Below are 64,170 nucleotides of genomic sequence, written 5' to 3'. Positions count from 1 at the left end.
TCATTAGTGTAGGTGCTACAAGTAAAAAACCTTTGCGATCCAGCGTGAACTTGGATCTACTTCAAGCACTAACGAAAAAGAAGTCCATTCGTTAATGTGTCGTTAGCTCTTCTGCAAAACACCCATAGTTCCGTTAATGCTGAACTATTGATGTAGATATGGCCAATTATATGCCACAAAAATCCCATAAGAAACACATGGGAAATTTTTCATTGCGTCAAATTTCCCCCAAAATCAAAAGCACTAAAGACCTCTTCTACTGAAATCGTTAGTGCTTCATAGTGCACTAACACCTAAGGTTACTTCTTCATTAATGTAGATCCTACAAGTAAAAAAAAAAAAAACCTTTGGAAGCCTTCATGAACTTGGCGCCCCCACTTCAAGCAATAACGAAAAAATTACAGTCGTTCGTTACTGCATCGCTCGTGCTTCTAGAAAATACTTTTAGTTTCGTTAGTACTTCACTATTACTGTAGTTATGGCCAGTTACATCTCAGGAAACTCACATAAGAAATTTAAGGGGAGTTTTTCACTGTCAAATTTCTGCCAAATTAAAAAGCACTAATGATCACTTCTAGTACAATCCTTAGTGCATCGTTAGTGCTTCTTCGTGCACCAACCCCTAACGTTAATGCTTAATTGGTGTAGGCGTTACAAGTAAAATATCTTTGGTGGTCAGCGTGAATTTGCGCCCACTTCAAGCACTAACAAAGTAATTAGTGCATTCGTTAGTGCTTCCTGAAAATACTGACTCTTTGTATGTAATTTGATATATCTGAAGTTGAACCCCACCAAAGATATTGAATAAATCCCAAAATATGGTAGCACTAACGTTAGTGCTTAGTGCGTTTAAGTGCACTGACAATGCACTAACGATTGCCGTTAACCCCATATTTATACATCAATTGTATGGAATTTGATATTTCTGACGTTGACTCCTAACCAAAAATCTTGAATAAATACCAAAATATTGTAGAACTGACATTAGTCCTTAGTGCGTTTACGTGCACTGATGCACTAACAATTGCCGTTAACCTCATGTTTCTACCTCTATTTGTATAGAATTTGATATTTCTGAAGTTGGCCCCCCAACAAAAAATCTCGAATAAATTCCAAAATATGGTAGTACTAACGATAGTGCTTAGTACGTTTAAGTGCACTAACGGTTGCCGTTAACCCCATGTTTCTACCTCAATTTGTATAGAATTTGATACTTCTAAAGTTGGCCCCCCAACCAAAAATCTTGAATAAATCCCAAAATATGGTAGCACTAACGTTAGTGCTTAGTGCGTTTAGGTACACTAACGATTGCCGTTAACTCTATGTTTCTACCTCTATTTGTATAGAATTTGATATTTCTGAAGTTGCCCCCCACCAAAAATCTTGAATAAATCCCAAAATATGGTAGCACTAACGTTAGTGCTTAGTGCATTTAGGTGCACTAACGATTGCCGTTAACTCTACGTTTCTACCTCTATTTGTATAGAATTTGATATTTCTGAAGTTGGCCCCCACCAAAAATCTTGAATAAATCCCAAAATATGGTAGCACTAACGTTAGTGCTTAGTGCGTTTGGGTGCACTAACGATTGCCGTTCACTCTACGTTTCTACCTCTATTTGTATAGAATTTGATATTTCTGAAGTTGGCCCCCCACCAAAAATCTTGAATAAATCCAAAATATGATAGCACTAACGGTAGTACTTAGTGTGTTTAAGTGCACTAACGATGCGCTAAGTTTTGTGAAAATCTGTCTGCATAAAGATGGGTGGGGAGGCTAACTTCATATGAAGTTGGCCCCCCCACCAAAAATCTTCAATATCTCGTAAACGCTGATAGCACTAACGTTAGTTCTGAGTGCACTAACGTGCACTAACGATGTGCAATGTTTGGTGTAATTTGGGAGAGGTGGGGGGGCAACTTCAGGCATGTCTTCCCAAGTAAAATTAGTTACAGAAAGTAGTTCGTGACCTGAAAAACCAAGAACAGTAAGGAGTATTTGAATTTCGGGTTTTGAGGTCACGGAGGTCCTTCTCGGAGGGTAGGCCAAGGTGCTGCACGTTTGCCGAGGAGTTCTTGATTAACAGGCTGCCTCGATTTCGGAAGAGAGAGGCCCAGAGTTCAATTCAGTTTTATTCAGCTCCATAAGCCACGCAAAGAGGTTTGCTGTGGGCTACCACTGATGCTGTCTTTAGAGGTCAAAAGTTCGATCTCGACTACGTAGCCACACAAAGAGGTTTGTAGTGGGCTCAAACCTGATTGCTACTCTACGCTTGGAAGAGGAAGACGTGATGCATCTAGTGAATTGTATTGCCTATAATTAGTGTGCAATTAAAACAGTTATCGTGGGATATGAAAAGAACACGAGAAGCTGACTTCCAATACGAGGCCCAAACGTGTAAGTAGCCAGTAATGAAATTTAATGCATAAATGATAAATTCACTCTTAAAATAGTTCTAAGCGATATAGCCCAAGGCTTATCTTATGCCTGGCATGTTATTTCAAATGATTTTGCTAATATGATAATCTTTGTAAGTCAAACAAAATATATATTATTTTAAACTCTGTTAAACCAACTTTTGTGACACACAGAGTTTGACCCTGGTTTAGCAGATACGCAGTAGTGACCAACAGATTCCCTTTTGTTGTATGTATACCTTATGTAAATAAACAATCATCATTATATATTTTCTCTCTTATTCCATTTTGCAATTGTTAAATAAGATTAACAAAAGGTTGTAAGAACTAATAGCGTTATATTGACAAAGGTACACCAAGTAGTTTATAATTTCGTCCTTATTTGTAATGGAATTGCAGGGGCTTATCGCCCAGCCTTGTTAGGAGGAAGAAGCATATACAGTTTATTGCATTGCAGATAGCATACCCTACAGGGAAATTAAATTATAGGTCACACTCTATCACTGTACTACCACACCAAACTAGTAATATTCCAAGACAAGAACCATTGTCTTGTTCTACAAATAACACTAGACTAGTAAGTGATAACACAATACGTGTACAGAAACCAATACATAGTCATTCAGGGAGTAGCCAGCAAGTTATTCTAGAGGGCCTTGATTTTTACAAACTAAAAACAAATCAAAAGTTTCTTTCAAGATTATGAAGGAATTAATAACACATAGATACATACGTATTTCAGAAGTACATATTATTATTATTAGTAGTAGTAGTAGTAATAATAGTAGTAGTAGTAGTATATTTCATATATGCTACATTTCTGACTTGAGTCTTGATAGTACGTGAAGTTAAAATCAAAGGTTATGTTACGGACGGCAAATGATGGCTTGACACCAAAAACATTCTTGGCCGGGACCGGGGGTTAGTCTGTCTTATGTTTATTAAACGTGTTTAATAAATACAGCAAATGAAGGATGTTTATAATATTTATAATAGAATATGAAAGAATACAGTTTTAAAAGAATTAAACTACGTCAACATGTTAAAATAATTAAAAGAACCTAATTAATCAGCCACTTTGTACTCTCGTTTGCTTAGGCCTAAAGGAAAAGTTTTCTGCCCAAATCTCATAAGCAGTGGGATATTTTAATATTATAGAAATTGACCCTCCTTCCCCTTAGAAGTGTAATTTTCAAGACGCTGAAACAAATCCTTCCTTAATTTATTTACATATCTTCTAAGTAATGGGGAATTCGAACATTAAAAAAAGTGCTCCCTGCAAGATACACTACCCTTTAAAAAAATCTTGCCCCACCCTTTTTACGATACTTACTTCCAAAAATTCTTTCTTATGTACTGCTTTCATAAGAAAATTATATTTTATAATTAAAATTTAACGACTCTACTTGTAGTAGTATGCCCAAAAAATCACTCATCTTTACTCTTTTATATAAGAGTACAGAAGATTAATACAGTCAATCAAATGGACTTCCATGAACAGTTTCCGATTTCTTATAACTAACTTATTTGTACATTTCCCACAAGCTGTGGTTTTAAATTTACGCTCTGTCAAGGTCCAGGTTTCAAAAAGGAACTAACTGGAAATATAATAATATATTGTATTTATGTACATGTGTAATATGTATAAATTTATTGTCTTATTGAAGCTTTCGTAATCTGGAAATAAACTTTTGATTTGCTTTTAATATATAAAAAGTCTGTTCCCCTAGAAAAATTTGCAGGCTACACCCCTAAATGACTATGTAGTAATTTCTGCAAAAATGGCACAGGGCCTAAAATTTAGGTCTAGTGCCTATATTTTTAGGACTTGTGCCGTTTAGGACTTGTGAATATCACCCACTGTATTGCATAATAAATGTTCTTTGTTTAATTTTAAATTTACTGCGTTCTTTATGTTCACTCGTGAAATGTCTAGTGAGTTTTTGTCCTAATTAAGTAAACTTTGGTGGATTTTTGTCTTACTCTTAATAAAATACGCTCCGCACAGTATATATTGCAATTCTGAATGTTTGCTTGGTTTCAGAAGTCTGGTAAAATATGCTTTTTAATTTTATTTATTTATTTATTTTTGTTTTAGGAATTTGTCTTGTGATTCTCGTATCTCCATTCGAAAGAAACTAATTTCTTAACTAATTATGTAATTAATTCTTAGAATGAAATAGGTTGTATTATGTAATTCGTGTATAAGTGCAGAACAGATAGTGATAATAATAATCTTAATAGTACAAATATAGCTGTTACTGTTGGAATTAGCTACGTTCGTAACATTATTGCCAACTAGTTGCTACATCGTCGCAATTTCGTGTTGTGGTTGCGAATTTCTGAGCTAAAGCAAGTGAATGAAAAAGGCACAAGTTCTAAAAGGCAGAAGTCCTAAAAATCATATCGCGGCACAAGTCCTAAAATTTAGGTCTAGTGCCTATATTTTTAGGACTTCTGGATGTCACCCCTGAAAAGTACAATGTTTTTGAATATGAGTAGTGAACAGAAATGTTATAAGTTGTAAAGGAGAAGTTCATAAGATATTGATAAAAGGCATTGATATTGTAAGATTGATTAAAGCAAGAGATCACCTAAACTGATTTTAAAGAATAACGGTAGGAAATCAACTTGAAGTGGTAGTTGTTTTATTTGTATTCATATTTCAAAATTTTCTAAAAAGGGGTAACCTACTTCATCTTGACTCATAACAATTTACTTCGCTATAAACCTGTACTCTGAACGTAAATTGGCTAGGCAACCATCTCTCCTCCGAAAGCTACCCTTTTCTTATAAGTGAACTTTGTGGTGGACAAACACCGTGTGCGTGGGTTTTCTCGGGGTTCTCCCGTTTCCTCCCATTTTCTTCATTCATTTCTCATAATCACCGTCTCCTTTAACCTAACCGGCATAACCGTGGGACGTTAAACTCAAAGATTTCATTTCATTTTTTCCTTTTCTTATAAGTTCAGTTATTTTATTCCGTTTTGATATAACAACTCCATACTTCGAAGCTATGTTCATCGTCTAAAGCCTATTATACATCGTCATACTTTTCCATCAAATATTGTATCAAACTTTTCTTTGATGGTATTTTGTCAAATAAGTTGGCTAAAACTTTCGCACCCATTATAAACGATCAAATATAAAGGTGAATATCATTGCTCAATTGTTTATATTTCTTGATTCAGTTGTTAGGTTACTTAAACGTATATGTGAGTTTTATGGTGGTACCTGCTGGTGTAACTACAACCAATAAGGTTGTAGAAATGAATGGAATGACTATTCACAGTTACTTCTGTCTCATTTCCCTCCTTTATTTCTATTCCCAAACACATCTTATCTTCATACTTTCTTTCTTGTTCACTAAATACGTATGAATTTATATTGTATTTGCTAGTCTAAAGCTTAAATTTAATCTAATTCAGTTAATTTCATATAACTTTTGTAGCTTTGGGACACTGATTAAGAGTAAGTAGTCAGTCACAAAAATATTAGGTTTTACAGTTAAAATGAGAGAGTACATATTAAAGAGGATTCTGCAGGACATTCAATTCCGGACGAATTTTTCAGTGTAGGAAACTATTAATTTACATTTAGAAATGCGAAAATATTAATGCTCTGACCTATGTGATTTTATGCAACATCAAGTGTTTCTCACACTATCCTCATTTACGCGCCCACTCTGTCACTCATGTCCCTGCCTCTTGCGAACACAACCCTGTGCTAAGTCGTGGGTCTCTTGCTGTGCTCCTGCTTTGAACCGGTTAAATATCATCCCCCCTTTTAATGGCCACCTAACTTAAGTTGCTTTTTCTGCATTTTTTTTTTTAATGGTACTCGTCCGACGCGTATTTATAACTTAAAGAAAGTCCTCGTAAAGTGAATCTGCTCCTGAATGCAACTCCTATCCTAAGAAATAATTTTTAAGACATTACGAATGAATTTCGTGAAGAAATAATTACATATAGTAAGATAGCACATAATCATTCCAGACACATCATATGCATGCATATTGTCATTCTGTACGCAATAATCTGAGCATACGATAAAGTAATAACATACCAGAACGTCTTAAGAAATCATTTAAATGAAGAAAAGTGAAAGAAAATGTTTGTTTTTTAAATTTTACGGAATATTCTCAATCTACACCAATTTTGGGAAGTCACCTGCAGTAGTTAGTCCTAATGTTCTTTAATTTTATAGTTATACAAAATAGATTACTGCTAGTATGCATCGGAAGAATGTCAACTGCTTTCCGTGTCCACATCATACTCGATTTTAGTGTAACCGCATAGCGATTTTCGTTTGTTTTCTTTGATACAATGTTGGATAGAAATAGAACAAGTTCTTATTTAGAACAGTTGTATCAAATGTTGTAACCAACCCAAAAGTTACATACAACTTGGTATCGTACACGTTCAAATTCCACTTTGATGAAATATTTGATACAATATATGATGGAATATTTGTTCGTCTATAACTGGCTTAAGAGACGATACACTACCCCCAAACGACCTTTCTGAATCCGCTACTGGGTGTAATGTAAGATCAATCATTCCTTTTACCTACAGAATGGAAATTTTTGAAAATGCTGAAACACATCTTCGCTGATTTTTAATGAAGATATTGTATACCGAAATTTACACCTCCAAAACTTTAAATAAATAATCCCCACATTCAAAACTTTAAATAAATAATCGGATATTTGGATCACACATTTATCCCTTTAGGAGCAGAATATTCAAAAACTTGTCTATACACCGAATACTTCGAAACATTTAACACTTTCTGAAAAAAGGAGAAATATGGATACAGAAATGATATTCTTCCCTCCCCTCAGGAGCGGAATGTTTGATAACACTCAAATATAATTTTCTTTTTAAAAGCTGTGTCTACCGTATATACCAATTTCACGTCTCCAACTTAATCGAACCCCACACTGGAGACTTCCTCAACTAAAGAAAGGAAATACAGATTATAGAAATGACCCCTGGGGAACAGAATTTTTGAAAACATTGAAACACACATTCTCTTATATCTAATTAAGAATCTATATAGCGAATTTCACACCTTCAACTTAAACGAGTCTTCACATCCATTTCAATTGTTAATTTAGGATAGCTCAATTGTTGCGCCTGTCAAGACCAAAAGGGTGCTTAAAAGTTGTTTCACAACCAGCATTAGCATAAAAATAGATCTTTTGCATCTAACAAGCCAAAGTTAGAAATAAAACCTTATGTGCAGGCCTCGAAAGATGGCAATCACTCCTCTCCCCAGCCAAATCCAACTTTGCAATAACTTCTCAGTTGATGAATGTAGTTTGGCTGGAAAGAGGAATCATATTGCAGAACCATATGAGAAATCGGTATTATTTAAATTCATCGAAACCAAACGATTCGATCCGCAGGAAGAATCGAATCCTTGTGTAGAGGGGACGAAATTCATTGTAGCTAACAAGCCCATTATGCAAGGTAAGGCCATTGGTACAGACATAAATTTGAGGAAAAATACGACTCCACAGTTGCTTTCAAATGTTCGTAGCTCATGTTCTAACTGGCCTAGACACATAAGAACTAGGATAATCGGATTCAAAAAAGCATTTGTTCAGATTCAGCAAATCGTCGCCTGTTGGGAGGAAAATGCGCTAACTATGGTTCTTATTTTGTACTGACCCACTGTGTTATAAAATGACAATTGCTGTCCTAGATAGTAAAGAAAAAAGTAAATGTAGAAAGCAACCAGGAATGTATGAAACAATAATAACTTTCCTTTGTATAAATTGGTAGGTTATGTAATAATTCGAAGCAGGAAATAATTTGAAAACCGTTAGCTATGCAACCAATTCATGCAGAAAATAAAGTATATTTACAGTGAAACGTACCTGATTTGGCCACTACTAATTTAAAATAAAATATCAAAATTAGAATAACAGAAGCAGCAGCATATTCGTGTGTGGCAAATTTAACAGATTTTACAGAACCTCACATTTATTTTCGAGCAGTTCTTATATTAGTATCGACGGGCAGTTACAAGGAAGCAACGAGGAAAATAAGCATTTGAAAAGTTCAACTTTGAACTTTATAAGTGGTCTGAGGCTTTAATACAATATTGAATACAACAATACCATAAATACAAAAGGATCACAGAATTTTAACAAAATAAAACATATATGCAGGGTGGCGCATGGAATACCATAGGCAATTATATTTCAATTATATCATGGTAATATCAATGTTCGATCCGGGAGATCGACTGAAATTTGGCATAGTTGCAATTACGCAAGTTATTCAAATGGCAGTTGATTGGGAGCGAAAAGTAGGATTTTGCGGGAACAGAGACAGACAAGTTTCCGCTCATTTCGGTATAAAGTTGCTTTCACATAGGTAAGTAATTTAGTTACGTAGTAGTTCGAAATTAATGTTGAAAATAAAAGCAACAGAGCCTTGTAATTTAGAATTCATACACTTTTAAACATCAATCAATGCAGTGTACAGGCTTTGACTCGAAATATGAGCAAACAGATAAGATAAGCTTTTGTCTAATTGAGAATCTCTTGACGTTCACTATAAAGTCTAATCAAATCATCTGTTTCCTAAGACGTCAAAAACTGTGACGAATACGAGGGTTCGTTTGTAAGAAGGCATTCCGCTAATGTTACTTGTAAAAGAAACGGTATGACATTTCATGCACTATCCTGCATAATTTTATAATGGATTATGAGTAGAACCAAACTTTAATTAGTATGTTGCAACAGTTTCCGAGAAATACAATTTTCAGCAGAGCAGATACAAGGATGTGTAGATTTAGCGAAATCTCTTTGATCCAAATAAACCTTGGTATAAGATGTTAGGCTAGACAAGAGTTTAATTACCCAGCTTACCGTGTGTACGGTGAACTTAATATGTGAAAGAATACTTAGAGGTATAAGTCCATAAAATGAAAACGAGATCACGGGCAAAAGGGAAATAGTGATCGCAATAACGATAAGATTAATATAAAATAGAATCAAATTAGTACAATGCAGTATTGGCTTTATTTTTTAGAATTGGGAGATGAAACAGAGCAACATAAATATAGTATAATTACCCAAACACATCACTAACACAGTTAATAACGCTCCAGAACATATACACCACACATGAAATGAAGAAAAAAAAAAGGACGATAATTACAGATAAATCACACAGCTAAAGCGCAAGACCATTCACTACAGGTACCATATTTGTAGCAATAAATAATAACTGTAATTAAAAAAAATCCCAACTTACTAAGAAAGAAAAAAAAACAAATAATATTCGTGCAATTAGTACATTTTGGAAGACAGACACATTAAAATAGTATAATACAATACATTTACAAACACTTTTTTGTATATATGTATATATATATATATATATATGTACACGACAATCCAGTCTTCTATTGGGAATATTATATTGATTTTGGTCCACGGAAGAAAAAAAATGCGGCCTTGGAATAGCCCATTACTTCCTGCAATCCCAGCAATCTCTAATATTTCATTCAAAACACTTCTATTTGTAAGTTGTTTTTCTTCTAATACCTACTGACCACTAAAAATTTAAAAATAATAATAATTAAAAATAACGAGTTCGTGATACTATTCGAAGGAACTTCTTTAAACATTCATCTGTAACAAAACAACAAAAAATACCTTGATTCATCAATTCACGTATATATACACACCCACACACACACACAACCTCATAGTATTTATAATTCATTAAATACGTAAAATATGTTCTTTTTATATACTTCGATCTAAACAATAAATACTGATCTGCCGCTTATGCTTTTAAAAGTAGTACATTATAACAAATTCCTAGTACAAAAAGGTACCTAATTTCACATCGGTGACAATAATTTGAAATATATAAAAAAAAATCCCTCAAAAGAACAAATTTGGCAGAAGAAAAGTTCAAAATCTATACACCATACAGACGTCCGACTAGTCTTAAAATCAAAATTAAAAAAAAAAATCATAAAACATAATAATAAGTATATCGAGACAGTAATGCCTACCGTAACGGACCTGTCAACTGTAAATTGTGCGTGAGCATTGATTTCTTGTCTATACCATTTTAATGCGCTGCACTGAACCTAAGATTTGATCTTAGTCTTTAAAATGAGATCTGAAATACGTACTACATTCGATTAATTTTGATCTAGGATGTTGGTAAGTACAATCTTTTCCCTTCAAATCACTTGTTTCCTCGAGCAATGTGATAAAATATATACATGTAGTCTAGTTTGTGAACTTGAAGTGTAACTTTCAAATTAATAAGAGATGGTATACTTCTGCAAATATTCAAAGAAATAGTAAAACAAAATTTATAAAAATCTTTGGTATACCCTACGTTGCCTATAAAAATGAATATAACCTTCAACACATTCAATTTTAAAACAAGCCTCCATCTTATCCTTTCGTGTGAAACTTCACAGTTGAAGTAGTTCTTAAAATACGCATTTGACATCTAGCTCCCACTCAGATATGTTAAAACCACACAAGAGCGTGCAATGTCGTGATAATTACTTTGAGACCTGTAATTGACGGTTGATATTTGATCGTGGCTATTAGGTGTGATCGTTGTAGCTATATACGGAAAACGTTCCCAATTTGTACGTAAAAGCTTGCTGATGGCTTTGATAGAACACCGATTAAATACATATATTTTAAATTATGTATGGTATCATTTGTTCACCGGGTACTTATATAAATAAACTGCAAATCATGTAAAGCGTTGATATAAACAGTCACAATAATTAGTGTAAAGTTTTACGAAAAGAAATCATTAGGAATTGTGATGGAATTCTCATTTTGGATTGTGGTGTCTGGAAAGACCACATATGGTAGATATGCAGAAACTAATTATCTCGATGTACATAATGATATGTGCAATACCATTATGAATGCACCATTAGAAAGACTTATTTCATACTTTACCCAATAAGTCATATAGATACAACTTCTTCTTGTACTTTTTCTTCATTATAAATTTAATATAAACTAAAATAAGAATAGCAGCAGAACAAACATAGAGAATGACACATAAACTGATGTCAGTTAAACTGAAATCCCATCCAGATTTCCTTTTCACATCTACATCACTACCGACATCTTGAGATGGAATGTAGTTTCTGATGTGCTCGTACTTCGGTTCCTCTAACCCACCACTAGGAAGGGAGAGTTTCACGTACGCTTGACTCTCGGAAGATTTGTCCCACGTCCTTTTCCGCCTACCCATCACTTTTAAACCTTCGTTACTCACATTATTTTTATTATATATTTGCTTCAGATATCGCAGAACTTCGTTCACATCCCAAGATCCATCTCTGTTCCTACAAAAGGGACAGTTTGTCTCTGATGGAAACTGAATCTTTGGGTGCTCGGGATCCTCAGTTGCATCACCCTTCAGTCTTTGATTTACTTTATTGTGTGATCGCCACAGCCATAGCACTCCGTCATAATCCGCCTTCACCTCCGACTGCATTGATTCTGCTGCCATCTGTTGGAAGTGATTTGAGCAATCAGCACAACCGAAAAAATGTTTCACATACCCTAACATCGCACTCAACACTTCTAGTGGATTATAAACAGGCATTTCATCTTTCCTAAGAGCATGATTAACAGTCAGTGTATGAAACATGGTCCACAGTCCACACGGGTAGCCTCGATAACGTGGCTGACTCCCTTTGCATCCAATCCATTCCTGGGCCACTCCTGTATCGGATCTTGTTTCTTCCTCCAACTTCTTCACATATTGCAGAAATGCTTCTCCCTTGATAGCGTCGTCATTGTCAACGACCCACTTCCGGAGTTTCTCCAGAAAGACGGCTCCATGGGACTGTGTGGGTAAATATTTTGCTAAAACAGTCACGTAATTTTCAAGAGCACCAAGGGCATCTCCCGTTATAACATTATGTAACGGTATCTCATGTTTCAAAGAATACGTCAAAGCATTCACCAAATCAGCTTGGTACACAACATCTTTCTGTGATACAATTACATTAATTACGTCCTTCTCCGAAATTTCGTCTTCTAATTGAGCTTCAACTTCTCCATCCCCCGCCCCCACATCACCTGGACCTGTTTTATCCTGATTCATATACTCCAAAATTGCCTTACGGTATGCTTCTCTTGTACTTTCTTTTGGTTTCAGATGCACTATCGTTTGATCTTTCGTCATTGCTATTAGAGCTGGCAGTTTATTCACTTGTAGCAGTTTAAATAAAGCTTCGTTACTTGAAGTCACACGTCTTATCTGTAAATCTGAAGCATTACTGAAATCCAATATCACTTCTCTACCCAAGTACGATTCTCCTAACTCACAGATTAAGAAAGAAACTTTCACCGAGGACGGTACGTCTTTCCATAGGTTGTGGTAATCACTGCTCCTAAAAGAAGAAAAGAAAGTAAGTCATGGAAACAATGCACAAATGGAAGACTTGAAATATATACTAAAACTACTAAGTATATCATCAGCGATGTTACAGATCAGGAAAAATATATCGATTATAAAGATAAAATTAAGGTTAGTTTCACATTGTATCTACCAACTTCTGATACCTGAAACACTCCAAAAGTAAATACGATATTTATAAAAATCGGCGATCGGGTTCACCAAGTGCGTCACGTCTGGATGCGGATTACAACTAGCAGCGTGTCTGAATATTGTTTTCGAGTCCTTGATATCCATTGCAGTATGCAATGACACATAGATACTAATTAATTTAATGGAAGCGTCAGATGTCTAAGGTGGTCTTCGATCAAAGCGCCGGGATGGTGGTGGTGGTGCGTTAGAGAAATTTCATACTGGGAAGCAGTAGACAGTGACAGTGCAGTAAACTGAGCAGACGGTAATATTTTAAAATGGGCAGGGTTGGGTATCGTAAGGAACAGTGTCCAAGGTGACAAGCTACAAAAGTTAGGGCAAAACCACATCGGCCAAGAGTAAACCCTCAGAGATGCCAAGTGACTGAGGAGTAAATGTCTGAAGAACTCAAACAGCAATCCCCACAGCTTGTGTTGATAATCACAGTTACATGACATGAACATACGAGGTCCTGTTGCACAGGCGAAACCGCTGATAAGGGACCGTAACGCTTGACTACGATGCCAATGGTGCCGTGAACATGCAGCATGGATTTCTGATGACTGAAAACGTTGTGTTATGGTCCGATAAGCCATTGTTCACCTTATTTTAAACCACATGCCGTGTTTATATGTGGCGAACGCCCAGAAAAGTGTATGATTCGCAGCGTCTCCACCCAACTGCGAAACATGATGGCGTCTCTGTGATGGGCGGCCTTATGCCGATTGGACCGATTGCTCCCAATCGGGCCCCGCGCTAATGCCATCTACTCTACTCTTCAGTCCAATCTACTCTCCAGTGGCGTTTTAACAGCATATTAGACCGTAGAGCAAACAAGTGTGTTGTGGTCCCTATGACGAAATTTTGTTCCTAATACGTGTAATTAATACAAGCTATTCACAGCTCGCGGGGCCCCTGGCCAAGTGGCTATGGTACTGTTAACATGGCTCTGCTACTCTCGGTTTTGTCAAGTACGCACAACAACATACTGCAATACGGGTATATTCATGGACTCCACAAGGGAGGGTATGGCCTATCCCTAATCAGTAAATGAAGAGTTTGTATTAAGTTTCCGGGCATAAGCAAATATTTTCTGAATTTAATGCTGCAGTAGTTTATTATTATTTCAACAAAAGAGACACTGACCAAAGCTTAAAACTTGTTATTTATTATTATTATTATTATTATTATTATTATTATTATTATTATTTTACATTCACAACTTCTGTTGTAAAAATAGATATGTCCAGGGGGTAGATATTCTGCACACCCCTAACACTCTCCTAAGATGAATTAATTTTCACATTTATTCATTCATTTACAAATATGCCTTTAGTAACAGGCGACTTTTTATAAGAAATTATACTCAGGTATTATGTTTTATTCAGTCGTATCAATACACAGTGCAAGTAGGGCCTATTATTTTAACTTTAAATTGCAAAATAACTTTCGAAAGTCAATTCGTGTAAGGCCAAATTGACAAAGAAGCTATGGTATTTATAGTTATTATGACGCATTTAACACGTCATTCTCTTGTATTTTCCACAATATAAGGATTGTTGGTAGCTTTGCTAAATTTCTAAACCACGTCATCAAGTATAATTATTTGTTGTATGCATGGCTGCCCGTACGGTGGGACAAGAGAGTCCGTTACATCACCTGCAGTGTTCGTAGTTTCAGGGAAATTTCCCTAATATAGGGAAATTTCATAGGTAAATTTGAAAAAAAAAAGGGAATTTTTCGATAAAACATGAAAAATCCAGGGAAATTCTCTGGCTGACTGATTGACCAATAGCAATATTTATATCATTTTTTTTTCTTCAGAAATAAATTAATACAATAGCAGTAGTTTGTGTGTGCTGAAGCAGCATACTTTGCACACATTGTTGGTTGGATGAGGTGAAAGATGGCTCAGTGGTAGAGCGCTTACCTCTGGTGCGTGGGGTCCCGAGTTCAATCCCCAGCCAAGTGAGGTTGTGGTAAACAACATCGTGTCCGTAGATTTTCTCGGGGTACTCCCACTTTCTTATTCTTTCATCATCAGCATTCACTTGCTATAATTATCATCTCCCTTAGCCGAAAGGTATAATCGTGGGAGGTTAAACTGAAACATTTCATTTTGTTGGCTGGGTGTATTTGTGAGTATGTTTGAAAAAAAAAAAAAATGAATGAAAAGCTAACGAAAAAATACAAGCAAAATACAAATGAACAAAACAAAGTGGTTGGGACTTCCTTTAATATAGCTACATTAATTGTATCACATAACTCCTGTCATAGGAATTAGACATTCAACAAACAAGGGAAATTTTTCTGTCAATCGAGAGAAATTTTCTTAAACAAACCTACGAACACTGATCACCTGTATTTACGGAAAGTGTTCAATTCTTTGAAATACATGTCAAAACCTGTTAAGATTCGCTTGCTGATTCACTGTTGTACTTAATAGATTAGTATGAAATTCTATAGTACTATAGATATTTACTATATTTAACGGTGTAGCCAAGATTTCATTTCGGGGTGGGTCTGGAGGTTTTCCCCCGGAAAGTTTTTGGCAATGGGGAAACTAAAACGCAATTTTAGGGTTTCTTTTAATAATTTTAAAATTTTCGGGGAGTCCCGGAGCTCTCAGTTTTTGATAATGTTGGGACTGAAAACGTAATTTTAGATTTTTTAACAACTTTTAAAAATTTCGGGGGGGTCATTAAAACAAATAGTATTATAACTATGTTATTTTCAGATATGATATATCAATATTGCTAGTTGCAGATTTATATACATAGAATCAGCAAACTTAAAAAGTTCGTTGCTAAATTCTTTGTCTCCGTGTGTGTATCTGTCTGTTACTTGCTACTTTTATTTATTTATTTTTCAATTTTGAACCCTCCATTTGATAGAGCATCAAAAACTATCTGAGAAAGTGATGGGATTTTTCGCGTCACTCTTACTGTTCTCGAGGTATTGGCCAAGAAAGTTCGAATTTCTGGAGATTTAAGGAGCCATATCTCGGGAACTGTAAGTCATACAGAGATGATATATTGCGAATTTTTCAATTTTGAGCCCTCCATTTTGAGCATGTGTCTTTGTAAAACAACATATCGTAGAACGTTTTAACAGGTTTCCTCCTCCTACGTATAAACTAAACACTTTCTCATCACTCCAGATTACACGGTTTCAGAAGTCTTGTGATTTGTTGATGTGTGTCCTTGTGAACTTTAAGCAAGCATGTGTATGTGCATCTGTTAGTTTGACCTGTAAAGCAGAACAAATAATATAAGTAGTTGCATGTCTCTGCACTATTCAGATTCGCTTTAGTTTGTAATCTCTGCTCCCCTTCTGCTTCGAATCGTTCAATTCAATATCTTACTGTTTTAATATCCAGGCTATGGCTCGAGCAATTTACTTTTTATGCATTCCAGTTTCCCACATGCCAATTATTCTTCCTCTAGTTATAACACGAATAGCTTTCAATCTTCGCTTTTCTTATTAAATCAATTTGCTGTGTACGTTCTGGCAATACTCTTGGAGCATTCTCAACTGGTTTTATATTGAAATATACCGTAAGACGGGGTAACTTTGAACCAGATGTAAAGGATTTTAAAGAAAATCGCATGTAAATTAAAAACGTAATGATTTAGAACACTGTATGTTAAACATATAATAGCTAGATATATAAGGAAAACATTCGTGCATTTCATTAGTAAACATTCAGTAGGACCATAGTTATTGAAATATAAATTTTGGTATAAAATTACCCTCTAGGTGGAGATACTTTGTACAACATACAAAAAAGTGTGTTCCACATACGAACACAATGTTTCTGTGCAATGTTTTCCCTTCAGTATTTACATGTTTCACTCCCTACACAAAATTGTATGCATTCTACAAATATTGATATTAGAATGATGGTATACCGGTATCAGTATTTAGTATGAATTATCAATATTTCTAAAGAAAGTTATGTATTTTCTTTTACCGGTACAGGAACCACATTCTGATAGTTTAGCATATGTCCCACAAAAATGCTAACTTAGGAATAGAAAAAAAAAATCCCCGTGAACGGATTTGTTTTGCTTGCTCTTTATGTCCAAGAATATCATCCCAAACGTAATCAGTGGAATATTTACGGGGTTTGGGGCTTTCAGGCTGAAGCCCACCCGAATTGCATCATTTCTTTTCTTTTCTTTCTTTTTTTCTTTTTTTTTTTCTTTTTAAATCTAATGTTAGTCATTCCTATGCGTTTAAACTTCAAGCTTCCAGAAAGTTGAGTGATTTCTAAAAGCTTTTCTGAGTGAAGCCTCTCTCAAATTATTTTTCTGGATCTGCCACTTTTCGTAATTTATTTTCCAACAAAAAATTCATTTCGTCATCTACCTAAATAGAAAATTTACCAAAATTAGAAGCCAGGAGGTACTAGCACTAATAATTTCCAATCTAAGGGGTTACTTCGGGCCGGTGCAAAGTATCCCAGATTAGAGGCTAAAACCACCTTCTCCCAGTTTTATTTTTTATGGCTTTAAAACGTGATCAACTATTGCTTCAAAGTCCCATTATACACATAGTATTCTACGAAATTGAGTTACTTTTGGCGGAAATTCTTGTAGGTGATATCTTTCAAATTTTGTCGGGCTTTACAATGACTGCTTTCCATACCTCTACAACAACAAATCTTCCGCGTAATTAGAATTGATGTTAATCGCCAACATTATAGCCAAAACACAGTTAGATGTTCTATCTTACGGAGGCAGTTGAAACTTTCTTTTTACAGTTCATGGTTTTACCGACAGAGGACTGAGCAACTTTTTTTATTTTATGAAAAGTTACCCCTGAAGTGCAATATAACCCCGTCTTACAGTATCTTATATGTTTAGTCTATTAACTTTCACGCACTATTTAAGCGTATATTTTGATTGCCACCCATTCTGACTGCAATATCTCTATTAAACTTTAGAAATGAAATTAATATTATGTATATATATATATATATATATATATATATATATATATACATATATATATATATATATTTTTTTTTTGACGTCCCAAGATTTCTTAGGAGATGTTTGTGTGTTCTCCCATCAGGAATCGGGCTGGAGACTATGTACACCACAGGAACACGCGCTAACTACTAGACCAGCAGGGAGAGCGCAATATTTCATATATATATATACAAGATGTTTGAAAAAGAACTCCCTAGTTTTAAGTATAAATTTAATTCGGAAATGAATGAAAACACATCAATGAGTACATATCATGAAAGAGAATTCCTTCAAGTTTTGTTTAATGTTGGTAGACTTCAACGTGGGATCCATTTGTGTCCCCTGTACACGTAGAGACGATATTCCACTTCTCGCCACGTATTCACCAACATTTCAGGTGTAACTGTCCCAACCGCCGCGACGATTCTTTCCCGTAAATGATTGATGTCTCTGATCTTTTCACTGTACACAACATTTTTTATGTGGCCCCAAAAGAAAAAGTCCAGTGGGATTAAGTCTGGGCTTCGTGGTGGCCAAGGTATTGGACCAGCCCTGCCTATCCACATTCCTGGAAAAAGCTAGTGTCAAGAGCCGCACGCACATGGTTACTGTAATGAGGTGGGGCGCCATCTTGTTGGAAAAACACAAGCCCCTTTTCCGCCTTAATATCGTGTATTTGGGGAAAGACGTACTCTGTTGGTATGTCATAGTAAACGTCCCCGTTCATTGTTTTTTCTACAAAAATGAAAGGACCAATCACACGATCTTCCATCGAACCGCACCAGACATTAAGTTTGAGAGAGTCACGTTGATGCTGAATAACTTCATGTGGAAGCTCTGCCCCCCAAATTCTGTAGTTATGACGATTAACTGTTCCACTGACATTAAATGTAGCCTCATCAGAAAAGTTTTTTAATTGACATAATCATCAATTCTGTGTAGAAAGTCTGCAGCAAACTCATACCTTTCGATTTTATCAGTAGGTTTAATTTCATGTAACAGTTGCAATTTGTAGGTGCGCTACTTAAATCTTTTACGAACATCATACAAAGTACCTTTAGGCGCTCCTAATTGTAGACGACGTCTGGCCAATGACTTCTTCGGGCTCCGAACACAAGAAACACGGATCTGTTCAACAACATCTTCAGAAGTACTCGGTCTACCTGGTAATTTTGCTTTTAAAACACCACCGGTTTCCTTGAAACACTTCAGCCAATGACGGATAGTTTTTGCTGTAGGTAGTTCACCACCATACTGACGTCTAAAATTACGTTGCACTGTTATAACTGACTCAGTTTTCACAAGCCAAATAACACACTGCGCTTTTTGTTGCAGAGTACACATTGTTGCTGAGTTGCTCTGCACTGCACGCCTGCCTGGACAAAACTGAGGAAACAGAGGGAAAAAAAAAGGTCAAGCAGACCTGCCAACTGCAGGGGGAGCCAAACTTGGAGAGTTGATGAATCAAACACCACAAACTAGAATAGTGTATGTCACTTTGTACAGATTCTAGGACACATTAAAACTAGGGAGTCCTTTTTCAAACACACTGTATAAATATATATAGGCTATATTGGTTCTATAGACCTTGGTGCAAGTCAGTCGTAAGACGGGCCCCGCAAAATGTTTTTAATCGGGCCCCGCATCACCTAAGGCCGACCCTGGCTATGGGTGATTATGGCGCCATTTTAGGGAACTATGTGCATCCTATAGTCCAGATGTTATTTCTGGGCAATGAAGTCATACCCGTATAACACTGCGCTCATTCATACAGCTGGAGTTGTTGCGGTGTGGTTTGAGGAACATCGAAGTTGAATACTTTTCCTGCCTCACTCAATCCCCAGATCTGAACATAACTGAGTATCTGTAACCCACTTTGAAAACACGAATCCAGCACAGATTTTCGCCTCCATGCTCTCTCACAGAGCTGAGTAATGCACTGCACGCGGAATGGTGTAATATTCCACTTGCTTACGCTGCCGACATCTATGCCTCTATTCCATGTTGCAACAGAGCTGTTATGATGGCAAAAGTTGGACCAACATCATATTAATATGGTAAATTGAACTTTTATAAAAGGTGTTTCCATTAAACTGATCTATGTACACCATGTTGCCATTCTGCGATAACTAACCGAACTTCTCGACTGTAACAATATTTACAGAAAAACGAATTTGGATATGCGCAACTTTTGGATCGCACGACTGAATTGGACTCGGTACATAGTCTTTAACGCATCCGCACAGTTAGTCGGAGATCTGGGTTTGAATCTCGGTTCAGTCGTACAATTTCTCCACTCTTTACATATCAATGAATCGGCACCTATAGAAAAATTACTTACTTTTTCGGACATTCCATGTCAAATCAACAAGTCATCAGACTTGACCATCTCAGATTTTTGTTAAAATTGGTGCTTTATTATAGTGGGAGATAAAAAAATCCCAAATATTAACCCCTCACCTTCTGAAAGTGTCCCCATACTGAGTGTTCAAAAATTTCAAAAAAGGGCATTTTTTCCGTTACAGTAATTATCAAAAATTGTCATAAAATGGTTAATATGTGCACTAGAGATATGGAACAAACACCACTGAAAAGCTTAAGATTGTTCTACAAGTTGTACTATATTGAAAAATCCTGTTCAATAAAAAATAATACTTCAAAAATTCAAAGTAAAATTTGAATTTTGAATTTCGCACCGTAATGTCCCTGTGTATTTGTTCAAAATTGTCCAGTGTAGTCTCATATGTGTACTAAAACGCCACAAAGTTACATTTTGGGCACTCAATGCGATCCGATTCAAAATTCAACATAAACCTAACATTGCAAGATACTGACCATGTGAATATCTGGGTTCAGATCAATAACCATTTGTCTGTAGCTATTTATCCGCGGCATCAAAGGAATTTATACTCAACTTTATTTGTTTCTTGGTGTATTCATTTGAATTTACACAACTATCCACCTTTCGAGTGATTTAGACAGGTATTACATTTCCAAACAGTACTCAATAGAGGTCATTATTCTTGTTAGTCAGTATCGATGTTTCTAAATTTATATTGGCAACATTGATACATGTTATTTTCATTTCTTTGTTTCAGGATTTCTGTTACAAACATGTGGAAGTGCACAATTAAAACAGGAAAAAGAACTTATTATGAAAGGCAAGAACATGTTTCCCTCCCTTTCACAATATTTGTTATCAAATGTGTTATGAAACAATGTGGCACTGTTCACAGTCACTTCACACACTTTCAGCACAAACAATTAATCAATAAATTCTTTTTTCTATTTCAGTGATGCACTTCCACATGTCTGGAAGCAATCCTGAAACAAAGGAATAAAAATAACATGGATCAATGTTGCCAATATAAATTTAGAAACATCCATACTGACTAACAAGAAAAATGACCTCTATTGAGTACTGTTTGGAAATGTAATATCTGTCTAAATCACTCGAAAGGTGGATAGTTGTGTAAATTCATATGAATACATCAAGAAACAAATAAAGTTGAATATAAATTCCTTTGATGCTGCAGATAAATAGCTACAGACAAATGATTATCGATTTGAACCCAGATATTAATATGTTCAATATCTTGCAATATTAGGTTTATGTTGAATTTTGAATCGGATAGCATTGAGTGTCCAAAATGTAACTTTGTGGTGTTTTGGTACACATATGAGACTACAATCTGAACATTTTTGAACAAATTCACAGGGACATTCCTGTGCGAAATTCAAAATCCAAATTTTACTTCGAATTTTTGAAGTATTATTTTTTATTGTACAGGTTTTTTCAATATAGTACAACTTGTAGAACAATATTTAAGCTTTTCAATGGTGTTTGTTCCATGTCTCTAGTGCACATATTAACCATTTTATGACAATTTTTGATAATCACTGTTATGGAAAAATGCACTTTTATGAAATTTTTGAACACCCTGTACGGGGACACTTTCAGGAGTAGAAGAGTAATATTTGGGATTTTTCATTTCTCATTATAATAAAGCTGTGCACCAATTTTTACGAAAATCTAAGATGATCAACTCAGATTTTGCCATTTCATTGGTTGATTTTACATGGAATGTCCCTTTTCCATTTACTACCCTTAACATAGTTACGGACTCAAAACTAAACAAGAAAGATGTAATATATAAATCTAGATTGCGCTATTGTGTTTATAAGTCTCTATAATGTTCGAAGGAACGATGTAAATAAAATAAATGGAAGCACCAGTACTGTTTGAGGATGGGGACAAGCTTCTAATCCGAAATATCACAGACTTCTCACAATAACGGAACAAGTTAAGTTTAAAACTGGTGCTAAGCAAAGTATTCGTTCTACATATTTGAAAGATGTCCAGGAACAAGAATTCTTACCCCAACAAAATGAAGCACTATCCTGTTACTAGCGTGACGTGATGTTTTTTGTTGGAAATTCGGTAAATTAAATGAAATGATTTTCTTTTCTTAAAGTATAACGTCCCACGCTTACGTCCTTTGTAGCAGAGGACATATATGATTACTGAAAGTGAAAGATGATAAAATTAAATTTTTGTGCCCTCCCACCGGAAATCGAACATGGGATCACCTGCTCCAAATACACACGCGCTAGTCAACTCGGCATTATAAATAACGAATACACATAGATACAGCCCATATTATTCTTTTTTACTTTTTATGGCCTAATATCAAAGATAATGCTCATAGCATAAAACTGACTACAATCAAGAATTAAAGCTAGAATCAAGGAATTACTGGGAAGTACATCGAAGAGAACAGAACGGAATATAAATTCATCTGTCATTTAACATACTTGCAGATACATATTTCAGGAAGTGGCTATATTCCACGTGGTCCCTTCTCTCCTTTTCGGAGCAGGACGTGCGCCCTCATTTCAAAAGCTGGTGCATGATTTCTTTATACGGACCTAGGTTTCAACAATCTTGCGATATTCGCTCAATTGAGAGCGTAGGGGTCCGCACAGCAACACACAAATCCCTTGTAGGGTAATGGGATACGCCCATATCAAGAACAAACCGAAATCCTGAGTGTTTCCCAGTTATGTCTACCGGTGGTGACAATTTCCCTAGCGAGAAAGCGTCTAGCAGCATCTGCAGTCAGGGTGTATTGATTTAAATCAGTCTGATTTAAATCGAGATTTAAATCACTTGATTTTTAAAATAAAAATCGTTGATTTAAATCAAATTCCGATAAAGTGAAAATAAGTCAAATCCAGTCCAGTTGTGTTATTTCAATTATGGAAGATAATCATAATGCAATAAGATGCAAATGTATGTACAGCACAGTATGGAAACGAGTGTTTCACGCAGAGGATGATTAGGGAAAATCCCGTTTTGAACGGGTAACGGAGGAATTCTGCTTTCTTATCTTCGTAACATAAGGTTTTTAAATCGTTAACTATTCCAACGAGAAAATCACCATGGACATTTAAGACGAAAATTCCTTTGTGTGCGCGTCTGTTTGTTTGTTCCCAGATAATAGGGGCGTATTTATAAAGGGGTCCGATTCCCTCTCCGAAACTTAAATCTATTTTAGATTTTATAACTTTAGGCGAAATTTGCGTATTTTATATATATTTCGTGCCGCAAGCTAGTTCCATTTTTTTTTAAGGTATGCCTCTGCCAAATATAAGTAACTTTTGTGAAAAAAAGTTATCATGTTGATAAACGTCGCCGTACTTTTTTTCTTAGTGCTTAGGAAACATTGTTTGGGATTAGAGATGCAAAATAGCCGGCTTTTTTGAATTGCTTTTTTTTTTTTTAAAAAAAAAAGCCGGTTTTTTAGGGAAAAAACGGAAATTGTCTTTTTTTCATTTTCATGATTTTTCTGTCTAAATAGCTTTATTATAGTATACTCTATAGTTAAACAAGATTTCATGACCTAAATGACATATTTCCCTCTAGAATTCATCATCATGATGGATGGAGCACATGTTTTATGAATTAAACATTAAAATGTAGTATTTGAGAGCAATTTTTAGAGGCTATATAACTTTATTTTAACTTCTGAGTTGACATTTTTTTCTTCTTTAGATCATTTCGTTTTTAGTTATTCGTGTTTCATTTCTTAGAGCTTAGTACTCTAGTTTCTAGCACATAGTTAAACTTATGTTTTTCAATATATCCGTCAGAGCATACTTTCACATTTCTGTTATGCTGTAGCTGTGTTATGATTAGACTTCGGATTTTTGCATATTTTTTTCCTGATGTAATATTCATATGCTCTTTAAACAGAAATTCGTTTCAGGTATTTTGGGGTAAAATAGTAGAGTTTTATAGTGCATATATTTGCATATTTCGGAGGTTAGTGCATGTTTATGTCGTTATTGCATATAAATGCATATTTAAAGGAACGACCAAATTGATAAATTTTAATGTTCAATAACTTTTGTCACAAATGGAATTCCAAGTTTCTAATGTAAATAGCCTCAAGACCTTGAAATGGTTCATTGTTGGTTTGGAATATCTTCCAAGGTCATGTAAAAGGAGAATAAGAAAGGGGTGAGTGATTCATCATCCCGGCAATAATGCATGATTGGCACCTTTTTTTTATAGAAGCTCTAAATAACGGTGTCAAATCACCTACAACAAAATTTCCACGTCACCCATCTCGGAAGTTAAAGTTGGTACCGTTGTGTGTGTGTGTGGATTTGAAATTGTGTGGTCCTGTGACAGGACAAACATACCGAAAGAAAAATCTTCTAAAAGTTATCTCCTGACAGGGTCCATTTAGTTGTAGTGCGACATCTTCAAATTGAATTTTAACTAGCTCAGAATTTTGTCCAATTTTTGTCCAACCTAGAAAAAATTTTGTACGATTCAAATTAACAAAGGGAGAACATTTCAAAATTTGGGCCACTTTGATCACCTGTAGTGCGACATATTCAAATCTGAAATTTAATTACCTCAGAATTTTGTTCATTTTTGTCCAGGCAAGAACCTTTTTGAAGAATTCAAGTAAACGAGGGAGGGCAATTTAAAAATTTGGCCACTTTGATGACCTGTAGTGCGACATCTTCAAATTCGAAATTTAGCTTGCTCACAAAAATGGACAAAATTCTGAGCTAGTTAAAATTGAAATTTGAATGTGTAACACAACAATTAATGAACCCTCTGAAACAATGGATTGAGGTCGAGAGACGTTAACAATTCAAGGAGAAAATATATTTTGCAAGGACATTTTCATTTTGTTCGACAGCAAAAGCTTACACTTCAGCAGCGCCCTATTTTTTGGCCTTCTTATATAGCAGTTTCAAGTCTGGTTAGGAGTTCTAAAAGTATGAAACAACTTCTTTTTTTTTTTTTTTTTTTTTCAATACTCGACAGAGATCATTCCAAAGAAATCCTTTAAAAATGTATTTCGGTAAAAAATGAACAACCGTTTTGAAAATATGCTCTACAATTAATTAAAATATTTGCTTTACAAAATCTAAAACTTGTCGCAGCAGTTACTTTTTGAGATAAGTTTCCGAGTTTTCCTGTAAGGAGTTTGAGATTATTTAAATATAAGCTTGTGTTGCTTTGATATGCACCTCAGTCTCTCGAAACGTAACTTTTCTACTAAGTCTTCTGTTATGTTTTCGATAACTTTTTCTTCTTCCCATTTATGCTCCATGTCTCGCACAAATCAGTTTATTCCATTTAAAGTATCAATATTATACATTGTAAATTCTTACTGTTTTAAAAGGGCAATATTACGCTAGAAGAAAATATTCTAAGATTAACACATAATTGGATACAAAAGTAATTTGAAGTGGATTTATTTTCTTTTAAACAAGAACATAAGGTTTTGAATACAGGCCTTTAATACAGTAAAAAGGCCCCTTACTAAACGGAAATATTTCACGGTCCCATAAATTTAAAGGTAAAAAAAAGTGTTAAATTATCTTGATTAGTCGGAACCTGTTGCGAACAACGGATGTTAAAATATACTTTCTAACGGAAATTTTCAAGTTCCGGAATGCAACGTTTAGAAAACTTTTAGACATTCTGTGAGAGGTTAGGTATATGAACTACGTTGTCTGTAAAGGTCTTCGTTTACTTGTTACCCTACACATTTAACATTTTATCCACCGCCATATAAGGCCCTAGATACCGTGCAACTTTTTGAACGAAGTGCAATTTATATAGTAATTTCCAAACCAATAACTATTTCTCTAATATACACAATAGATCAAAGGGAGCCAAAAGTAGAGGGACGAGCACAGAAAAGGGCATAGCATCTACTTTTTGTCTTGGCCTTGGAAAATGTGTGTAGGCTTTTTTTTTTTTTGTTCACATTAAGTTGTATCTGTATGAATTTGTAGCATAACTAAATACTGTAATTTAATACGATATGTATAACATTTTATTCTATCTCCCTATGTTTTTTTCCTCTGAGTATATTTATTCTTTATTCACAAATACTTGGCACATTACTTTTTCTTTATTTGTAAATATATATATATATATATATATATATATATATGGGGGATAGATGTATTTCAATTAAACATACTGAGCTGTTTGAACCTGAAGAGACCAAATATATTAAAGAAGCTGTGGATACTGAAAACATTAAAAGCGAACTTGCGTTTATCAATACTCATTTCAGTTCAATTTCAAAGATCATAACGAGATGAGAAGACCGATGATTAGGACTTTGTATGCATTTGAGCTGTTTGATTCAATATCGAAACAGGCTCCGCCAAGACCAATCGGACGAACATTTTTTTTTTTCGAAAAGCAGTCAATAGACGCGAAAACACCTGGCACAAAATTCTTGTCTAATGCAAATGAAGTGTTCCTGGGAACAACGACACACGAATTACAGATTTATCGGCAAGTAATATTGCTTCTTTGAAATACTGTTCCTTAACGACCTGTGACACGGAAGGAACATTTTCGATATACACTAATGTTTTGAGTGACAAATGCAGGCTTTTGTCAGAAAATACCGAAAATTACATAGTTGTCTATTGCAGCATGAATGCATCATAGTTGTACACCAAGTAAGTTATATGTAGTTCAAGTAATACAACTTTTTCTCTAAAGATAATAAAATTTCTCGTTTAACTTCAGCTTTTGATTGGTGCATATTTATCCTTTTTAGTGCATATTTGCATATTTTCAGTGCATATTTTCGTGATTTTTAGCGCATATTTGCATGCATATTTTGCCGTTTTTTAGTGCATATCGATCCGAAGTCTAGTAATGATGTAGCAATAATCTTCCGGATGCAACCTTGAATACCATTTAATACAAATAATCAGTACGGATTTAGAAAAGTGTTTTCGGAGGGTCTTTTTCTTATTAATGGTTAGTTTTTTTTTTTTTTTTCTTCTAAAAATGACTGATTTTCATTTGAGGGGAGCTTGAAGTTTATGAGTAAAGACATAACTAAAATTTCGTTTGTTTTAGAAATTCCGTAATTTCGGAGAACAGGCTTCAAACTGAAAGATACCCCCACCCTAACCCCTTTCGCAAATCCGTCATTGCTGGTAATTAGTAATAACAACAATTTAAAACATAAGAAATGAAATCAGCCAGGAGTCACAGTACACGCACTATCTCTACATTCACTGATGGAATTAAGAACTTTTGTCGCAATGATCGAATGCGGGACTGAATCCCGGATTTCCCAATAGAAGCGGAAAATCGAACCACTCACTCATGTTTGTTGTGCTTGATTGCTTGTATTTCGTAGCTTTTCTTTTCTTCTCTTTTCTTTCGTTCTTTTTTTTTTTTTTTTTTATTAAGGGGAAATTCCGTAATGGCATGTTGAATTGTTGAATTCTTGTTAAAAATTCAGAAACCTTCAGGACTGGGTAAACCGTGATGGTGGTTATATATTCCAAAGCCTTATAAACCAAACGCTCAGATGAACAGTATTACGTATATGATTCATGAACAGAAAATTCAGTACTTTCCTGACTCTAAACAAGCTTAAGAGACAGTCAGTGCATTACAGAATTTTGGACTTTACCGATTTTGCAGGTCCGAAGCACCTGATAGGTGGTAACAGATAATTACGTATGTAATAAATGAATAGAAAATACATTTTCAACATTTCTGTTTCATTTCAAATAAGTTTCTGTAGGGGTAGCAAAGGCGGAAGCAAGAGGTGCATTAACAAATTAGGTGATTTTTGAGCTTCCCATACAAAGATTGCATTTTTTTCAGTCTTTTAAAGTAATACGTTGAATTGTAATAAAACTGATTATTTTTCATTGTTACTCTAGTACGAATGTTTATGAAAGTCTCGAAAGTCAGACATAATAAACTTATAGACTATATATAACAGATTGACGAGGGAATGATATTTATTTATTTAACAACCACCAGATGCAGCTCAGAGGCTATTTTATACTGGATATCTAACAACATGGAATGGATTTGGGAAGGTGTCGACCAGGGCCTGTTTTAGTAGGTATCATCCCGGCATTTGCCTGGTAGGACTGAGGGAAACACTGGAAAACCCCAGTCAGGATGGTCGGCAGCGGGAATCGAAATCATGACTTCCTGAATGCGAAGCCAACGTTGTAGCACTTGGGCCACTTGATATACGTAATGAAAAAAGAGAAGAACATGTTATTTTTGAGAAGGTTACGGCGTCAAAACTTAAATTTGTTTTGTGCGTTTGTTCAGTAAATATATTATTATCTCCCCGATGTGTTATTTGTTTGAACTCACACACATAGTACAATAAATTCTGTATGTCATATAACAGTTTTCCCTTGTTTTTGTATTTTTAATTCACAATAAAAATATATTGCTTATAATGCATATGAAAGTTAAAACTTAACTGCAACTTATTATATACATGGATTAATTTTTGGGATTCATAATAAAAATTAAAATTGTTTGAAGTATGTTTTCAAAATTCATGTTTATTTTCGAGGTTTTGTAGTATTATCTGCATCCACTACTACTTAAAAGAGTTTTTATATTGTAGAAAAGCGAAACAAAACCTGCTTTATCAATTTAAAGCAGAATTTGAAAAAAAAAAAAAAAAAAAAATCCAAGCAAAAAGCGAAGACCGAGTTTCCCCCCCTCTCCCAAAAAAATTTTTTTCCCCCGAACCCTTGCATGTAATAGTTTCAATTAGTTATTAACTGTAAGTTAGTAATAGTCATAGTTTCTTTTTTGTAACATTTCAATATTTACATCAATAGACGAAGTCTATTGCAACTATGTTGTTTAATGACTAGTAAAGTATTCTATTTTATTCTATTCTATTCTCTATTTGGGATTGAAATAAGTTAACGACTGGCAATCAATTCAAAATTCAAGCCCAATACTTTTACTTAAATGGCATAATTAACATTTCATGTTAATTCCTAATGTTTTATCTTCAGTTCGTGACTTGTATTACGCGAGAAGAAAGATTTGATTTAAATAAAAAAAAAATCGATTTAAATAAAAAAAATCAACAAAAATGATTTTTTTTAAAAAAAAAATCATGATTTTTTCCACCCTGTCTGCAGTGTTGGTAACTGAGCATTAAGGCAAGCTCACTTCACCATTTTGGTGCCACGAATCCAACCGAAGTTTAGGAACCCCTGGAATCCCACAGGGTATAGAGGGCGCAGGTTCAGCTAGTAATTAGTTAAAGACCTTAAGAAACACATATTCATACTTCAAAGCTTAGGTCTACGTTCCCTGACGCACAGTTCTGTATTAATATTGGAATAGATATAAGCTTTGAAAAATGGCACGATTCTTTATAATAAACAAATAAAAACTTCATTTATATTTGGAATAAAACAACTGTAAAAATATTCCGAACACTGCTTCTTTTACACACTATCATTCCAAGCTCAGATCTATTAACAACAGCAACATCTGTAGTTATGCTGCAAGTACTAGATTACTCTATATTATTCCATAAAAGTACTCTATTACTATTACCTCATAAGTACTATGTTACTCTCGCCTGCTTTCTTGAGAAAAGATCTGAAATTTTCACTCTTTTGGATTTCTTATGGTTAGCACCATCTTTGTTTTCCTGCAGTAAATTCTACAATTAAAGAGGCATCTGCAACTACATTCAGTACTTTTAAGTCCCATGTTTCGTCCGCTGGCAGGCAAGAAAAAAGTACCATAAACCAGAAAAGATACAAAAACAATTTCGTTTACATCTCGTTTCCTGTTCACGAAACATTTTATTGTAAATATTCATTTAGACTAATCTTGGTATACGTCTGTCATTTAATAATTAGCGAAAGAATAACGATCATGCCACTACTAAAAATGCTCACGTTTGCATACATTTCTCATTGTGCTTCTTATACTAGTCTGAGGATGTTAAGTCCAATGGAACGACTTTTAAACAAATCCGGCCATAAGGTCACTAGAAAAACGACTTCAAAGTTGAGATCTTTAAAGTACCGCTTATGCCAATAGTAAAAATACCCACGCGTGGAAACATCTCTAATTGTAGTTTTCATACTAATTTGAGGTGGTGAATCCCTTAGAGCTATTCTTAAATACACGCTTGCGTGGGTGTCTAGAAAAGTCAAATTTGGAATATAAATAAATTTCCCAACATTGAAGTAAGTTTTCTCGTGAATCCTTGGATGGATACGTTTAAAGTAGTTTTATTGGATTTAGCATCCTGAAATTAGAATAAAAAGCTCAAAGCACAATTAGAAATTTATCCAAACATGGGCAGTTGTTAGTAACGGCATGATCGTTAGCTCTTTTCAGCAGAAACTACCATCTTCCTCAGCGACGTTTCCTTAATGCACCTACAGCACATCACTCATCACATCACATGCTACTCAAAGTATCGTTAGCATTGTCTATTATCTCAACAAGATAACAGTATATATAATACATCTGCACAATTCGGAAAAGTTTTAAGTAATATACGAGGTGAGACAGCAGAAACTAGACTAACTTGAATAAAGAAAGAAAGAAAGAAAAGAAAAAAAAAAAAGAAAAACTGGAGCTGGAAATAACTCTTTTGGTGACATAATTACGCACCCCGCCTCTATCCATGCTGCCAGTTTCGACTCAACCTGTCATGGCAGTTGACATTATCGCATTAGTGAGTGAACACGTGCAACTGCATTCTTCCGGAAAAATATCTAATATAAAAATTGAACAGCGAATCAACATAAAGTTTCTTGCGAAAGTTAAGAAATTAGTCACAGAAGCATTTTAAATGTTAACCGAGGCTTACGGAGATGGAACTTTCAATGGCATAAACGGCTTCCGGAGAGAACGGACAGTGTACAAGACGACGAACGTTCTGAGTACCCAAGGTCAGCGATTACAGACTAGAACATTGCCAAAGTTCGTGATGTGATTCTGGATGACCGACAATTAAGTGCTCGCGTAGTGGTGGAGTTTGTTAACTTGAATAGGGAAGCTGTTCGATGCATTTTAACTGAGGAATTACAAATCCGAAAGATTTTGTGCGGAGGTTGTTCAAAACGTTCTGTCCGATGACTAAAAACAGTGCCGTAAAGGCTTGTGTGTGGGCATGTTAGAAGGAATAGAAACGAGCTAAACTTGTTGGAATCTGATGTAATTTGTGACGAAACATTGTTACCTACTATCCTGAAAGTAAGCGCCAGTCAATGCAGTGGAAATGGCGAGGATTCCCAAGACCCAAAAAAGCGCGCATGTCAAAATCAAAATTCAAGACAATGTTGATTTTCTTCTTCGACATTAAGGGAATTCTACTGATTGAGTGGGTTACCAATGGTCAGACTTACTCAGCACTACCACATTGAAGTACTAAAGGACTTCGTGAAAAAATCAGGACAAAAAAGGCCACAGTTGTGAAGTGATGAACGACTGTTGCACCAGGACAATGCACATGCTTACAAGGCCCTATCTGCCGAGCAGTTTCTAACCAGCAAAAGCATTACTGTGATGGAGCATCCACAAAGGGAATCCATTTTACCCCAGTTAAAGGTGTTCAAGCGAAAGCGGAGAATCTCCTGAAGGGCCTTCCAGAAACCTCGTTCCAAGAATGTTACCAGCAATTGCAGCACCGAATGAAGAAGTGTGTGAATGCTAAAGGGGACTACTTTGAAGGTGACAACTTCACAGAGAACCAATTCTGTACGTACACTGATTTATTGGAAGCCTTTTTTTTTTTTCTTTCTTAATTTTATTTTTTAGACCTCGTATGTATAAAAAAGGAATTAAGAGTTCTCTGAATATTCAAACTTTTAAGAGTGCAACTTTTGTTAGACACCGAGATACCTGTTTATTTGTTTTGATACTTTGATGCCACAACGATGGATGTCATGTGATGTGAGATATTTTAAGAAAACGTCGCTGCGGATGATGGGAGTTGACAATGAAACTTTTGCCACTATTAAATATTATATACACCACAATTAGTTCAAGTGAATATTTGCAATTAGTGTCAGCTTAAAACCTCAGATATTCTACTAAAACCTAATATGAGTTTGGTTTACAAAATGAAAGCAATAAATGGTCGTTTTGGGTGTAATGTTGGCTTAACATGAAAGTAAAAGTTCATTATTCACAGAATTTCTTCTTTTTCTATAGTGTATCAATGTTTGAAATAGGAAACTTGCGGGTAGCATTTTAGCATTTTCAACTCTCCCCTTCGAATTTTAATGGCCTCAATAAACGCTATATATATATATATATAACGGTACCTCGGTAGTATACGTTCTTAATTAATGCCAGATCGTTAAGGCTTAAACGATTTTTCCTTATACGAAAAAAAGGGAAAATGATCAATCTATATTCAAGAAAAAAAAAAGTTATAGGCATATTATAAGAGCTTGAAAAATCTTGCTTGCAAGTACTAGCCAGACCATTTTACAGTCACAGTGTGCATACAAATGAAGAGAAATCACTTTGCGACACATTATACATATAAATACATCCTTTTATTTTGTTTATTGGTAGTGGTGGTGCATTGCAACATTACATTTTTTTTTTCCAATTTGTTGTGTGGAATAAAACACGTTTTTGATTGATCGGACTTTACTCGCCAAACATGAAAAAGTACTCGCCACTGGCGAGTGGATTATTCAAGCCTTGCATATTATACGTGATAAAGTTGTATAAAATACATTTAAACCTTGGTTAATAGTAAAATATATAAATACAAAAGCAAATGAAATGAAGTAAATAAAAATTTAACTCCATTTTACCTTGCTCAAAAGAATCGAGTGCCTACTAGGATGGTTGGGAGACGGAAAGAGAGGAAGTTATTGTTTGATTACAGAAAATAACGTGCCCTGCGGGGCTCTAACCCGTCTTCACTTGCTATTGCTCGCTCGGCAATAATATGTGAATTAAATATTAAACACACAAAAAAGAACCAATCTAGCTACTAACCTATATGGGGAGAACCCGTGTTCTAGAACCTTCCCGATTGAATAGGAATCTGAAATTCTGCTGAATTCCTCCTTCCCCTCCTTGAACCTGGTTGAAATTCACCAGATTTGGCTATGTTAACAAAAGATTTTGCTTCTACCTTCTCCTCAGTATGCAAATCAGCTCATTCCAAACAATGCTATTACGGTTTGTTCGGGCTTCGTTGGTGTGGTACTCCGTAAATTTTTAAACACTATTCATTTACAACTGCACGTATTAAATATTGTACTAATCCTATGGTACTGTCGCTTGCAGGCAATCGTAGCTTTATCTCGAGAGAGTTAAACAAAAGTGATGCGCGATGCCGTGACTAATTTTGACTCACACACGTTCTACCACGCGAGTCGCATTCCAAACAAAAGTCGTATACATTAAAAATTTTCGTGTCCAAATAGGATGTCCACCAAGTTAACTTATACCAAAGTAAACGTATATCAAGGTACCACTATATATATATTATATTACAGTATGGCGTTAAATTTGTTGTACAAAAACAGAGGAGTTAATCTTGAGAGTAAAACAAACAAAAAAGTTCCAAGAAACATAGGGCGAAAACCGCATCATTTACGTGTTATAGGCTACCGAAAGCGTGGGCAAACAAACTTTAAATATTTCACTAACTACTGAGCGTAGACGTGATGCGGTATAATATCGTCAAAGGATCCTAACCTGCTCTATCCAAAGTTTCAGTTTTCAGATTTGTGCAAAGGCGGCGCAAGGGATCCTCAAAAGGACGTTATGGATTCCCGGACATTTTATGACGCAAATTGAGAGGACACGAGCATGTTAAGGACGTCTCACTGCCTGGAAATACTACTACGTGGAAGGTCAGTACTCATACACGCATATTAAAAGATGGCGGATGAGGTAATGACTGTGCGTGGTTGCATATCTCCTCAAAAAGTACTAGTAAAAACATTCTACAAGAATTCACTGGAAACGCCACGTCAGTAGAATGTAAAACATACGTACAACAGAAGCCGATAGGTAACAGAAAATAAAGATATTGCGATTGCTGATCTGCTCATATTAATGATATCGCAACGCTTTTGAGAACGCTTCCAATTTTACTACTATAGAAATTGAACAAGAACTACTATTAAAAGACAACAAAAGAACGCGCAATAATAATAATAATAATAATAATAATAATAATAATAATACACATAACTGTTTGAGCACATTCATTTTGATTAGTGTATCACATAAATGCGACTACCATACGGTTTTTTTTTTTTTTTTTTTTTTTTTTTTTTTCAATCAATGTTCTAAATTGACGGACGTGAAACAAAACATTTGATCCACTTGCGATATTTGTTGTGACAGAGGCTGATGTTTATTTATTTATTATTTAAAATGGTGGAGTTAAGGCATAACCCTCTCTTTCACTCAACCATTTACATTTTTTCTTTTACAATCGGATCTCATGAGAATAAAAAGGATATACACACTTAGGCAACGTTAAAGAGTTACAGACATACAGAACAATATAAAGAAAATAAAACATGAAAAGTGAAAATGAAACTTATTACATATAAAATAAACAAGCGACAATGCTGAAGACATAAACTATACAAGGAGAGAGAAAGAAATCAATCTTGATTATAAACAACATATAAAATACATTCCTTTGATTGACTATGTATAGATAAAATGATGCACATACTTAAGTGATTGTGTATAATACGCATATACATGTACGCATTCGTATATACGTATATACACATGTTACACACGAAACTATTCCTTGCAGTCTTTTTTTTTTGTTTGTTTGTTTGTTTGTTTGTTTACTGAAGACCTTCATTAGAAAGATATTCTTTAAGCCGACGTTTAAAAGTCAACACTGAACCAGAGTTTCTTATGCTTTCAGAGGTGTCATACCAAGCTCTGGTGGCAAATAGTGTGAAAGATTTGGAAAAGAAATTAGATTTGTGCGTTTGAACAGCGAGTGATGTATTTCCTTTACAACGGGTATTTAGTGGGTAAGTATCGCCGAGAAATTTAAATTTAGACGATAGATAAGCAGTTTATTTTTTACAATTAATTATTTTATATAAAAGTGTTAAGAGAATGAATGCGGCGGCGGGTGCTTACCAGGGTTTGCCCAAGTGGGCCCAGCCCGAAAAAACCCGGTGGTTTTTTTCGGGTTGGACCCACCTAAAAAAACCCACCTGGGTTTTTGACCAATTTGTTAGTATATTATTGATACAACTAAGGTGATCACATTGTAAGTGACTTTTATCACATTTTAGACTTTCCTTGGGTGGATTAGAGGCTTTCACGTTAAGGTACACAACAACATTCAACATAAGACCTTTATAAAGTTCTGAATGCACTGAATGAATTTATATAAAAAAAACGTACCTTAGCTTGCGATAGTTATAGAACAAATTAATGTATGAATTAGGCCTATGCTTATAACCTATTTAAAGTAAAATAACCAATTTTGTACTTTAGAAAATATTTTCCGTGAGTAGTATGCTCGTCGACTTGGCGACACCGAGGGACATTATCACTCATACGTTTGATGGGTTTATGGTCATAGGTGCCGGTACTAATAGTACATATGTAAATATATTAGTAAAACTATTAGTAATATTTCTCACCTTTGATTTAAAACACAAGGTTCTTCAACTAAAATTTGGTTTTCCAACAATAACAGTTTAATTCAATCATTTGTTGCTACTCTTAAAATAAGCATTCTGTAGAATCAAAACCAGCAATAGCGTAAAAAATTCTTGTCAAATTTAAGAAGCTTAATGCTTGGGGTTCCGAAGACTATGTAACGCTTACTATTTCAAGTGCTGAGTTCAAATTTCCGTACTAGTGGAAGTTTTGATGTACACGCCGTGAAAGAAGTGCTCGGGAAATTCCCAAATTAAACGCAGAAGAATCGGAAATGAATACTTCAACAATAAAACTATTTATTTTACGCTTAAGCCTGCCATACGGGTCCCGTTTTTGAGCCCGAGTGTCCCGCGTCCCCGTAAATTTAGTCGGGACAGGGAAATGTCCCGTATTTTAACTCCGTTCCATTTCTGCTATCAATATCCGCTTATTCGAAAAGTGAAAAACAAAAAAATCTGACATTGGCTGGGAATCCTCTAATTAGTGAATGAACAGTGCGCTGTTGCATGTAACAGTTTCGAGGAAGTTATAACACCACCCTGTCTGACTTGATAGCGAGCGAAATTTGCCATGCTACTTTTTCCATTGCACTTGACGGAAACTCGGATACTTTCCGGAACATAAAAAATAAATAAATAAATAAAAAATAAAATAAAATAAAAAATAAAATAATAATAAAAAGATGGCTTTGAATGTTTCTACATTTACAAACACAGGGAAGATGACTAACCTTTTCTTCACATTAGATAAGTTAACAAGAATTATAATCTTTTTCAGAGGCTAGGGGCACAGAATTGTGATTTGGGCCAGGTCTTAGAAAAATGTAAATCTGGTCCTGACAATTACACACGACACAAGGAGAAATATCAGCTTTTCATCAGATTAAACTGACGAACGTAATTTTGGCAGATACAGCCATGTAAATAAATATTGCTAAATGCGTGAAAAATATTGAAAGTAGATTGTAGCACTGATTTGCATATTGTTTTCCTGTAAAGCATTTTTATAGCACATCTTAAATTTTTAGGCATCTTCAGTCTATACAATTAATTGCAGAGTACGAACAGAGAAAAGCAGCTGCTGCTTAGTGAACTTTCGCCTATTATATTATTTTAAAAAAGTAAATAAAATGAAATTTTTAGTCTCACGGTTATGCGTGCTATGGTCAAGGTGACGGTGATGAGAAATAATTGAAATGACGGAATGAAAAAAGTGGGAGGAAACGTGAGAATCCCGAGAAAATCCCCATACAAGGTGTTTGTCCACCACAAAGCTCACTTGGCGCAAGCTGGGATCGAACTAGGAACCCCATGCACTAGAGGTGAACGCTCTACCACTGAGCCACCGCGGCCTATTATACTTTTGTCCATAACCAGACTACAGTTCATTGTATTGTGTTGGAAAGTTGAGGAAGGAGGGGATCTGAGGTGTCCCATATTCTCATGGAGAAAATATGGCAGGTTTATTAATTTCATATAAGACATTTTAAAACATTTATTTATTTCATACAACATGAATTGTATCTTTGTTTTAAATTAATATACCCCTTTTGGTATTCATATTTCGCTAACGTCAATCAGGCTTCTGGATGACTTGGTCTACATTTGTTCGTTTGTCTGCCGAGCTCCTTCATGGCTACGCGGTTAGTGTACGCGTCTTTGGCGTGGGACCCGGGTTTGCTTCCCGGAGGGAGCTCATGTGGTTCGGATTCCACGTTAATCAGTAGGTCCCGTCTCATATAGTCTCGCTGCTAAAAGGGACGTTAAACACAGTCAACTCGTTTGTCTGCCTCTTCCACACACACTACAGGGTACAACTTTCGGCCTTTTAAGTTAAAATTTTCAGAATACAAGCACGAGACACTGTAAATTTCCTGTATAGATTTTGGCGCCATACCAACGTAAAATTTCAAAATGGCAGCCATTATTTCAAAACAGCGAGTGTCTACGCTACGAAGCGCAATTTTCAGTCTTTTAAGTTGAAATTTTGACGGTGGAAGCACGAGATATGTTAAATTTGCTGTATAGATTTTCTCGGCGATCGAATGTAAAATTTCAAAATGGCGGCCATTTTTTTCAAAACAGCAGTGAATAGAAAATTGTTGCAAGTTGTGACAATGACAATCTTGAAATATAAATCAAATTTTAACATTTTTACACCAAAGACACTGAAATATTTCGAAAAAACCCGATGAAACCCGAAAAAACCCAATTAAACCCGAAAATACCCGAAAAAACCCATATGGGCCCAGGTGGGTTGGGCTTTTTCAAAAAAGCCCGGGTTTTTTCAAACCCTGGTGCTTACATTTCACCATCCCAGTTGCTGATAATGGGAGATATGGTCGAAGTGCTTTTTATTAAATATGAAGCGAACGCAGGCATTCTGAATGCGCTGTAAACGTTTTGCCAGATCTTCGGTTAAGTCAACATATGCTGCATCACAATAATCTAAAAGAGATTACCAATGATTGAACCAGGGACGCTTTAATGGATTCCGGAAGGTTTTTTAAACGCTGAAGGGAATGAAGGGAGCCGTAAGCTTTCTTGCATACTCTATTAATATGGTCTGTCCAATTTAAGAATTTATCGATCTGGAGTCCTAGGCTATTGACGCTATAGCTATGTTTCTGGCCCCAAATTGTACAACGGGACTGCATACTGAAGAGTTGTAGGGAGAAAGATACAGAGAAGAGTCTTTGTTGAAATTAAAAGAGGATAGTTGTCAGAGCTGTCACTACGAAATGTGTTCAAAGTTTCGACTCGCCACTTCAATGCGAAGGTTACCGCAGCGGCGAAGAGACCGGCGGACGCGTTGATACACTCCTGGCGTTTCCCTAATGCTCCAGGCAACACCAAAAATTCGAGCAACCAAATCCTCCTCTGATGGTACAAGCGTCGCACAGACCAGTTGTTTCATACGGCCCCAGAAAAAGAAATCTAAGGGGTTATGGTCTGATTAGCGAGGTGGCCAAGACACTGGTCCTTCTCCGCCGATCCATTTATTCGGAAAGAATGCGCTGAGAAAATTTCGCACCTCCGCAGCGAAATGTGCTTTAGCACCGTCATGCATAAACCACATGTTTCGACGAACAGCCAGTGGCACAATGTCTAATAGTTTAGGCAGAAATCCCTTCCACAAATATGCGATACTCTCATCCGGTCAAGCCTTGTGGTAGTAGGTACGGTCCGATGAGATAATTATCAACGATTCCTGCCCACACATTCATAGAACACCGTTCCTGATGGGCAAGAGTCGACATTCCGTGTGGGCTTGCCTCATATCATAAATGTTGATAGTGAGTATTGAATACCCAATCACGGGAAAACGTAGCTTCATCTGTGAAGAGAATACGATACATGAAGCGGGGTGTATTAGCATGCCGTTCGCGTAGCCACTGGACAAACTGATTAACGTGGAATCCGAACCACATGGGCTCCCGCCGGGAATCGAACCCGGGTCGCCCATGCAAAAGTAGCATACGCTAACCCCTTAGCCACGAAGGGGCTGAAAAAGATACTGGAGAGAATGACAGACGAGTATGTACATTAAGAAACACAAAGAAACTAAACGACAGTAGCATTAGCAACAGATTGTCATTAAAAGCGATGTAATATCATTAATATTCCAGATCAGCAATCGGAATTTCTTTATTTTGTTAGTGGTTGGCTGGTTTAAACTTAGGTGGTTTAAAAAAAAACGAAAAATGTTCGTAAAATCTTGATGAACACACACTTGTGGGTTATCACGCTTCACTTCCGTATATTATTCGTATTATATTCAGACCTAAATTCTCCATTCATTACTCACAGCTTATACTACGAGAACAACTTTTTATTTTTCTTTGTAAGTTTATAAATGTTTCTTTTGTGATTGTTTTATAGTTTGTTATTACCGTTATGTAATTGCAAACAAAGAAATTCTATATATTGTTTCGTTTTAATAATGTTTACTATTGATAAAATACATTGAAATGTCATATTTTTTGTTTGAGGAGCGGGGGGGGGGGTAATATAAACCCCCGAGAGGCATTTATTGAAATCAGAAGTATCTTTTGTATCTATTTATGCATAAACGGGTCAGAGCCAAAGTGAACTCAAATAATTCGTAACTTTATTCACTTTTCTTACTGATATACAAATTAAGTCGTTGCATTTGTTTAACTTGGACTAATAAAAGTCGTAGTGAACTAACTTGGACTAAATTAATTCTTCTGTACTCTGCAGTATTTCGAAATTTTCCATATGTAATTCTGTATAATGATTTCACTTGTGCAACTGTTTACCTTTTTGTCTTTCTGAAATGACTCTTGACAATTATATTAACAAGTATGTAAAGATTAGTACAACGTATTTTTATCACGAGTCCTTCGTGAGTGAGTCGGCAGACGTATCGCATTTGTGCCCAATTAGTCCCGGCTTCGAGTTCAAATAAAGGACAATTTCTCTCCGATGTAAGCCGAGACGCGGTTTAGATTCCACTTTAAGCTTATGTGACCCCTTCCAGCATAACCCTGTTGTTGCATAAACACCAAGGAGAAACAAATTTGTTTCTGTCCATATGTGATATAAATACATAGAGCAAATTATTTAAACCAAAAAAACCGGGTTTTTTGGTTTTTTCAATAAAAACCATGGCTTTTGCCAACCCTGCCTATCGGCTTGTGTTGTACATATTTTTATATTCTAGCGGCATGACGTTCTTGTACAATGTTTTTACTAGTACTTTTTTGAGGAGGTGATTATTATCTCATCCACCACCTTTTAAACTGTGTGAATGAGTACTGACCTGCCACGTAGTATTATTTCCAGGCAGTGACCCGTCCTTCGCATGCTCTTTTCCACTCAATTTACGTTATAAAATGTCCGGGAATACCTAATGTCCTTTGGGGAATCCCTTGCGCCGCCATTGCACAAATTTGAAAACTGCAAAACTGGATAGAGCAGGTTAGGATTAGTGTTGTGTCGATCATTATGAACGAATCACGGAGTGAATCAAATGAAATATGATTCTTTTCACAAAGGAATCGATTCTTCTAATGAATCATTTGTACTTCTCACTGAATTGCTTGCAGTGATCGAAATGAATTGAGAATCACAAACTGCCAGCTTGTGTGAGACAATTGGTGAGGTTGCTTCTGCAAATGCGCTTGCAGTTCACGGGGAGTGAAAAAGAAAGAAAACCATACGCGCGTCTTTTCTTCCTGCTTTTGTAGATGCGTGCGATTTTTTTTTTCTTTCTGTGTGGTAGGGTTGTTTCCTAGGAAGAAAGGAAGCCGCGTTGTTATATTACTTTCGGAATAAACCTTCTTGTTGCTTGCTTCTTGTCGTGAAGTACCGGCAGTGTTGCTCAATTAGATGTAATACGATTTCGTAGTTAATTTCAACATACTCTTGATGAGCATTTATCCATTTTATTAAGATACTGTACGTGCATTGGATAAAATTATTTTCATCACTTTCAACTGCAGTAGCCAAAAAGGTCAATTTTAATGTTTTATAATCAACTCAAAGTATATATTATATTCAATGTAAATACAGTACTTACACAGAAAAAATGCACTGTAAATTATTTGTACTGTACATAATTGATTTTAAAAATGTATATGTAGAAAAACGAATAAAGATTCTTTCTGGGAAGACAGTGTATTGCATCTTTCAGTAAAAACACTTGTCCACATGGAACGAAGCTTAGTGGTACCTACTTTTCACTTTACTTCTATTGAAACATACATGAAGACACAAATAGTTTTCTGAGCTTCCATGTAAACAAGATGTGGGAGACCCGGGATCGATTCCCGGCGGAAGCTCACATGGTTCGCATTTCATATTAATCAGTAGGTCCACGCCTCATATAGCCTCGCTGCTGAATCGGACGTTAAACTGAAAATCAACTCAACTGAAATTTAACTAACTAACGGTTTTCTCTTAGAAATGAAGACAAACACTGATGATAACAGGGGTGGCCGGGGAGAAAATCCGCCAGGCCAAAAACTTTCTCCTGGGGCATTTCTCAGGTTGGGTTTAATTGGGGTTACCAGTATTTTCGCAAATATATGTTCATCTATTGCTTATTGAAGTAGTAGTGGCTCAGTGGTAAAGCGTTCACTTCTGGTGGATGGGGTTTCTGGTTTTCTATTTGCGCCAAGTGGGATTTATGGTGGACAAACACCATATGTGGATTTTCTCGGGGTTCTCTTGTTTTTGCTCACTTCCTTCATTTCACCATTTCATTAATTCTCATCATTATAGTTTCCTTTAGTCTACACGATGATAATTATGGAACGTAAAACTTTAAAATTTCATTTCATTTTGCGTTTATTCATAGTCTCCCCGAGCTAAATCTTTTAAAATTATCACAATAGTATTAAATATATGTTCATGTGTAAACCCTCTTTTTCTCTATCTCGAAGATCAGTATCTTTTCCACTCAAGAATAAAATAGAACATATTTTAGAATATAACAGAATAAAATAGAAATCTTGCAGGTTGACGTTCCATGTTAATGTCTATTAGGTTAAGGAAAACGAATGATTAAGGCAAGTAAATGACGATGGAAGAATAGTTGGAATGAGAGTGTGGAAGGAAAGGGGAGTGGGTTTACCCGATAAAACCCACGGACATGATTATGTACACCACAAACTTACTTAGCAGTGGATCAAACTAGGGACCCCGCGTAAAGGAGGCAAGAGTTTTATCAGTGAGCCCTAGGACAGAATAGAATGGACTGCGAGATAACAATTTAGGCAATAGTATACATGAGAACCCCCTGATCTGCGTTTCTTCTGTGTTTTATTACCACTTCTACATAAAATACTATAAATTTTCTACGTAGTGCAATAGTAAGAAGTATCCATGTGTACAATTCGCGGCAAAAAACCTGCAACATGAGCATATAAGTTTATTGTGAAATGACGAAGCCTTTTGCTCCAAAATAAGTGCGCACGGGAGGAGGCCGAGGTTTATCCTGACATGATTCGTTCCACTTAGACGTTATGTTCATTCCCTGTGCTGTTAGGCGTAGTTTCACAATAAACTTACATCCTCATGTTGCAGGTTTTTTGCCGCGAATTGTACAAGACATGCGATATGCGTTAAATTCCCCCCTTTCCCCCACACACATAGTCATAGATAAAGTACAAGGGCACTACGCATGCAGATATAAAGTACAGGCACGTTCTTTTTTATTTTCGTATCAGTCGACAAGTAAATCAAAGTCGCTTTGTTACCCCCTTGGTAAGTTCGTAGATACTCAATGAATAATCCCTAAAAGTATGAGCGTCCTGCTCCTTCGGGAACTGATGCAGCTTTATGTATACTATATCCACAATGTACTTTAATTAATCATCCGCATCTTCTTTACCCTACAGGGTATAACTCTGACTTACAACAACAAAAGAAATCCATTAGCATGATGTGTAGTTTACAAAGTTTATATGACCTTGGCAAATAATACCCATTAGAAATGAATATAACACTACAGACTCATTGTATAATGCTTTCTGTACTTAAAACCAAAAGCATGAGTGTCGCCCATACAGAGCTCTATATTTTTCCCCATATTAATATGTACGACAATAAGAAGTTGAAAATAAATTGTTATAACTGCTCATATCGCGTGAAAATCTTACGGAGTATATTTCAACAAAATATTACTTCGAAAAACTGAAACTGACAGAAAAAAAAAACTTGGAGATTGCAACAGTTTTATTGTTTGTCTCAAGCTCTAATATGGAGGCAGGATGCAAAAATAACAACAATGGGAATAGAGCAACAGCATATTATTGAAACTTCATAATTGCACTGAAGCTTAAAAGTTCCCGAGCCACTCCACTCACCCCAATGCAACGCTGTCCGTGCCATGTGGCAAAGATGATTCATGAGATTGCATTTTCTCCCAAGGAATTTGTGAAGTTGCACAGAAAAGAAGTGCAGTAGCCCAAGCGATTCATATGATCGAATAATTCCCACTCAATTCATATGATCGAATAACTCATTGCACAAAGAGATGCACGGAAACCTAACTGATTCAATGAGCGAATCATTCCCAACCAATTTACTTGCGCAAAAGGAATGCGCGGACGACCAATTCATATGAACGAATTAAATGATCGAATCATTTTAGTGAATCAAAGTAAATGAATCGATTCTGCGAAATGAATCGTTCTGCCCATCACTAGTTAGGATCCTTTGACGATATCATGCCGCATCACGTCTACGCTCAGTAGTTGGTGAAATATTTTAAAGTTTGTTTTTTCCCACGCTTTCAGCAGCCTATAACACGTAAATGATGCGGTTTTTGCCCTATGTTTCCTGGAACTTTTTTGTTTGTTTTACTCTCAGGAATCACTCCTCTGCTTTTGTACAACAGATTTAGCGCCATACTGTATATATATGCAGTATGGCGCTAAATTCATTGTACAAAAGCAGAGGCGTGATTCCTGAGAGTATATATAACCCAAAACTTTCTAGGCAAAGAAGCCGATAGATAAACTTAGTTTTTTCTCCCTTGCATCTCTAATCTGTATTACCCCAGAAGTACTATGTAATAATGAATAAATAAAATGTTCTTACCTATATGGAGTTAAATTTGGCCACTGGCTACCTCTGCCCTCTATCTGTTCCTTCTCCAGGAAGTCAACTACTCCATGTCTCATTTCCTCCACCGTCTTCTCCTTTGTAAGCGACTTCCCCAGTTCGCTTGCAGGGGCTCGCTGAGGAAACAATCTCAAAGTCGGATACCTCATTACTTCGTATTCTCTGCATAGCGGATTATTCTCGTCATTTGCACAATCGACAACTCCGATTGTAACCACTCTTCGCCATGCTGAAGAAGATTACAAAGAAATTAATTATACAGGTATAGTCTACGTTACTTACGTTTCAACAGAACAAGGGGAAAAATTATAAGAAATATCACAATTTTAATTAATGAAACTGTTAGCCGTAACGTTTATTTATAACGTTCGGCTTACCAGTTAAGCCTAACGACATATAAACTTTTTCACATATGTAACATTCCACTAAACCAATCATTGCCAAAATGTAAATATGAATGTTTACTTCAATATAATCTATAATTCCAAAGAAAAGCTGATCTAAACAAAAACATATTTAACCATGAACAAACACTCAATACATCATAGCAAAAATTATATAATTTGAATCTAAACAATTCACATAAAACTATCTCAATTTTATCTTCTTCAAATATTTTCACTTTGGCATGTGTGTACTTATTGCAGCACTTCCCAACATCTTCCCCGGGTCTCCGCAAACATTTCAACAGAAACATTAAAATTTTGATTTAAAAAATGATAATCAAGAAGTCAATGTACAGATGTAGTTAATCGATTGGATTTAAATATAACGTCCTTTTTCAGCACCAAGGTCATATGAGACAGGACCTCCAGTTAGATCGGAACTACTTTACATTCGAGGGACGACAGAACGCAAATGAGTTTGCGCAAGAATATCATGAAATTTGAAAAGTTCAAAGGGAAATAACTACTTTCTAAATTAAATAAAAAGAAATTGCAACCTGAAATTGCAATTTCGTACTACACAGAGTAGCCATTACTAGATATGGAACTATAACATGCCTACTAAATTACGGTCATAAAATCCAAAAACAGCTGTGTATGGTAAGTGATAGACCCATTGACTTTAAGTATATTTAAAAAAAATTAACTTGTGTTAGGATGATACTATTCACAATGGAACCAACCAGTAATGCATACAGAAATAATTTCTTGCATGGATTCAGGCCCGCAACTAGAGGGAACTATGGGGGGCTGCCTCCCCCCCCCCCCGATCTCAATACAAAACCCCATCATTAATGCAAAAGAACACAATTTAGATATTTGTAAGAGAATTTCTAATGACTTGGCCCCCTCAAACCTCTGTGACTGGTTTCGGGCGTGCATGGATTTCTGACGTACCGGCATGTTCCAAACTTTTTAAAATTTTAACTGACATACCCATTTAGAAATCCCGCAAACTCCATGTTGGTACGTTGGTTGATTTGGAGTTTAACATCCCGTTCCAACACCGAATTTATGTGAGACGTGAGTAAACATACGTGACAACCTTGCAGTAGCCTATCCCCTCCCCCGGCCACTTTATCCTAATTTGGGAACTGCTGGTGTAAACTTAAGTAAACTTGAAACTAATTCAAAATTTAACGTACAAGAATATTTACGGGAGGAACTTCTAAAGTTAATGACTGCTGATGAAATAGCTAGCTATTTATCTTATTTTAAAATTTTAGGATTCTCGAGTTAACTCCTGAAATTGATCTGTCAGTGAATAATAAACATCAGGTAGAACTACCTAAATGTAACTTAACCTTATCTAGTTTGATGTTTATGAATACAAGGGTACAGAGACATAACAAATTAAGTTCCGAAAATGAACCACCAAATGCTGGTTACATTTAGAGCTAGTTCTTTCAATAATATACGCACACGTGCATTCGCTCATATTACCTAACACTCAGTATTCGCCTTTTTTAGTGATGTTTGCATGATTCATTGGATGATCTTCCGAAAAATTTAACCCATTTAGATATTGCACAAGTACCAATAAACACAGCTTGGTATTAATCCAGTTAACTTGTATGTAGGCTATATATATAATATTCATAAATTGATATGAATGAATTTTTAAAAAGAGTTTAAACGAAATAAACGTATCTATTGATACCGCTTCCATATCATAGTTAGTTACTTTATCATACCGAAATAATTATTATCCATAAAATCTTGGGAAACCACCGTAGCCTCACTTCTTCCACGCTCACCTGAGGTGCGCACATTCAAACTCCGCTGAGAATAAAACGCTACATTTAAAAATCCAACCAGCAGTTTGCTTCCAGATATAATAGTAGGTCGCGCCCGCCCTTCACAATCTTGATACTGTATACAAAGCAAAAATCACTACACAAGAATTTTAACATGTAAAACCGGCTAGTCGACCATCATTAATTGTAATATTAATACTGGTAACTAAAACATTTACATAAAGAATTATATTATGTTATGAAGTCCAAAAAGAAATCAGAAAATTAATTACCATAAATATCAGCAGCAAACTCCTTCCACGTAGGAGCAAAACGAATGCAAAATCCACACCAACTGTTGTAAAACTCAACTAACCAGGCATTGACAGTTCCTAATACTGTACTCTTGAAATTTGTCACATTTAAAATCGTAACTTTATCATTTTCGTTGTACAGTCCTTGATCATCTGCTCCAACTACACCACCTTTCACACTACTAATTAACAATATTGTTAAAAGTGCAACAGATATCATTTGCCTAACCTTCACCATTCTCACATTACTTAATCCTTTTAATCACAACACCACATTCATTCACCTTAGCCCGAATGCACTTGTACTCTCCCTTCCTTGACTCTAGCATACTAAACCACTCTACAAGGAAACCAATCACTGAAGTAAGTGTTGCCAACCGACAATAGTAAACTTATCGATTTTTCTTTTTTTTCTCATTTTATTTTATTTAATAAACAGGGGTTTGTATTTTTTATATATATATATATCGTCATGTCCAATTTATTTCAATCATAAACGCGTTTACATCCATCCATATGACACACATTTGCATCTGCATGCCTGTTCCACGATAGCTTTCGTAAAATTTATTTGATTTTAATGTTCCCACAAAATATACCGTTAACAAATATTATGTAATCAAATGGAGAAGACCGTATGTAGAAATGAATTATTCTCGATAAACTGGTACAAAGATACATAAAAGACTTATGTCCCACGATTGTGCACTGAGGCAGAGTCGTAGCTAGAGATTTCGGCGCCCGGGGCGAAGTAGAATTCGGTCCCCGTACAATCATCTTATTAAGCTTTTACTTTTTTTTTCTTTTCTTTCTTTTTCTACTTTTACAATAAGAGAAGCAGCTTTTGTTGTCATACTACGCTGAATTATTATCAAGCTGCTTAGACAGACAATTGCAACAGCCAAACGCGATCATTATGTGTACAATGACCTGTTTTCAAGAGGCTTTTTGGACTTTTTGTTAAACTTGACAAAAGCTACCTTTGGTTGTATACACATCCACTTGAAGCACAGTTATAGAAATTTACAACTATTTATGTTTGATACTATCGATAAGAAATGAAATTTCAATACATTAGGTGTAGAAACTATTTATATGTGATTTTAAAATGTTCGAAATGGGTGACAGCATCAATTTCCAGTAATAATTGTTAACTTCTGTAATTTTATTCTGTATGTGACCACACAAATAACATTTTAAATTTCGATTCTTTTATGGTTAAAAAAAAAAGTTAAATGTAACAGAAGTCTAGAGGGAGCCTTCCTTGTGAATTTCTTCACGTTTGTGCTTAAAATGCAAAATATAGTTTGGCTACTGTGTTTGAAATTATAGTAATTACTTAATTTCTTACGGTAATTAACATATTAAAATACAGTAACTCTCTCTCCTTCACACACACACACACACACATACGTATATATATATATATATATATATATATATATATATATATATATATATATATATATATATATATATATATATATATATATATATATATTGGGTCAACAGTAACAACGTGGACAAACTTGGACGGGTGCTACGGGTGCTAGTACATCTAAAAAAAAAGAAAAAGAAAAAAAAAGCAAAAAGTCCTAGTGAACATGGGGAAAATTCCGTCCCGTTTAGGAGTGACAATGTCGAAAGCGTGGGAACATAAACTTCAGAGGCCAGAAGCCAACAGCTTAAAAACAATACATCGTTGCGAATGCGGTTAAAAACGTCACTTAGAAAGTCATACCTACTCTATTAAAAAATTCTTGTTTGCAAACGCAGCTACGTGTGCGCACAGAAATAATATGTGACACTTCTTTACAGCATGCCCGTGAATCACTCCATTCCTGGGGGCCGAGGTGGTTCAGTGGTAGCGCGTTCACCTCTGGCGCTTGGGGTCCCGGGTTCGAACCCAGCCCCCGCCAAGTGAACTTTGTGGTGGACAAACACCGTGTGCGTGGGTTTTCTCGGGGGTTCTCCCCTTTCCTCCCACTTTCTTCATTCCACCATTTAATTCATTACTCATTATCACCGTCTCCTTTAGCCTAACCGGCGTAACCGTGGGACGTAATACTCAAAGATTTCATTTCATTTCACTCCGTTCCTTTTGGGGAATACGAGGAGTGACTGAAAAGTTTTTAGCCTTGAGGAAACTATAAGAAGTACAGATTTGGTAATACCTTTATTTTTCAACATAATCCCTTAAACCACAACACACTTGCTTCCAACGATGTCGAAGTGCTCTTATCCCAGTAGGAAAAAAAATCCTTAGGTTGTGACCACAGAAACTCCTACACAGCTGTCATAATGTCATTATCGCTTGCAAAACGTCGTCCTGCTACAGCCTTTTTGTAGATTAGGGAACAAGTGGAAGTCTGAGGGGCTAGATCTGGAGAATAGGGTGGATAAGGAAAGATTTCAAAGTCGCGTTTGTGAACAGTAACCATGGCAACTGCTGATGTGTGGCCGGGAGCATTGTCATAATGGTAGAGAATGCCTTTGGAGATTATTTGTGGCCTTTTATCTTAAATTTGCACTCGAAGTTTTTTCAAAAGGTCTCTATAGTATTGTCCTGTGATGGTATGACCCCTTTGCAGGTAACCAATGAATATCACACCTAAGGAATCCCAAAAAACTGAGGCCATCACTTTGCCAGTAGAAGAAATCACCTTTCCCTTCTTTAGGGTAGTGTGGAGGGGTGCTTCCATTATTTGGATTGTTGTTTTGTTTCTGTCTGGTAGTGGTGTACTCAATACTTGTAAAATAGTGATGAATCGACAGAGAAAATCGTCCATATCACGTTCTAACAGTTTCAAGTTGTCCACGGATAGGAGGTACCGAGTGCATTTTTGTTCGGGAGTCAGAAAACGTGGGATCCATCGAGCAGAAACTTTTGATAAACCAAGCTCATTCTTCAGAATATGATCTGCTCGCTCCTGTGATATGCCAGCCTGTCTTCTATCTGTCGAGTTGACAATCGGTGATCTTCCATCATCATATCAAGTACCAGGTCAATGTTTTCCGTGATGATAGCACTTGATTGTCTCCCAGATCTCGGCTCATCTTCAACACTCTGACTACCACGCTTGAATTCCTGCACTCATCTTTTGGTGGTGGCATATGAAGGGGCAGATTCACCTACGATATTGACCATATCCTGGTGGATCTCAAAAGCCGACATTCCTTTTAATTGCAGATACTTGATGACTGACCTGTACTCGATTTTTTCCATCTTCCCAACTTCTACCATCTCACTCTCACTCACTTCAAGAGACTCCAAAGACAAAATAAATTACTTGGAATCAAGAGTTTGATACACATTAATATTAATGGTTGTACTATTCTAATACATATAACGATGAGTGGCTGAAAATTTTGAGCCTAACATAGAAAATGAGCATCTAGAATAGAATAATTATATTATTAGAATAGTACAACCATTGATATATATATATATATATATATATATATATATATATATATATATATATATATTAGGGCTGGCTTTAGGTGGTGCGGGGCCGGGTGTGCAGGGCCCAGGTAGGGATGCGCTCGAGTCGAGACATGTCTCGAATCTCGACTCGACTCGACTCGAATTCGAGTCGAGATTCGAGTCGAGACACACTTTGTAAAATTCGAGACGAGTCGAGACAAACGTATTTCTCGACTCGAATTTTCGAGTCGAGACACGAGTCGAGTCGAGACGGCTCTTAAAAATCTCGACTCGACTCGAATGTCTCGAAAATCTTTCTATAATTTTTAATATTATTTTGAAGAAAGTATTCACTCAGAAACAGCCTTGAAACCAATTCCAGCTTTTATTCCTTCAGAAAGGTACAGAACGCATAAAATTAATAGTTAATCTTTAAAGATCAAGATTTAATTTTCAGCTCAATTCAGTTAATTAGAACTAATAGTTAATGTCGTTGTATTTGGTTGTACTGCAAATATAATGATGATAATAATAATAATTGATTATCTAGTTTGTATAAAACTATTATCCGTAGTCTAAATCTAGTTTGTATAAAACTATTGCGATAAAGTGAACTTCATAAATTCTCTGAATGAGCAGTTGGTAGTCTATAGTAATTTAGCATAGTTATAATTATTGTGTTTTCGTTCCCATGAACGCAATAGGGATACGTAACTTCTGGATTATTCGCTTGCCCAACTATTCTGAGGCTTTAATATGTTGCAGCATATCACGAGCTACGGATAATATATAATGTAACATTTGTTGAACATCACATATTATGATACGAGACTATTTTACATAGTATATCTTATCTAATATAAATAAAATAAAGAGTTTGTTTGTGTATTTGTCTGTCTGTCTGTGCGACCTGGGGACCAGACGAGTGGACTGAGAGTTCCCAAAATTTGGTCACGGGTACCTTAGTCCAGGCCCCAGATCAAGACGAAGCGTTTTTTTTAAATTTTGAACCAGGGGGGTCTCAGGGGGGACGTTTACTGGGACCGACCTGGGGACCAGACAAGTTGACCGAGAGTTACCAAATTTTGGTCACGGATACCTTGGTCCAGGTTTCAGTCTAAGGCGAAGCGTTTTTGTCAAAATTGGAACCAGGGGGTCTCAGGGGGGCGTTTAGCGAGACATGTAGTAAAAGTAATCCAAATTGATCGACATTAGTGTCAAATCCATAGTTTTCACGGTCGCTGAGATCAATGGATTTCCATCAGCGATGATTTGCAAATTCAGCTACTACTGTATGTGGGCCGGGTGTCAGCGGGTGAGGAATAACGAGACATGTATAAATAGCCCATATTGATTGATACTAGTGTCAAATCCATAGTTTTCGCGGTCACTGAAATGAATGGTGATACTTCCACAGGTGTTGACTTCCTAATACAGCCCCCATGCGAAGAATGGGTATATTAAGCTAGTATTACAATAAATGGACTGCTTGGATGCCAAGAACTAGTACAGATAAGTACCATTCACTTCTATGAATAGGTATTTTTTAAAAGGATTTTTGTAAACACTAAGTTATAAAACAATGAACTACATACAGTAGTTATGGTTTTGGTTCCCAACATAAAAGAAATATGGATTGTTCATGAGATATTGAACTTCAACTTTCACTCCTGGAAAATTTCAATTTTGGAGTTAGGCCACTTGGCATCAAAGCAGTTCACTGTAAGATAAATACATTCCGCACATTAGTAACATAGTTGTTCAGGGGCCTTCGATTTCCATCCTCTCAAATGAAAGCTGAACGATTGCTTGATACATGCTGACTATATAGGAGAAATAGTGTATTAAGTTTTCGAGCTTTGGTGCGTATCCGTATTTATACTCTGATATAAATTTAAGTTCACACTCAAATCGAGCTAATTGTTTAATGCATTTCGAAAGCTTTTGTTTTTATGCAGCTCATTAAGGAAAATCTATTTCATAATCGTAACATTTATGTACTAAGAAACTATGAACGTAAAGTGGACTCGACCTAGCCCCGTGGCTGCTGTGACTCAGTGGCACAGCTCTCACCCTTGGTGTGTGAGGACTCTGATTCTGTGTGTGTGTGTGAACTCCGCGGCTAGTGTATGCGTCTTTGCCGTGGAAGACTGGGGTTCAATTCCCGGCGCGAGCTCATGTAGTTCGGATTCCACGTTAATCAGTAGGTCTACATTTCATATATCCTCGCTGCTGAAAGAGACGGTAAAGTCAAAATCAACTCAACAATATATATGTGTGTGTGCTTATGTGAATTTCCTTGTGGCTGTATGGTTAACACATACGCCTTGATCGCGGGAGACTCTGGTTCGATTTACGGTGGAAGCTCATGAAGTTGTTACCGGTATCCCACTTTAAACTGTAGATCCATACCTCATATAACCATAAATATAATATATATGCCTTTGATACACTTATTTTCCGACTTGGAAGCCATCAAAAATTTCCGGACACAGAGTCCCGTAGACCGAAAATGAGAAACATGGGTACAGAGTAAAACAGCCATAGAAATTTAAGCTTTTTAGGCTAACTTAATCCTTACATATAATGCAACTAGCTTGGCCAAGTTATAATGGAGGAAATGCTATCATTGCAACACTCTGATAATAGAAAATGTTCGTCAGGTATTACTATCCTCCCTCTCCTGCAGAATGAAAACCCTGAGTAAAACTCAATATATATATATATATATATATATATATATATATATATATATATATATATATATATATATATATATATATATATATATATAAACTATTTTGTGTAATGTAACAAACAGTGGCGGATAGTATTCATGTTTCCTTGCAGAGGTCCTTACGAGGGTTCGCTTCCATCTTCCTCTCCCCAGGAACTAAAATAAATTAAAAAATTGCTATTACTGGTTAATCTTGTACAAAGGACGCAATTAAAGTCCCAGTGTAACACCCCTTCACATTTAGATTTTTCCCCTGGAAGAAAACCAGTTATTATTGTTTCTTGATTTCTCAGTCTCACCTACATAAACATACGAATAGAATTACAGGATAGGACATGTTTAGAGTGCTTGCACGTGACATCTAACTATATTTCTCATCAAATGTGTCACAGATGAAAATTTCTGTTTGTACTGCCTCTATTTTCTGGTACATACGTTTCATTTATGTTATGTTGCTAAAATTCGTTAGGAAACAAGTACAGACTGCGCCTGTGTGCCTGACAAAACATAAATGTACTGGATAATTATTTCTTCACTTTCTTCCAGGAAAAAAAAAAGTAACCCATCTCATATCGGCTAACAAAAGGAGGTAGCGGACCAAAGATAGCCGTTGTTTACCTAAGGTCGTTACACAGCAGAGGTTTCATTCAGTCAGAGGGAAAAGAAAAAATAATTTTAGGTTTCTACATTTGTTTTGAACTGCAATATACTTCTTTCTTTTATTTTAAGAACCATTTCCTTCTCATTTGTCTGCATCAGAAAAAAATGCAAAAAAATCACTAAAATGTGCCTATTTACCCAAAGTACGTACTAGATCACTAGTTCAATAGTAAAATCACTAAATCTAGTACGAAATCATAAATGTGGCATCCCTGGGTTGGAGCGAAAGTAATGGTTGAAGTAAAAACTAGTCCGTATTTCTACTGCGTTCTGTTGTTGAATTCACAGAAATGTTCAAAAATAAATTCAAGAAGTAAAACACGATCCTACAAAAGACTGTTTACTTGCTCACTGGTTTTAGTATTGTGAACTGAAACTCAAGTGCGCAGTCATGTTGAATACTTCTGTCCCTTTCTACTTTACAACTTGAGGTGGGATGAGGGTCAGATCTAGTGATATACCGCTAAAGGAAGTGCTTCAGTAGCGGTATGTATTGTTTATACTACTTACAACGTTATCCCCCACATAAAATATAAATTCACCCTTTCTCCCTTCCCTTTTTCGAATACAATGAACCGACTCTTTTGCTGAAGAAAGATGCTAAAAGATAATTGAAACATCTGTGTCTAAACTTTCTTTGAAGCGCAGTCTTTTGTATTTGTAAGGTTTTGCGAGTGTTTTCGAGATAGCCAAATCTTTTACCATGGACTCCTGCTGCGAACTGACCGTGAGTAAACACCCGATCACGCTGTGCTCAATTTCTCTCGCACACGTGAAATGGGTTTGTTGTTTCCAAAACAAATAGGAAGTTACCTTGTGCTTTTGCATTTCTGCACGCACACAGGTACCATTGTTGTTTTAATGATCAGAAGAAATATCAAAACCATCCGATATATATGATACAAAACAGCTAACAGAGGGAGGCAAAGATAAAAGTAGGCCTATACCAAGTTTTCCGCGTGGTACCATTATGGAGAATAAATATTTGATATAATTTTTCTGGTCTCATCAATTTCTCAGGAGAATACGTACAACATATGTCCAAATTCCATGTATACTCTTTCTAAACTAATGAGTAAACTCACTAAGAACACCAACTGATATCAATAAACAGGAAAGAAAACAATACTTTATACTTCTATCATTTGGTACACATCTCTATGAAGCACAGCTTGTTTCTTTTCGAAATAGCTCCTTCGTGTCACAGCTGTGGTTAGTTTTGTTTTGTGTTAGGATGAAAGAGAGAAATACAACATTTGCTTCGCGGTGAAGTTATATATATATTATTAAGATGAGCGGTGATAAGCGAGGTTTAACAAAGAGTGCCTTTCGGATGCACAATTTAACGGGTAGTTGCAGTCCGTGTTGAGAATCGAACCAAAGCTGTGTAAGACATGTTAATATTGAGCTCTTTTGTGGTAAAAGTGAACTTCAGAAACACACAAAAGACTTGAAACATCAAGCTAATGTAAAGCAATTAAAAGATAGCCTACCTATCGCTGCATCTTTTCTGTGGCTAGGAACATGCAGTGTGTAGCAACAAGAATCGTGTTAAGGACTTTGTTTTCGAACATAACATTCCCTTCCACACCACAAAAGACAATATAATGTTTGTTAAAAGAAAGTGCACATAATATTTTTAAATTTTGTTTGTGATCCTATCATGCATAATTATAAATAATGCCTTTCATACTACGAGAATGAGTTCAACTATACGTCATGGCCCCTCTAAAGCGGGGCCGCGGTGGCTCAGTAGTAGATCGTTCACCTCTGGTGCTTGGGGACCCTGGTTCGATCCCAGCTCACACCAAGTGAACTTTGTGGTGGACAAACACCGTGTGCGTGGGTTTCCTCGGGGTTCTTCCGTTTCTCCCACTTTCTTCATTCCACGATTTCACTAATTTCTCATCATCACCCCTCTCCTTTAGCCTAACCGCCATAACCGTGGGACGTAAAACTCAAAGATTTCACTTCATTTTTTCCCTCGAAAGCGATATCTTTCAAAATTATTTATTGTTAGATATTGTAAATTTACGGTATCTATTTTAGTGGACGGGAAATTTTGCATCTAATCGGATAATTTCATGGCTTCTAACAGGAATTCGCAGTTACTAAATTTGCATCACTGTCTTTTGAAAGGATGCCTAGAAAAAATACTACTAGAAAATAACTGAAAACACAAAATGGATTTGATAGCCAAATTCACGTCATCTTGGTGCGTCATCATTTTTCTTTAAATATTTGTATTTAGTATTAGAATAGAGTTTAGTGTCCCTTTCAGCATCAAAGCTATATGAGACGTGAACTTACAAATTAACGTGGATTCAGAACCACAGGAGTTCCCATCGGAAATCGAACCTAGGTCTCCCGCACCAAAGACGCGTACGCTAATCATATGGACAAGGGTGTTCGATATTTAGTAATGTGTACATAAAGTTGTGAAATTGCGCTTGTATAATGGAATGCAATTCCTTCTACTGACATAAACCTTCACAATACTTAGCTAGACAAAGTATCTTTAAAAAGAAAATGTCACTCTTTATGTTTCAGTTCCTGGTTCGACTGAAGGATGGAACAAATTGCAATGAGCGTTTTTGGATCCTACTTTGTGTAGTTGATTCATCATAAACTTGGTATTTGATACGGATATGAACTATTACACTTATTTGGTGTTTATTTCTAAATAATAAGTCCTAATACAATTTCATAAAGTTGTAATTCTTCTTTAGTTTGTATCACTTTACACAATGACAAATCCAAAAGGTGTGTTGTATCGGTGCAGTACCAGTTTTTCACGTTTTTCAAAATGTTCCAAAACCCAAAGAATAATCTTTAATTTCTGATATTTTAGTCGTCACAAATTACAATTTTATAATGTAGTCAGTGTTTATAATTACTGGGCAGTTGGGCGTTTAAACTAATGACATCATAATAAAGTCAAAACCATAATTTTGAGTTGAATTGATTCTGAGTTTAACGTCCCGTTCAGCAGCGATGCTATGTGTGACGTGGACCTACTGATTAACGTGGAATCCGAACCACATGAACTCCCACCGGGAATCAAGCCCAGGTTTCCCACGCCAAAGGCAAGTATGCTAACCGTTAGCCACGAAGGAGCTCCACCATAATTTTAGTGGGCGATAAGAAATATCTCGCCAGTACTTTTACAATAAATAAAATTTTATAAGTATTAAAGAATAGTGGTAAGAGATTTTATAATAGCTCTTTTATTTATGAGATATGAGTATTTTGAAATAACAAACAACTAAAGAATAGGTTGGCGGAACCACAAAAGACTCGTAAAATAAACTTTCTTAAATACATACGCACCTTACTCACCTTTTATAATTGCTATGCTTACGTTCTCCATAAAAACAGAAATTCCCTTTTAGTGATACTTTACACAAGATCATGAAGTGGGTTCAAATTTAATTAAAGGCAAAATACAATACAATAATCCACAAATATTGCCTCAAGTGAGTTTAAAGATTTCTAAACACTAGTGCGAAACCGGGCTCTGCCGTTGCGATCGATTTACAGGTCTTGAGACGAAAGTAAGAAGGGACTTACGCACACAGTAAGTAAAAACAATTAATATGCCTGTAACTTTTTCCCAAATGGGTGTATCTTAAAACTAACCTCGCCATTATTTTTCTAATTAAATTCTAGCCCGAAATTATGTATCATATTACCCTATTCCCATTTTGAAGACTTGACCATAATTCAAAAAGGCGCATTTCAAGATGGCTGCCATCAAGGTCATATCTACCATACGACTTCCCCCCAGGACTTATATGTATCCACATGGTTTTTCTTCACTTTTCTTCATTAACGCTCCGTTTACAAAGGGTAGTAAGGGACTTCTGTAGTAATCTCTAATAACCACATCACAACTCTTAAAAGTAATTTAAAAAAAATAGAAAACATGCACCATGGCAAAAATTTGTCATCACAAGTAATGATGCATACATGCCTTCTATCAGCAAAAAAAGTTTCATTAAAATTGGAGCCGGACATTTGAGTGATGTCCCTTGTGGGATGTGATTGAACGTGACGTCAGAACACATCGCCCCCCTTCCCGGAATTTACGGGAATTAGGTGACCTGAGTGAGCACATGTGGTGCCAGCTCTCTCCAGCGACCTATCAAGGATCATTGCGTGTATGCCAAGACGTGTCGCCGTTTTTATCCATGCCAAAAGTCGACATACTGACAATTAGGAAGGTAGTCATGATCGTCTGGCTGATGTGTGCGTATATTTTAACTCGTACATTTTGTCTCGACTCGAATTTCGAGACGTCTCGACTCGAATTCGAGTCGAGTCGAGACAGAGACTGTCGAGTCGAGACACGAGTCGAGACAGAAACATATTTTCGAGTCGAGACACGAGTCGAGACAACATTTTCTCGAGACGAGTCGAGACAGGCTTAAATCTCGACTCGACTCGACTCGAATGCATCCCTAGGCCCAGGTGTGCAACTAACTTTACCAACGTCTGTAGAATCAATATATATATATATATATATATATATATACAGTGGACTCTTTTTAATTCGAAGTCCAAGGGGACACGAAGAAACTTCGAATTATCCAAAATTCGAATTATCCAACTACATTCATTTTCACATACTGTATATAACAACAAACAAACCAAAGTGCTGTGCATCAAAAACATTCATATGGTGTAGACTTTACCTTTAAAGCAGCTTATTATTTGCGTGATCGAATACCGCAAACTAACAAACGACATTGACTCCACATAATTCAAACTACGTGTACATTGGAAAATATATTTACGTACAACACTACAACATACATTGAATAGCCCAAACAATTAAACACCAGTAACAATTTGAATATTCTGTTCTCACTTTTAAGAAGTCGTAAACCTCATTTGCTTAAATTTGATTGCTTTTGTACGGTCAATAAATCTTGAATTTCATATATTGCGTGGAATACGATATTAGTAACATTTGGTTGGCTTGATCAATAATTCATCTTAAATTTTCAACCAATTCTGAAACAAGATAAGATTGGCACACGTTCTCTATGTTTACTTCTTCCCCACTCACCTTCATCTTTATCATTACATAGATTTTCTATTTATCTTTTGTATTACTCTTCCTTATGGCTGCATCTGGATAACTGAAAACATGTTAAAACTGTATTTCTCTGTTTACATCTGTTCAACATTAAAAATTTTCAACTGTATTTACTTCGAATTATCCAAAACATAGGTTCAAAAGTTCGATTTATCCACGACTTTTTACTATTGTTTTCAATACAGTTTTCAAGGGGAATGGACTTCTGTTCGAATTATCAAATATTTCGAATTACCCAAGTTCGAATTAACGAGACTCCACTGTATATAAGGTGTTAATGAACTATACCGACAAACTGTAAGAAGTGATTCCTCCCATCAAAATGAGGGGAAAACTTCATATGGATTTATTGCGAAAAGTCCATAATTTCAGAGCTAGGGCTATCCAAAATCGCGAAAAAGCTAAATTTCAACAGGCCCTATTTCGAATTCCAGAAAGTGTGGATGGTATTCTTTACCAGCGTAAAGGAAGTCATGCATACACAATCCAAAAATGCATATTACATCAATTTTCAATGGGTGTGCAAGGTATTCTGTACAGGGGATAATTCCTAAATATGATCTCAATAGAGTTTTCAAATATTCTCTAATTTCAAGGAGGGTCCAAAGTAGACAGGAGGTAAGCCTTGACAACAATCGGCATCCAATGCTTCGGAGGGAAGTAGGAAGTGTTAGAAACCGGCAACTCCATGTTTTCTTGTGTTCGGAATAACGTATGATGCGATGTATTTCGTCAAGGTATATTTCACATTTTCTTCACTTATAAGCATGAAAGAAAACATCGAAGCATGCTTTTTCCCGGGTACGATAGACCGTGCTGTGGACGATCCTTAACACTTCGGACGCTTTTTCGCGATTCTGGACAGCCCTAGCTCAGAAACTATACACTTTTCCCCACAGGTCCATATTAACTTTTTGCCTTATTTTGATGTTGGCATAGTTTGTTGGTATAGTTCATTAATACCCTGTATATATATATTTTGCACTCTCCCTGCTGTTCTAGGTAGTGATGAGCAAATGCAAGACCAAGACCAAGTCCGGAGTGGTCTTGGTCTTGGTCTTGCTTTCAAGAGTCTTGCAAGTTTTGCGTTTGAGAAATCTCAAGCTTTCCATAGGTAAATTTTACTATGAATTCGACACTAATATTTGGTCATTTTTGATCATTATTATGTATCTCCCTCTCCCCCAAGTTACGAGACTGATTTGGTCGTAAACGGTATCGGAAGTGTCAGTATTCAACTCAGCGACCTCGAAAACTATAGATTCGACATTAATATTCGTCATTTTCGATCATTTTTATATCTCTTCCTAGTGATGAGCAAATGCAAGACCAAGACCAAGACCAGGGTGGTCTTGGTCTTGGTCTTGGTCTTACATATCCGGTCTGGTCTTGGTCTTGCACCGGAACCCTTGGTCTTGGTCTTGGTCTTGGTCTTGCACACCCGGTCTTGGTCTTGCTTGCAAGAGTCTTGCAAGTCTTGCTTTTAAGAAATCTTATGCTTTTCATAGGTAAATTTTGCTCTGGATATAAGGGATAACACATTCTACAATGCGCCAACGGAAATACAATGTACGGTATGTCTCTAAATGTAATATACAGTTTACCTTCGTGTAAGTATGATGATAGTGTACAATGTAGGCGATTACCTTTATTTATTTATTGTTTATTTTCAATGGGTGCCCATGCTTCACTACTTATAAAATAAATCACAACGTTTTGTAATTTTTTCTATCTTTTTAACAGATCCAATACTCCACTGGTTGCAAAACTGGGGAGACTACTAATGAGACGCATGAAAGAAAATGGTCTTGGTCTGGTCTTGGACTTGCAGGTATGGTCTTGGTCTTGGTCTTGGTCTTGCATCGGGATTCCTGGTCTTGGTCTTGGCCTTGGTCTTGGTCTTGCATACAAGACTCTTGCAAAAACTGCAAGACCAAGACTCTTGTGCTCATCACTATCTCTTCCCTTCCCTCCGCCAAGCTATGGGGTTAAATTTGTATTTAAAGAGCATTGGAAGTGTCATGTTTATCTCAGCGACCCTCAAACTATAGATTCCACTTTAATATCGGTCATTTTTGATCATTTTTAAATATCTTTCCCCTTCCCTCTCCTAAACTGCATCGTCAATATGATTAAATTTTATTTATTTTTTTTACATTTCCATCCCCTCTCCCCCCCCGTATGTTCTACCGTCAAAGTGATTTGATAGAAACCACCCCAAGTCGGAACCTCATCTATGTTGAAAATTTGATTGAGATCGATCGCTGGTTCAAGAGTGATAAAGTCACATAGACAGTCACTTATATTTTTTTACTCCCTCCTCCCCCTCCCCTACGGGGATTAAAATCGGGAGTAAAATGATAAAAATCACTGAATCTCATCTATGTTGAAAATTTGATCGAAATCGGTGGGGTGTTTCAAAAGTTATTTTTATTTATTTTATATAAATATATCTCCCCCTCCCCTCCCCTCCCCTCCCCTAGGTTCTACCATCAAAGTGAAAAAACCTAAAAAACTTTCCAAGACCGCACATCATACATGTTAAAAATCTGGTTGAGATAGGTTCCAGAGTTATTAAGTCACAAACTTAGCCACTTTTACTTTTATTTATACTGATTTTTGTATATCTTCCCCTCCTCCTCCTCCCCTACGTTGCTCCGTCAAAGTGAACTGGCAGATAACATTCCAGGCTTGAACTTCATCTATGTTAAAAATTTGATTGAGATTGGACGTTTGATTCAAGAGTCATTAAGTTTTATTTATTATTTTACAACTACCCCTTCTCCCCTCCCCTAAGCTTTACCGTCAAAGTAAAATGATAAAAACACTCCTAGGCCCAAACTTCATCTATGTTAAAAGTTTGATCGAGATCGGTCGAGTGGTTCAAAAGATTAGGAGTCTCAAGCATAATCACTTTCAATTTTATGATATATATTTACGAGGACCATTCAATAAGTAAAGAGACAAAGTCTATATTTTTAACACCAACCTTTTTTTTTTTTTTTTTTTTTCAGGGGTGTTAGCTGGTAACCTTGGGATATGCTCTGATCTGCTGTTTCGTAATTTTATGTCAACATAACTTCAAAAATATCAATTCATCATGACAAGGCGTCTAGAAGATTGCACCTTAGAAGAACAGCGCTCAGTCATTAGGTTTTTAGTCGCAGAAGGTGTAAAACCAAGTGAAATCGTTTCTCGAATGTTGAGACAGTACGGTAACAGTTGTATGAACCGTGCGAATGTATACAAGTTGGTTGATCGGTTTAAAAGTGGCCGAACAAGTGTAGGTGATGAACCCCGATGTGGACGTCCAGTGGAAGTTTCTGGTTCTTCGTTGAAATCGAGGATTGACGGACTTATTCGTGATAACAGAAGAATTACTGTTGAAATGATAGCTGAGGAAGTTCAAGTAAGTGTTGGAACTGTTCACAATGTCATTAGGAACATTTTAAAGTACAGAAAAACGTGTGCCAGGTGGGTTCCCAGACAGCTTACTGACGCTCATAAAGAATCAAGGCTTTCCAATTGTCAAGCCTTAACGCAACGAAGTTTGATTGAAGGAGACGCTTTTTTTTTTTTTTTTTGAAAGAATAGTGACTTGCGATGAGGTCTGGATCCATCACTACGACCCTGAGACCAAAAGGCAGAGTATGGAGTGGAAACACACTAGCTCTCCAGTTCGCAAAAAATTCAAGGTTCAACCTTCCGCTGGTAAAGTGCTGCTGACCATCGTTTGGGACTCACAGGGTCCAATCTATTGCGATTTCCTTGAAGATCAGCGAACTATCAATAGCGTATACTATTCTGAGATGCTAGAACACAAAGTTAAACAGCTATCAGGAGCAAACGCCGTGGACTCTTGTCAAAAGGAGTCATTCTTCAGCACGATAACGCCCGCCCTCAAGCCCAGCTGACCCGAGATAAGCTTCAAGAATTGGGTTGGGAGGTCTTACCTCATCCTGCCTACAGCCCAGACCTCGCCCCATCTGATTTTTACTTGTTTGGACCACTCAAAGACGCCCTACGTGGAAAAAGATTTGCTAACAATGACGAAGTTAAGGCAGCGGTGCAAAGGTGGCTTCGGGGTAAATCGAAAGATTTCTTCGCCAAGGGAATTAGGAAGCTGCAAGAAAGATGGGACAAATGCATAACTGTAAAGGGTGATTATATTGAAAAATAGCCTTAGTTTTTAAAGATTGAAGTAAATCTTTATTGAGCTATAGCAATTTGTCTCTTTACTTATTGAATGCCCCTCGTATTGTTGTAGTATAATGTTATATCGCTCAATCCTCGATGTGACGTATACCTAAGGAGGCTAAAAGTTATATTAATAAATAATTATTCAACGTATAAGCATCCGCCCATGAAATCAAACCTATGGCCACATGTAGTAAGTTTTTGTCAATGTCATGATAATGTTATTCCGATATTAATTGTATGAGCACACATTAAAAATTTCCAACGGATGCTTGAGTCTCGTAGCCAAGGCCATACCCATGTAGTCGACACCTATGGTGTACGTTATTACCGATGTTCAATATTACATTTCTCTTTAGTTTTGGAAAAACGCCACTAATATGCTTTGAAATGAAATGAAGTATCTAGTTTAACGTCCCACGATTATGCACCAAGGCCAAGGGAGACGGTAATGATGAGAAGTGATTGAAATGGGGGAATGAAGAAAGTAGGAGGAAACGGGAAAACGGCGAGAAAATCCAGGCACACAGTGTTTGTCCTCCAAAAACGCTCACATGGTGCAAGATGACACCTGCGTGGCTTGTGAACGAGCAATATCTACAGAAAACGCGAACAACCAATTCGGAAAACGACATACTGTAGCTATATGCTACAGGAGCAGATCGACTCACACGGATTGCATAAACTACTGGGAACACAATCACTCTAGCAGCATTTTTACTGAAGCCAAGAAATCCATCTCTTTCTTTTTTACATTCTATAAAAAATTCAAGTAGTGCCGGTAATTGTGCAAGACTTGCGCAAGAGCCTTGGTCTTGATCTTGGTCTTGCACAGGGCCGCCCACAGGGGGGATGAATGGCGCAAGCTGCGCCATTGAGAAAAATTTTGGGGGGGATTTTACTCTACTTTCGAACTAGCAATTTTACTGTCGGAATAGCATTAAAACA

The 64,170-nt window shown here is 36.1% G+C and overlaps 1 protein-coding gene across 2 annotated transcripts; it reads right to left on the bottom strand.

Moving 5' to 3' along the window:
* Positions 1–9,134: 9,134 nt before the first annotated feature.
* On the bottom strand, positions 9,135–47,446 carry LOC145690088 (sulfhydryl oxidase 2-like). 2 transcript variants are annotated; one of them, XM_081764630.1, is made up of 3 exons: positions 47,080–47,446; positions 44,581–44,833; positions 9,135–12,833 (listed from the first exon to the last, which is right to left on the bottom strand). In XM_081764630.1, the coding sequence occupies exons 1-3, from the start codon at positions 47,336–47,338 to the stop codon at positions 11,372–11,374; spliced, it is 1,974 nt and encodes a 657-aa protein (XP_081620756.1). In that variant the 5' UTR covers positions 47,339–47,446; the 3' UTR covers positions 9,135–11,371. The 2 variants fall into 2 exon arrangements, with proteins under 2 accessions (XP_081620756.1, XP_081620757.1); XM_081764631.1 differs by lacking the exon at positions 47,080–47,446 and adding an exon at positions 46,745–46,778.
* Between the last annotated feature and the right edge of the window lie 16,724 nt (positions 47,447–64,170).

This window comes from Thermobia domestica, chromosome 7 (assembly GCF_964235325.1).
Source record: "Thermobia domestica chromosome 7, izTheDome1.hap1.1, whole genome shotgun sequence".
Lineage (NCBI taxonomy): Eukaryota > Metazoa > Arthropoda > Insecta > Zygentoma > Lepismatidae > Thermobia > Thermobia domestica.
Note: the sequence above shows the minus strand (reverse complement) of the source record. Positions and strands in the feature narration are given on the sequence as shown.

What these genes read in the sequence shown, in the direction of transcription:
- LOC145690088 (XM_081764630.1), bottom strand. Translation starts at nt 47,338, where the DNA reads ATGGTGAAGGTTAGGCAAATGATATCTGTTGCACTTTTAACAATATTG. An exon ending in GTTTGCTGCTGATATTTATG is followed by an intron (nt 44,834 to 47,079) that starts GTAATTAATTTT and finishes AATCTTCTTCAG; the next exon opens with CATGGCGAAGAGTGGTTACA. An exon ending in CCAAATTTAACTCCATATAG is followed by an intron (nt 12,834 to 44,580) that starts GTAAGAACATTT and finishes TTCTTCTTTTAG; the next exon opens with GAGCAGTGATTACCACAACC.